General features: G+C 46.2%; 1 protein-coding gene and 1 non-coding gene across 4 annotated transcripts; both read right to left on the bottom strand.

Moving 5' to 3' along the window:
• Positions 1 to 12,084: 12,084 nt before the first annotated feature.
• Positions 12,085 to 53,254, bottom strand: PARP11 (poly(ADP-ribose) polymerase family member 11). 3 transcript variants are annotated; one of them, XM_040439299.1, is made up of 8 exons: positions 53,195 to 53,254; positions 51,797 to 51,860; positions 50,133 to 50,264; positions 27,464 to 27,584; positions 19,482 to 19,557; positions 17,039 to 17,242; positions 16,759 to 16,910; positions 12,085 to 13,515 (listed from the first exon to the last, which is right to left on the bottom strand). In XM_040439299.1, exons 2-8 carry the CDS (start codon positions 51,797 to 51,799, stop codon positions 13,202 to 13,204), a joined length of 1,002 nt encoding a protein of 333 aa, XP_040295233.1. In that variant the 5' UTR covers positions 51,800 to 51,860; positions 53,195 to 53,254; the 3' UTR covers positions 12,085 to 13,201. The 3 variants fall into 3 exon arrangements, with proteins under 3 accessions (XP_040295233.1, XP_040295224.1, XP_040295241.1); XM_040439290.1 differs by lacking the exon at positions 53,195 to 53,254 and adding an exon at positions 53,057 to 53,187; XM_040439307.1 differs by lacking the exons at positions 27,464 to 27,584; positions 51,797 to 51,860; positions 53,195 to 53,254.
• LOC120987545 lies at positions 39,922 to 40,110 on the bottom strand. The gene has a single exon (XR_005776133.1). It is a non-coding gene; the product is annotated as a U2 spliceosomal RNA (small nuclear RNA).
• Positions 53,255 to 72,089: the final 18,835 nt, after the last annotated feature.

Raw genomic sequence — 72,089 nt, 5'->3', positions numbered from 1 at the left:
GGGATAATAGTAGGTGCAGGGAGATCCCTGGGCGCCGCTCTCCATGTCTGTATACTTAGTTTAGATTTTCTATTCTAGTGAAAGGTCCTCTTTAAACATGCTATATGCTTGGCATGCTGAGGTGAAGCACACAGGGGACTTACTGTGACTCTGTTACCCAAGGCCCAAGTATGCTAGAGCCAGCCCTGCCCTATGTTCTATCGTACCATAAATTTTTCTTACAGTCACCTTCGTCATTAACGCCCAAAATAGCCCAGTCCTGAAGTAATTATTCATGTCTATTGAAGCCACCATGTGAATCACATTCTGTTACTTTTATTAATCATATTTGCGTAAATCGCATAAGTATCTCCTGGAAAAGATATGATAAATGCAATTAACCTGTTTTATAAAATGGACACAACTTTGACAAGAGGCTCCACATCAAAGCAAGTGGCCTGACTTGAGTCTGACAGATGAAAGCACTTGAGCTCTTATACACAAATAATGCTGGCTCTGGCATAGAGAGAGACCACCATCTAGTGTTCAACCTGTGTAAGTACAATCTGCCTACTTTTCATATCAATAGATCACTTTATTATATGCCATCAATGCTATATCAAAAGCAACTCGTATTTTAAAAAAAATATTATATAATTTATTTCAGAATTATAGAATTCAAAAAAATTGTGCTGCTTGAATGGCATTTGTCATTTGCCTGCAGGTTTTTCCTGTATCCATGAATATAAAGAAATACTACTAAAAAGGGGTGTCCAGGAAAAAGAGGGTCTTCCTTTTTTTTTTACAGAAAGAACATCACTCTTGTCTATAGATTTTATTTTTGGTACTTTAGCTCACCCTCATTCACTTAACCCCTTAAGGACACAGCCTTTTTACACCTTAGGACCAGGCCATTTTTTGCAAATCTGACCAGAGTCCCTTTAAGTGCTGATAACTTTAAAACGCTTTGACTTATCCAGGCCGTTCTGAGATTGTTTTTTCGTCACATATTGTACTTCATGACACTGGTAAAATGAAGTCAAAAAAATTATTTTTTTTGCACCAAAAAATACATATTTTAACAAAAATTTGGAAAAATTAGCAAATTTCAAAGTTTCAGTTTCTCTACTTCTGTAATACATAGTAATACCCCCAAAAATTGTGATGACTTTACATTCCCCATATGTCTACTTCATGTTTGAATTGTTTTGGGAATGATATTTTATTTTTTGGGGATGTTATAAGGCTTAGAAGTTTAGAAGCAAATCTTGAAATTTTTCAGAAATTTACAAAAACTACATTTTTAGGGACCAGTTCAGGTCTCAAGTCACTTTGCGAGGCTTACATAATAGAAACCACCCAAAAATTACCCCATCTAAGAAACTACACCCCTCAAGGTATTCAAAACTGATTTTGCATACGTTGTTAACCCTTTAGGTGTTGCACAAGAGTTATTGGCAAATGGGGAGGAAATTTGAGAATTTCATTTTTTTGTCTAATTTTTCATTTTAACCCATTTTTTCCACTAACAAATCAAGGGTTAACAGCCAAACAAGACTGTATCTTTATTGCCCTGACTCTGCCGTTTACAGAAACACCCAATATGTGGCCGTAAACTACTGTACGGCCACACAGCGGGGCGTAGAGTGAAAGGTGTGCCGTATGGTTTTTGGAAGGCTGATTTTTATGGACTGGTTTATTTACACCATGTCCCATTTGAAGCCCCCCTGATGCACCCCTAGAGGAGAAACTCCCTAAAAGTGACCCCATCTAAGAAACTACACCCCTCAAGGTATTCAAAACTGATTTTACATACATCGTTAACCCTTTAGGTGTTGCACAGGAGTTATTGGCAAATGGCGATGAAATTTGAGAATTTCATTTTTTTGCCTAATTTTCCATTTTAACCCATTTTTTCTACTAACAAAGCAAGGGTTAACAGCCAAACAAGACTGTATCTTTATTGCCCTGACTCTGCTGTTTACAGAAACACCCCATATGTGGCCGTAAACTACTGTACGGGCACACAGCGGGGCGTAGAGTGAAAGGTGCGCCGTTTGGTTTTTGGAGGGCTGATTTTGCTGGACTGTTTTTTTGGCACCATGTCCCATTTGAAGCCCCCCTGATGCACCCCTAGAGTAGAAACTCCATAAAAGTGACCCCATCTAAGAAACTACACCCCTCAAGGTATTCAAAACTGATTTTACAAACTTTGTTAACCCTTTAGGTGTTGCACAAGATTTAATGGAAAATAGAGATACAATTTCAAAATTTCACTTTTTTGGCCGGCCGGGCGGCAGTGATCGAAACAACACATGACGTACCGGTACGTCATGTGTCCTTAAGTACCAGGACATCATGACGTACCGGTACGTCATGTGTCCTTAAGAGGTTAAAGGTGAGTGAGCTGCAATGACAGACTTAGCCCACTGTGTGGCACTGTTTCAGGCAAATACTGGAAGGCCCATTTACAGAACCCAGTATCAACTGGCTTTCTCTGTTTTTCCTGGAATATATAACACTAAAAAAGTATTCAGATTGTGTATTTTATGACAGTAGAGTGGGTACATTAGGAGAAATGGGGCAAGTCTTAAAATGTATTACAATAGCATTTATGCATTGCACAACTCCTAATGTTCACTCACCATTGCCTTCCTTTGGTTCACCTATAGAATTTCTAAGCACCATGAAAAGAAGCTATAATTTTAGAAGATAAAACCAAATCTCTCAAATTCATACCACCCTTGTGAGTCACATAGTAGTACTGCCACAATAAAATAAACATCAATCTGTGCCCCCACACCTGCAGGCCCATTTACACCCCTTTGAGTCCATATACATGTGCATCTCAATAAATTAGAATATCATGGAAAAGTTAATTCATTTCAGTAATTGAATTAAAAAAGTGAAACTCATATATTCTATAGATTCATTACACACAGGGTGTTTATTTCTTTGAATGATGATTATGGCTTACACCTAATGAAAACCCATAAGTCAGAAAAATTTAAATATTGTGGAAAAAGTTCAATATTGTAGACTCATGGTGTCACAAAGTAATCAGCTATAATCAATACAAAACACCGCCAAAGTTTTCCTAAGCCTTTAAATGGCCCTCAGTCTGGTTCAGTAGCCTAAACAATCATGGGGAAGACTGCTGACTTGACAGTTGTCCAGAAGGCAGTCATTGACACCGTCCACAAGGAGGGTATGCCACATTGCCAAAGAAACTGACTGTACACAGAGTGCTGTATCCAAGAATTTTAATGGAAAGTTGAGTGGAAAGAAAAAGTGTGGTAGAAAAAGGTGCACAAGCAACAGGGATAACCGCAGGCTTGAAAGCATTGTCAAGAAAAAGCCATTCAAGAATCTGGGGGAGACTCACAAGAACTCACAAGAAGTGGACTGCGGCTGGAGTCAGTGCTTCAAGAGCCACCCTACACAGACACATCCAGGACATGGGCTACAACTGTCGCATTCCTTGTGTCAAGCCACTCATGACCCAGAGACAACATTAGAAGGGTCTTACCTGGACTAGGGACAGAAAGTACTGGACTGTTGCTCAGTGGTCCAAAGTCCTGTTTTCAGATGTAAGTACATTTAGCATTTCATTTGGAAATCAAGGTCTTAGTCGGGAGGAAGAGTGGAGAGTCACACAATCCAAATTGCTTGGTGATGGTTTGGGCCATGTCATCTGCTGGTGTTGGTCCACTGTTATATCAAGTCCAAAGTCAGTGCAGCTGTCTAAAAGGAAATTTTAGGGCACTTCAGGCTTCCCTTATAGAGATCCGGATTTCATTTTCCAGCATGACTTGGCACCTGCCCACACTGCCAAAATTCCCCCTATTTATATAATGCTCTCCACCCCATAATATAATGCCCCCCCACAAGAAAAGACCAAACATTATACTCACCTGCAGGCCACAGGTTTCTTCTATCTTCAGGCCGCTGGGCCTTAGTTACCGCTTCCCAGCTCAGACGGTCACGATGATCCTGCGCCGGATCACAGGCAGAGCAATGACATGGTCACGTGCCTGTGTCATCACGCTGTGCGTGAACCGGCAAAGGAGGTCGTAATGATGTCATTGCAACGTTCTACTGCCTCACAGGCTTCAGGCCTAGCGGCCTAAGAGGTCGAATGGCGGGGACGGGAGCCAGAGGCTCCTGTGCCCCGCAGTAAACTGCCACTCCCTCTGCCTCAAGGAAGAAGCGGGCGTGACATCCCAAAAAATACCATAGTAATTAAAAAACTGCGATATTGACATTTTTTATTATTGCGGTATATTGTACACACCAGTAAAACGCCCAACACTAGCATGACACCACCGTAAAACCTCATTCACACGTCAGTGTTTCACGGACATGTGCTGTACATGTTCTCCACGGACAGCACACGTCCCCATTCATTTTAATGTGTATTCAGACATCAGTGTTTTAGCACGGTCTGTGGGTCAGTGTTTTTAGCACGGATGCATGCTCTATTTTTTCCATCACGTCCATTATAGTTTATGGGTCCGTAAAAACCACGGATGCAACACAGGTGCAATCCGTGTTGCATCCATGTTTCACAGATCATTAGAGATGCTTTGAAAATTATTTTTCAGCTGTTCAGTGTCAGTGAAACATGGATGCAACACGGACAGCAAAAAACAGACACGCGGACCCAACACGGACAGCTTCATGGATGCATCACTGACCACCTGGTCCCGGATTTGAGCACGGACACAGATGTGTGAATGAGGCTTAATAAAGATATAGAGATATACCAGGTCCACTACATGTCTTCACCAGTACATGGTTGATCTTCAGTACCTTCATTGAGGAAGATAAATATTCCCAATAGTTCTCAACTTGAAGACTATAACAGACATGTATCTGCGTGTGTATATATATATATATATATATATATATATATATATATATATACACACACACACACACACACATAAGATCCTGTACTTTAGAATGTATTGCGTGTTTGTATGTTCCCACAACTCGGCAATTCAGGGGTTGTAAGTAGGGATAAGCAAATCGACTTGGTTTCAAACATCCGAAGTCGATTCGCATAATACTTTGTTTGAATACTGTACAGAGCGAGCTCCGTACAGTATTCAAACAAAGTATTATGCGAATTGACTTTGGATGTTTCATCCCAAGTCGATTCGCTCATCCCTAGTTGTTAGGGATTAGGAGACCTTTTACTGAATGTTTTTTTTTATTATTTTCTTACATTTTACTATACAGCAGGACAAGTAGATCTACCTAGCTGAGGAGGACCTACCGTCTGAAATGGAGTCCAACTTGTTAGGACACCCACAGGCAGTTTTGCCAGTGGAGAGCAGACCATCCATATTGAATTCAAGGTGGTCACAGGCATTCAGTCATGAGTGTCCCTCTCTCCACTGGCAGCTGAGACTATAGCCAATGTGGCGGGGCCCCAAATGATCAGTGCTCTATGACAAATCCTATTTTCTTGTCATAAAACTCTTTGGAGAAACATCTTGACGATCTGGTGCCATGTCAACATAGTTCCACCACTTCCTATTAAAATATACTAATTTACACTCCATATACAGGACAGCACATTACTATTCCATGTGTTCACTTCTATAGAAATAACGTTATGTAGCTGACTGACATTAGTGATGTGCTAATGTCAGCAGGACATAACAGTATGATTTATAACTCCCTGCCTGCCGCCGTTCTCTTTACCTCCCTGGCGGTCTAATTCGTGTAGTATTTTCATACCCGAAGTGGTACATTCTTCCGGAGCTGCGGGCAAAAGTTTGCACACACTGTGTGCTGTCCACGTCCATTCCTGCCCCGTTCTAATTAACCCATGGTAATCCCGAGTGTGGTTTGGGGTTACCGCTTCTTGCAGTGTAAATTAACCCCGAGCCACACTCGGTATTACCGCTAGAGAGGTTAAAATAAAGACGTTTAAAATATGCTAATGAGCCTCTAGATGCTACTGGGGCGTTGCTTCAGCACCTAGAGGCTCGGTCTGCGCACCCTTAGGCACGCCCAGGTCCCGTTGATTGTCGAGTTCTCCTCATCGTCCCGTAGCACCTAGAGGCTCATTAGCATATTTTAAAAGTCTTCATTTTAAGAGAACGGCGGCAGGCAGGGACTGCTGACATTAGCCCATCGCTCATGTCAGTCAGCTACATAACGTTATTTCTCATGACAGAAACCCTTTAAGCAGTAATTTGCAGCACCACCACAAGGCTACATGGAGAATACACCGTTTTCTTTGAAATTGAAGGACTGTCTGTGCATTGCATGGACACACCAGGTCCTCCAGAGTGACAGTTGCTCTCTGTACCCATTTTTCCCCTTCATTTGCACCTTGCAGAAAGAGAATTGTCAATGTGGAATATATACGAGGGGGTTAATACATACACAAGTTTGAGAAGAATATATTAACTTTTTATTGTTGAATTATCAACAGGCAAAAAACAATAGGACTCAAAGTATTAACAGACAAAAGTACACACATCCGGGAGTACAGCGCCCTCTGCAGTTAAACAAGTCACTCAATTCAAACACCTTCCACCCTGAAGTCTCATAGAGACCAAATAATGGATAACAAAAAGGGTACAGAAAATGCCAATGACGATTTTCACAAGAAAATTATTGAGACATGGCAGCAACAGCATCAGGCCTCATGCACACGACCGCGGTCCGCAAAAAGGGGTTCCGTTGTTCCGTGATCCGTTTTTGTTTCCGTGTGTCTTCCTTTATTTTTGGAGGATCACCAGACATGAAGGAAAGCAAAAAAAAGTCAAAGTCAAGTTTGCCATGCAAATGATAGGAAAAAAACAGACGCGGACGCGGATGACAATCTTGTGTGCCTCCATGTTTTTTCACAGACCCATTGACTTGAATGGGTCCGTGAACCGTTGTCCGTGAAAAAAATAGGACAGGTCATATTTTTTTGACGGACTGGAAACACGGATCACGGACGCGGATGCCAAACGGTGCATTATCAGAGTTTTCAACGGACCCATTGAAAGTCAATGGGTCCGCAGAAAATCACAGAAAACGGAACAACGGACACGGAACACAACAACGGTCGTGTGCATGAGGCCTCATGGAAAGGAAAATAATTTAAATGATCTTTGGGTTCAATTTGAGATGTCAAATTTAAGCCAATATGCCAGGCCTTCCTCATTGAGTGGGGGGGGATGGAGTATATATAGAATATTATCTTATAGGACAGCACCCCTAATGGTTCAAATAGAAGAACTGTGCCGCAGTGGAAATCACCTACATGATCTACACCAACAAAGGAAATGTGGAGTCACAGGTCACTGCTTCGATTTTCGAAGGAGCATCTGCAAAAGGGTGAATTGGATTGGATGCCAACTACTCCACTTTTCCCATATACCACTTTAATACATCTCCCCTATTTAGTTGCCGTCTTCTGTCAATGAAAAAAATGAACCATGGGGCACGTTTATTAAGACCAGCGTTTTACACTGGCGTGAGCAGGGCCAAGTCGCCTCTACACCTGAAATACACCTAATTTAGGCCTCATGCACACAGCCGTTCTGTTTTTTTGCGGTCCGTAAATTGCGGATCCGCAAAACACAAAAGCCGCCCGTGTGGCTTCCGCAATTTGCGGAACGGAACAGACGGCCCATTGTAGAAATGCCTATTCTTGTCCGCAAAACGGACAAGTTATATTTTTTTTGCGGGGTCACGGAACGGAGCAACGGAGTGCTGTCCGCATCATTTGAGGCCCCATTGAAGTGAATGGATCTGCACCCTAGCCGCAAAAACTGCGGCTCGGATGCGGACCACAACGGTCATGTGCATGAGGCCTTAGGCATATTTCAGCTTAGTAAATGAAACCTCTCATCTGTTTTGGGGTAAGTTGGTGGACAACTATGGCTGCTATTGGGTTGTCGCCCAAATTTCACCTAGTCATGAACGACAAATCTGCCTAGTTACGAGGGAGGTAACACTACATAAGGCCTCTTGTAGACGAACGTAAGGACTCCGTGCGGTCCGCAACGCACAGGAACCGACCCTGGGCCAACCGCATGCGGATCGCGACCCTATTCACTTGAATGGGGTCCGCGATCCGTCAATTCCGCAAAAAGATAGAACAAGTTCTATCTTTTTGCGGAACGGAAGCACGGAACAGAACACCAAAGCAGCACTCTGTAGTGCTTCCGTTCCGCACCGCATCTCTGGATTTGCAGAGCCATTGAAGTAAATGGGTCTGCATCCGTAATGCGGATTGCACATGGCCGATGTCCCGTGTATTGTGGACCTGATGTATGCTGGCCGCACTACGGCCACGGGGAACACACGGTCGTGTGCAAGAGGCCTTAGAAGATTTGACATCCAAGATTCTGGAGCAGGCTTTTCAACCGGATTTTTTTTTTCTTTTTTGGACAACCAAAAATCATAGATAACCAACATTTTTAACAGATACTTCAAATCATAAAGAATATAATAACCTATATCTACAGGTCAGATACTACTAATAAACGACCTTCGTAGCATTGACCGAGAGCTGTAAAACGCTAATTTATTTACAAACTATGGGGGGAAAACTCCCATCTTTTTAAGGACTGTCCAGGAATTTCTGGAGGCTTATCGACTGTGGTTTGGTGATAGCAGCCATATTGATTGTCAACCAGTTTAACCATCTGATAGAAGCCACCATGCTGGTGACTTGTGACTCTTAGGGCACACACACAAGCGAGCTCAGTGCGAGAAATTTGCAGCGTGTGGCAGTGAGAGGTCCCATTCTGACAGAATCGCATGGCATTAAAATGATTTATAAGGCTGTCTGACCTTGAGAGGTGTGGAATCGATTGTATAACACTGACAGCATTATGTCAGTGTAAGGGCTCATGCACATGGCCGCAACCATTTTTGCGGTCCGACAAATTGCAGATCTGCAAAACATGGATACCTGCCCTCTGTAGAACGGTCCTATTCTTGTCCATAAAATGGACAAGAATAGGACACGTTTTATTTTTTGCTGGGCTGCGGAACCGACATACAGATGCGGACAGCTCACCGTGTGCTGTCTGCACCATTTGCAACCCTATTGAAGTGAATGAGTCCGAATCCAACCCGCAAAAAAAAAAATATAATAATCCAGTAGATTTCAGGACTCTAAGGGTCACACAGCATTAACACAAATCCGCAGAAAATACGGATGATCTCTGTGTGACATCCGTATTGCATCAGTTATTTTTTTTGCGGATCCATTGTAACAATGCCTATCCTTGTCCGCAAAACGGCCATGTGGACATACAGAAACAGAATGCACATTTCCGTTTTTTTGCGGACCCATTGAAGTGAATGGTTCCACATACGGGCTGCAAAAAAAAAAAAAAAAAGAATGTAACAAACACGGGAAAGAAATACGTTTGAGTGCATAAGCCCTAACTCTTTGCAGTCCTGTCAGAGAAGCAGAGGTCATACCATGCTGCAAGTTCCTTGCCTTGAACTCGCTCATGTCTATCTGGCCTCAGTGGAAATGCTTGTAAGAGCATTTAGTGCACGGATGTTCTGAAACTGCAACTCCCGGAATGTCCCATTCACTTCTATGGGAATTGCGAGAACAACCGAGCATGTTTGCATGCTCAGTTTAACCCAGATGATCCTAATACAGTATCTGAAGCTGGATTTTATTTTTAAACCAGACGAGCCTTTTAACAGTTTCTGTAACATTCTGCACCACACAGCACTTCAAGTTAAACCAGGCCATCGGAGGATGGGGCAATGAAGAAACAAAAACTCTATTAATCAGCCATTACTGGGAATTGAAAGATGCAGGATTATAAAATATTCTGGATTATCTGATGTATAACATGCTGGGCATTTAAAATGTGCACCAGTTAAATGCGGAAAGCATGGTTTCTCTGCAGATTTTCTGCAAGCCCTACGGATTTTCCTCAGCAGAATTGTGTACATGTGGCTATAGCCTTAGAGGTTATCACTCCGCAGTCTTCTGCTTCTGGAATCAAGTCCCAGACTGGAAGAATTTCTTATAAAAGGCCCCATGGCACATGACCGTATCAGTTTCGTGGTCCGCAAAATACGGATACCAGCCATGTGCGATCCTCATTTCCTGCCCTATGTTAAATATGCCTATTCTTGTCCGCAAAATGGACAAGAATAGGACATGTTCTATTTTTTCTGCAGGGCTGTGGTATAGACAGTAAACGGTGTGCCGTCCACATTTTTTGCGACCCATTTGAAATTAATGCGGACCAAAATACAGTCATCTGAATGGGCCCTTTAGATATTGGATTAAAGGGGCTGTAAACTTATAATCATCATAAAACAAAAAAAAAAAAAAAAATTATATATATATATATATATATATATATATATATATATATATATATATTGTTCACCATCGTTCAGTTCACTGACTGCAGACAGCAGTGTAAACAACAGAAGTTTTTTTTGGTTGCCATGGTTACATCCAGAGTGATGTGTATGTCCATAAATACGCAAGCAGTGGTTTTCATCTGGCTGAATAATGGCAGAACCAGGCTGGATTGCATATAGTCAATGGGCTTTGGCTGCCTCTGCCAGAACAACCTTTTAGCACTGAGAAGTGTGAAACTAGCCTTATAAATGTATGTAACTTTAAAGATACCATATTTTTGGACTATAAGAAGCACTTTTCTCCCCCCAAATGCAGAGGGAAAATGTGTGTCTTATGCTGCAAATGCTAATTGCTTCCATTATGATAAGGGAAGCGGTGAATAAAATTCTACGCTGGCTGTACTCATCGCTCTCTGGTATTCTTCCAGTCCCCGCCCTGCGTCCTGATTGCGTACAGAGAGGGGGATGTAGTGCACGTAGGTGCACACTATGATCTGGCATTGTGCAATGTCATGTCACAGTGCAGAGCAGACGGGAAGAAGTCCAGGGAGCGGTAAGTACAGAAGGAGCGCACGATCTGCAGGAGGAGAGGTAATGTCATTTTTATTTTTGTCTGATGGCACTTGGGAGTCTAATCTGGGGTCTGAGGAAGAATGGGGGGTCTGTGGCTCTTTTTTTTTCTTATTTTCCTCCTCTATATCCTAGACGCGTCTTATGGTCTGAAAAAAAACTGCAAACAGACATCCCCGAGAGTAGCCATGACAGCCTTAAAACATCTATTGTATACTCAGCTGGCTTCACTCTAATAATTTTGGAAAAATGAGGCAAACTAAGATTTCAGAATCAATTTGCCCATTATTTTCTTGAATTCATCAAAAGCGACTCTCAAACCTGATGAATCAATTTTCCAACTGATCATAATGCAGGAAATCGCAAACCATTTTGCCAGATGGTGAAACTCTGATGGCAAAAATAAAAGCATCAATCCACAGTGTGCCGCTGCATACCACAAGTGATCCCTATAATGGTATAATAGTCTCATCCTACATACAGTATTTTCAGTGGTGTGAGTAAAGTGCACTACCAGTCTACAAGTAAGTGGCCATTTTGAATTGCACTACCTGTCCCAGCATGACCCTTGCATTTTGGACATGCACAATGTATTACAGGGGTGATACAGATAATTCATAGACAAATAAACAGATGTGTAATACCAAAGAAATAGCAATAGCGGGATATATATAAACAATTCTTAATTATCACATGATTTTTTAAAAATTACGGTACATATTAAAAATAATTCTCAGGTGGTCACAGAGAACATGGGACAAAACGCCCAGGCAGGCAATTAAAGAAATCTATTACTTTCTATAAACAGCATACATATAGGAGCAATACACACAATATTATATAGTAAAGGGCTTATGCAAGTAAACATACACTTTATTAGTATGTCAATCCTAAGTAAATCACAGTATAACAATATCATACCAGCCACGTGTCCAAGCACTTTACTATATAATATTGTGTGTATTGCTCCTATATGTATGCTGTTTATAGAAAGTAATATCATTTCTTTAATTGTCAGCCCACATTGCCTGCCTGGGCATTTTGTCCCATGTTCTCTGTGACTACCTGAGAATTATTTTTAATATGTAATTTCAAAAGAATTATGTTATAATTAAGAATTGTTAATTTATATATCGCCGGCTATTGCTATTTCTTTGGTGTTATATTCTGGGGCGTAAATCGGAGAACTTTTTTTGGCCCTTGAATTTGGTAGGTGTTAATATAAACAGATGTGGCAGAGCTGAACTTGTCATGTGGTATAATTCATGCTGATATAATCTGTGGTTTTATATTGGACTGCATAAAAAAAAAAAAAACACACAGTATTGTAAGATGACCACAGGATGTCAGCAATCAGCTATAGTCAGTAGGGCAATCTAGCAGCAACTGTTCAATTTGCCTGCAGTGCCACCACAGGGGAAATTAGGCATTGCATGCTGATCATTCAAATCAATGGGCTGTTCATGCAAGGAGGTGATGGGCCTTCAGAGTTGAAGCCTTTTCTTTTTTTTTTTACCGTCCGCTCTGGCCAGGGTCCTGAATGGGGGTACTCCCATGTAATAACTCAGAATTTCCTTGTACGGTATTTGAAAATAGGTGTTCTAAGCACCTAAACCCTTAGTCAGCAAAGAAATGCTCTTAAATAACACATTCATCTCTGCTACATCAAAGATGTTACAATACAAATTTAACCCTGCTACATCATCAGCCTTTCCTGTAAGGCCTTATTGTTAACAGGCTTCGCCCTGTGGATTATTTTCTATGACATTGGACACAACACAGAACAGCTCTGCCTGGATAACATACAGTGCTTGCTGTAAAACACATACAAAATAAATCACTGACTTGCACAGCAGTCATCACAATAAACTTCAGTCCTCCAAAGAAATGGGGAACCACAAGGGGTGTGGGCACAAATATGAAATGGTGATAAAATGTTCCTAGAGAATCCCGCGCTACCAGGTTTTCAAGTAGGTGATTTCAGTTCCACAGAAGGCAAGGTTTTGTGCAGTTTGGCATCACACAAAGTCCTGAACTGTCGCTTTAAATGCCTTATGGATAACCACAAATAGGAGCTGCGGGGGTCCTGGAGAAAAAGTCATAGATTTGTATATTGGACACCATATGACACAATCCTGATGGTACAACACTGTCAGACTGGGTGGCGTGCCAGACTACCGAGTGCCGGATCATCAGACTTGCATTGGATACCCATCCACAGTAGATTTAGTCTCAGTCCTCTTGGCTATTATGGTCTAATAATAAACACAAAAAAAAAACCAAAATGTCAATCGAAGTGTATTAGATATTCCGGGTAGATCTGATTGCTGTCAAATATGACGTAAATGAGTGGAGAGAAGGGATTATCCACACAGCTGTCATACAGGTTCGTGAGGCTGCCATCCTTCGATGGCGGTCGGATGTACTTGCTGTCTCCAGTGGCGTGTTCCCCCACCACGACTCGAGCCAAAAACATGGATTTCTTAGAGAAGAACTGAAAGCAGTCCGAGGTGACTCCATGCAGTTTCAGCGTTGGCCCGTGCTTGCCCGTGTTTTTACAGTACTGGCTTGATAAGGATGCGTTCTTTGCGAAATATGTACCTGAAATGTAAAAAAAAAATTAAAAATTCAGAGCTGACCATACAGTGCAATAAGAGGAAAGTAAGGCTGAAACTGGACAGTTTATGGGTTATTGAGCGTTACTGGCAATCAGAAATTCTGGACATTTCCAGATGTTGATCACCAGCTTCTCTTCACACATCCATAGCATTAAAGGAGTTTTCCAACCCCTAAAAATAAAATTCTAATGTATAAAAAACAATTTTTTTTATTTTTTATTATTATACTTTCCTTTAAAGAGCATCTGTCTCTAGTATCAACCTTATTAAAGCAGAGATACTGCCTGGTAGGGATGATTCTGCAGACTTATTATTTTATTTTTATCCAAATGATGGCTTCAGGTCACCAAGGACCCGCCCCCCTCGGGGTGGACCAGTACCGATGACATAGGCACTGTGTATTGGGAGCTGGTCCATCCAAGGGCAGAGTGGGTGACAATCGCTGCACGCATAGTCTGAGACTGAGGTAGCCAGCAGAAGGGTGGCAGGACAGATCATAAGGAGGGCATCAGGTACGTTCAGCCCCTCAAAATAGAAAAACTTACCTGCTCCACGCTGCTTCGGTCCTCCTCGCCGCCTCCATATTCCGGTCCCCGCACTGTTTACATCTGGCAGTGCATGGGCATTGTCACAAGCACCACTCCAACCAATGACTGGCTTTAGCGGTGAAATGGCCACAAGCAGCACATCACTGCTAGAGCCAGTCATTGGCTAGATCGGCGCTTGCGACCATGCCCATGGCCAGCTGGCTGTACAGTGCAGGGACAGTAAGACTGAGGCAGCACAAAGGACCAGAGCGGTGTGTAGCAGGTCAGTATGAATCTTTTATTTCAGGGGAGAGGCTGCGGTCATTTGCTTAAAAATCTATATTACTGGGAAATCTCTTTAATTTTTTTTTATAGATTTTTCCCTTTAAAGAAAATCTATTTAAAGAAGGCCTATAACCTCTCCTGACATGTCTGTTTTAGTAACTACAGGGTGGGCCATTTATATGGATACATCTTAATAAAATGGGAATGGTTGGTGATATACTAAATGTGCCACAAACAGGAAGTTAATATGTGAGGGGGGAAACTTTTCAAGATGGGTGGTGACCATGGCGGCCATTTTGAATCCAACTTTTGTTTTTTTCAATAGGAAGAGGGTCATGTGACACATCACTTATTGGGAATTTCACAAGAAATGGTTTTAACGTAACTTTATTCTTTCATGAGTAATTTACAAGTTTCTGACCACTTATAAAATGTGTTCAATGTGCTGCCCATTGTGTTGGATTATCAATGCAACCCTCTTCTCCCACTCTTCACACACTGATAGCAACACCGCAGGAGAAATGCTAGCACAGGCTTCCAGTATCCGTAGTTTCAGGTGCTGCACATCTCGTATCATCTGAAGGCAATCGTCTATGCTGTGAAGATACAAGATGTGCAGCACCTGAAACTACGGATACTGGAGGCCTGTGCTAGCATTTCTCCTGCGGTGTTGCTATCAGTGTGTGAAGAGTGTGAGAAGAGGGTTGCATTGACAATCCAACACAATGGGCAGCACATTGAACACATTTTATAAGTGGTCAGAAACTTGTAAATAACTCATGAAAGAATAAAGTTACGTTAAAACCAAGCACACCATTGTTTTTCTTGTGAAATTCCCAATAAGTGATGTGTCACATGACACTCTTCCTATTGAAAAATCAAAAGTTGGATTCAAAATGGCCAACTTCAAAATGGCCGCCATGGTCACCACCCATCTTGAAAAGTTTCCCCCCTCACATATACTAATGTGCCACAAACAGGTAGTTAATATCACCAACTATTCCCATTTTATTAAGGTGTATCCATATAAATGGCCCACCCTGTACTTCCATTTAGCAAGTCATAAAAATTGTGGAACCTCTAGTCATATGACTGTGCTGTGCTATTCCTTTATTATTCCTGCTAAAAGTTACAAATGAAAGGGAACCTGTCATATGGAACATGGCGTTTGAGATACAGGCAGTATGCTATAGAGCAGGGGGAGCTGAGCAGATTGATCTATCGTTTTACAGGAAAAGATTCAGTAAAACCTTTTTTTTTTATACATTTAGAAGTCCAGGAGGCGGGCCTATCAGTGATTGACAGCCAACTTTGTATACACAGTCATAGAGGGAAGGCTGTCAATAACTAATAGGGCCGAATGCAGAATGAGCAGGAATTGAAAGAGATCATTTACGATCAGGAGGTAATTTGCGCCGCAATCTGCGACTTTTCCTTGCTCATGCCAGGTTTAAAAATGTGGGTGAGGAAGGGGATGGGCTGGTAGGCCCATTTCATTCATCATTCTCTATGTCTGTTTTAGGCATAGAAAATGGTCTAAATGTAAGCCAGCAAGGAAGCCATCTTACATTTAGACCAGCACTGGATACGCTGAGGTTATGTAGAGACCGGCGCCTCTTCAAAACTTTGGTGGATCCACCGCCAGCACAGGGGCTTAAGACTAACGCCTATCTTAAGAAATGACCCCCTATTGCTGAATATTTTCTATAAAACAGTATATCAATCCGCCCAGTTCCTCCTGCTCCATAACATGCTGCTGTCAGATTACATTACATTTTCAGGTTGACGGGTTCTCTTTAATTTCTAGAAGGTGCAGATGGGTGTTACCAGTTGGGGGGGGGTGTCCTTACACAGTCTGACACTGGCAGCACTAATTGGATAATGTCAGACTGTGCAGGGACACAGCCCCTACAAGTAACACCCATCTGCACCTTCATTGCAAACTGCTAGCAATTCATTGATACTTCTAGCAGGAATAATAAAGGAATGGCACATCATAGATGCTCCAGGATTGTTATTACAAGGGAGATGCAAGTAGTCAATAGTAACACAGACATGTCAGGAAAGGGGAAAGGTTATCTTTAAATGGTAAAATTCTGGCTGCCCACAGCAACTACTAGAGGAAGCTTGCTACAGATGGATTTAAGATTGAACTCTGTGGGAGCTGTACAAATCCACAATCTATGTGCAGTGTGTGAATGCTGCTTTATAAAACCAGACAAGACGACAGGGCTCAATATGGGGAAAAGGGCCTCAAGTAGACAACACAGGGAAAGGGGGGGGAACCACGAGAGAAAACACTATGAATATAGCGAGAAGGATAGCGCAGGGGTGGGACATAAGTGGGTTATATAAGCGGGGGTGTGTCTAAGACAAAAGGAAGAAGTGAAAGGGAGTTATGGGGAGAATCTCACCTTTCCCATACACAGCTCCATGTATCCCATTAATCCTCCAGTCAAAGTTATGGATACAGATGGCATTAACAAACTCATTACTCGTCCCGTGAAACAGCATCTCTTCTGCAATCTGAGACAGACCCTTCTTCTTCTTCAGCTGAGCTTTCTTTCTATAAGGAACATGTAAAAACGTCCACCATTATGACATAGGCAAAAACACACTGGGTTGCATATGTATGAAGGCGGATAGGAGGTTGATACGTATCGGGCAGAAACGGTCAGTGGCGGCAGAGCTTACCTGCAGTAAAACTCCCATAAATCTAGATTTTGTATCCTAAGAATATTTGCAATCCGGTTCTTATCCATGGAGTCTCCAAATAGATTGGCCACTTCATTATACTCATTACAACACTTGATCAATGGAATGAGCTGATAGGGCTCAGAGTTATTCACGTGTTCCCAGTGAGACGGCATAGGAATAGATCCATTGTCACAGATGTAACTAGGACAGAAAGAAATACTCGTGACATAAAATATCGGAGAATCTGCACATACATCTATACCACTGATGTAATATACGTAGGTGGGTGACATAACATGTATTAAACAGGTACATGTTTAACGGCTTGAACGCTACCTCACGGCTGTGACGTAATATTCAAGCCCATGTGTGGCCGCCGTGACCACTTACTGGTCCCACAGGGCCAGAAATGTCTGGGAACGGAGCAGTGGCAGCTGAATCTGCTTTTTTAGGTTCAGGGACACAGATATGGAAGATGGGGATTGTTGGCTCCATGGCCAGACAACCCCGTAAAGGGGTATTGCCATCTCAGAAATAGGATATGCCATCAATGTCAGATAGGACTGGGTACTATAGGTGGGACCTGCACCTCTCTGAAGAATGGGAGCTCCGAAGTGAAGGACCAACAGCTGTGCATGCACAGCTATACTCCATTCAAAACTGTGGGAGTTCCGAAAATAGTTTAGCCCTGGCTTGGCCGTTTCCGGTAGTCCCATAGCGGCGAATGTAGAGGTGGCCGGTGTGCTCTCCATTCACCCATAGCACAGTTTGCTCTCCTTCACTTCAGGGACCCTGTTTTGTAGCTAGGTGCAGGTCCCATCTCTGGGATCCATTCCTATCTGATATTGATGTAATATCCCAGTGTCTGAGACAGGAAGACCCCCTTTAAATTGTGAGTTAGGGATTGGACCACCCCTTTAAGAGAACTGCATAAATAACAATTCTCTCGTATAGTATCACTATTATTCAAGTCAAAGTTATATTCACCTTTGCTATTATTTTATGTTACACCAATGCATCAAAAATAACTCAAAGCAAGTCTACAATAGTCTTGATTAAGAATCTGCTACCGTTTTCTGAATACAGCACCTATGGACGGAATATTTCACTCACATGCGGTGCTGAGGTAGGATTCAACCAACATTATACATAGTCGAGTCACATTGTTATGAGCACCAGTTAATATCCAGATTAACCACCATGTGCAGTATGGACAGCAGCTAGACGGGCTGGGGGGGTGACTCAATAAGGTCCTGGTAGGTTGTCACAGGTATGTGGAGCCATGCTGACTGCAGTGCATCCCACAGCTGCTGGAGGGGGTGTGGGGGAGGATCCATAGAATGAATAAGGTGGTCCCATAAATACTCCATTGGGTTCAAGTCTGGGGAATTAGGGGGCCAGGGAAGTACCTGAAAGTCCTGGTCATGCTCTTCCAACCAATGTTGGACACTTCTAGCCGTGTGGTATGCGGCATAGTCTTTCTGGAAGATCCCATCCTCCCCAGGGAAGACAATCAGCATGGAGATCTGCAAGGATGGATTCATACCCAGATCGGTTGAGAGTGCCTTCCACAGGGATGAGTGTCCCCAGAGGATGTCAGAAATGCCACCACCAGCTTGTGTTTTTCCAGCAAAGGTTGCAGGGTGTTTATTCTCTGATGTTTCTCGCCTGACACCATCTGACGTTCACTCATCTGTTCCATGAAGCAGAAAATGTAACTCATCGTAGAAGGCAACCCTTTGCCAATCAGCAGAGGTCCAAGTCCGATACGGCCATGAAAATGGAAGCCTTTTCTGCAGACGGTGCAGTCCCCATCCATCTGCTTCAGAGCCCCATACGCATTAGGTTCTATTGAACTTTTTTAGACACGTTTGGTAGCACTCTGGTTCCTTTTGGCGGCGAGCTGTTCCACTGTAGTGTGTCAGTCCGACGTTCACCTCTGACAACAGTGCTCCGCAATTTCCAAGTCACTTATTCACAGTGGTGCCATTTGTCCACTCACCCTACACTTTCACCACAGCAGCATGCGGACAGTTCACAAACTGCGCAGTTTCAGAAATAGCTCTACCCTTGACCCGAAAGCCAATATTCATCTCTTTTTACAACTCTGATAAAATCGCCCCTTAGACCCATGACAGCAACGAGGGATATGTGTGCAAACAGCTTATCACACACCTTATATACCCACCAAGCCAACTCACCACACGTGACTTCCTTCATGAGCTACCGATGTCAAAAGTAGGAAGTGGTTATAATAATGTGACTCGGCTGTGTATTACAGGGGTGTTCCAGGCTGACCCCCAATTTCCCTGCCAGTCAGCAGAATGAAGGGCCCAGCTTTGTATAAGCCATCTATGCTATATTGTAAGCTTTCCACCATACATCAGACATTCTTCCATCACCACTGTCAGTATGATTTTTAGAAACTGAACCCAATTACCTGAAAGCAGAAATTGAAAACGGGGCTCGCTTTACTGGCCTTTGTTTTCCGGTGCATAGATTGGTCTGTTTCATGCCTGCACAAGGAGTGAAGAGAAGAAGAATAATGAGCTAACTCTTCTGATCAATGGACGCATCACGAAAAGTAGGAAAAAACAAAGGGGCATATTTGCTGACAGCGGGAGCAACGACTGCGGTATTCAGGTTTTTACACAGGGAGATGTGCTGCCGATAATCAGGCCATCGGCCGACGAACCGACGCTTGCTCATTCATCTGCTAAGCGATTACACGGCCCAATCATCAGGAACGAGCTTGAACGCTCGTTCCAAATAATTGGCCTGAAAATCAAGCAGTCTAATAGGGCCCTGGGTAAGTGGGCATGGCTGCTCAGGAAAGGGGTGTGGTTTACACTGTGAAACGGCACAGGTGGTATAACTTATCCTTCAGCATCAGACAGTGTGATAAACCCCATGCCTTTTTAGACTGCGACAGATTTATGAATACTAAGATTTAGACAAAGTGGAAATTGTGAGCGGGACAACTCTGATTCCCCGATATGGAGGTTTTAGAAGGGGACAAAAATACATAAAATTAAGATTAACTTAATCCGAAATAGATTCTGCTATTGTTTCCTGGACACCATAAACAAGCAGAATAATAAGAACACGGCTTGAGTCATTCACAGGAGGGAGGTAAGGTCAGTTACTGCCAGCTCCGTGGGACGCCACATAGTAGCGTAGGTGCAGACCGACAAACAACTATTATCGACTTATTATTAGATTGTAATATCTGAAAAAAGTCACCTTTTCAACATCTTAATCTGAATTGACATTGCCTATCATAGTTAAAAGTGTGGACATTATCTGCTCAACATCGAATAAAAGGACTACTCGAATATCACCCATAAGCTATAGGATTTGGGACTATACTTCATTCATTCATATAGCGAATTTCATTTTTACCTTTCAATTGCTATTTTATGTATGTACATTATATATATATATATATATATATATATATATATATATATATTATATATATATATATATAGATATAGATATCTTATGCGACTTTTTATAGGTTCTTTATTTATCTTTTTTGCGATTTTTTACAGGTGTTCATATTTGCGATTTTATATACTCGTGATTTTATTCAAGTGATCTCATCTGTGATTTTATACAAATTATATTCATTACCTAAGTGTTCTTATTCGCTATTGTATTATTTTATATCCAATTCTTGCTTCTCCTCTTGACCGGGTGGGTCAATACGTGACTAGAGCACCTATCCATACCTCCAGTCGGGTGAGCCTCTATTCCTTCCTTTTCCTGATTATTGGAACTACCGATATTATCGGCCAATATTCCGGATTTTGTACATTATCGGAATCGGCATCTAACCTTGCAGATATACCAATAACGCGTATAAAGGCTCCATTTACACATCTGCAATTTCGTTCCACATTTTGTGGAACGGAATTGCGGACCCATTCATTTTTATGGATCTGGAAATACGGAACCACACTTCCAGGTCCGCAATTCCGAGGAGCAATTAGAATTGCGGACAAGAATAGGTATTTTCTATTAAGTGCCGGCGATGTGCGGTCCGCAAGATGCGAAACGCACATTGCCGGTGTCAGTGTTTTGCGGGTCCATGGAGCCGCAAAACACACACAGATGTGTGAATGGCCCCTAAAACAAAAGGAGACTTTTGTATTACTTACCAGTAAAGTCTCTTTCTCGCTCTTCCTTGGGGGACACAGGAAACCATGGGTATAGCTCTGCTCCCTAGGAGGCGTGACACTAAGTGAAAGCTGTAAGCCCCTCCTCCATCAGCTATACCCTTCAGCCTGGAGAGAGAGACTACCAGTTGCGTGTCCAAGTAGTGAAAGATAACCACCAACCGGAAAAAAGAACCGACAAGCCCCAACGGGGGCAACCAAGCCGGAACCACAACTGTAAACCCAAATGAAGGGCGGGTGCTGTGTCCCCCAAGGAAGAGCGAGAAAGAGACTTTACTGGTAAGTAATACAAAAGTCTCCTTTTCTCGCCCATATTCCTTGGGGGACACAGGAAACCATGGGACGTTCCAGAGCAGTCCCAGAAGGGAGGGACCAGAACAAACTAGACCAACACCGGAGGCATCAATCAACTGCCACCTGCAACACCAGACGGCCTAAAGCAGCGTCAGCCGACGCATGAGTATGCACCCTGTAGAACTTGGTGAAGGTGTGCAAGGAGGACCAAGTGGCCGCCTTGCAAATCTGCTCCGTAGAAGCCCGATTCCTCTGAGCCCAGGAAGCCCCGACCGCTCTAGTGGAGTGAGCGGTAACACCGAGGGGCGGAACCTTGCCCTTGGCGAGATAAGCCTCAGTAACAGCCATCTTGACAAAACGGGCGATAGCAACTTTGGATGCCGCCATCCCTCTGCGCGACCCCTCCGGAACCACAAAGAGCGAGTCAGTACGCCTGAAAGAGCTGGTTACCTCCAGGTAAACCTTGAGCGCCCTGACAACGTCCAGGCGATGAAGCTCCCTCTCCCGGGGGTGGGAAGGGGAAGGACACAAAGAGGGGAGAACGATGTCCTCGTTCAGATGAAAGGCGGAGACCACCTTAGGAAGGAAGGAAGGGACCGGACGAAGGACCACCTTGTCCTGGTGGAACACTAGGAAAGGTTCCAGACAGGAGAGTGCAGCCAATTCGGACACCCTCCGAAGAGAGGTGACGGCCACAAGGAAAATAACCTTGCAGGACAAAAGTCGCAAGGAAACCGTCCGCAGAGGCTCGAAAGGAGAAGCCTGGAGCGCTGAGAGAACCAGGTTCAGGTCCCAGAGCGGTACCGGAGGGCGGTACGGGGGAACCGCGTGAGCCACGCCCTGAAGGAAGGTCTTGACAGGACCAAGGGGGGCCAGTGGGCGCTGAAACAAAATGGACAGCGCAGACACCTGGCCCTTCAAAGAACTAAGACCCAGACCCTGGGCGAGTCCGCTCTGCAGGAAGGACAAAACAGTGGGGAGAAAAAAGCGGAGCGGAGGAATCCCCAGATCGGCACAGAACCCCAAATAGGTCCTCCAGGTCCTATAATAGATCCTAGAAGAGGACGGCTTGCGGGCACGGATCATGGTGCGGACGACGTCCGCAGAAAAACCCCTACGTGTCAAGACGGTGGTCTCAACAACCACGCCGTCAAACGTAGGGACCTTAAACGCGGGTGGAAGATCGGTCCCTGAGAGAGAAGATCTTCCCTGGCGGGCAGCGGCCAGGGCGCGTCTGCCAGGAGCAGCATGAGGTCGGCATACCAAGACCGGCGGGGCCAGTCCGGAGCGACCAGAATCACCGAGACGCCCTCCGCCGCGATCTTCCGAAGGACCTTGGGCAGGAGTGGGATGGGAGGGAATATGTACGGACGCGCGAAGCCTCGCCAAGGACGAACGAGGGCGTCGGCTCCGCAAGCTCCCGGATCCCTGGCCCTGGACAGATAGGCGGGGACCTTGTGATTGAACTTGGAGGCCATGAGGTCCACGTCCGGCATGCCCCAACGAAGACAAATGGCCTCGAATACCTCCGGGTGAAGAGACCACTCGCCGGGGTCGACAGTGGTGCGACTGAGGAAGTCCGCCGCCCAATTGTCCACCCCTGGAATAAAAATTGCCGATAGAGCCGGGACGTGGGCTTCCGCCCAACGGAGAATGCTGGTGACCTCCCGCATCGCTGCAGCGCTGCGAGTGCCCCCCTGGTGGTTTATGTATGCCACGGCCGTGGCGTTGTCCGATTGCACACGAACTGGATGACCCTTCAGCAGATGAGTCCAGTGTCGCAGAGACAGAAGGGCCGCTCTCAGCTCCAGGACATTGATCGAGAGTTTGGACTCCGATGGAGACCAAATGCCCTGGACGGATCGGGGAGGAAACACGCCTCCCCAGCCCAAGAGACTGGCATCGGTTGTAACCACCAACCAGTTGAGCGGCAGAAAGGACCTGCCCAGAAGAGGGGACTGTAACCACCAGCGGAGAGATGACCGCACCGGAGGCGATAGATGGAAGGGATGATCCAGAGACTGCGGCGATTTGTCCCAGGAGGAGAGGATCGCCCGTTGGAGAGGGCGGGAGTGAAACTGCGCAAATGGGATCGCCTCGAAGCAGGCAACCATCTGCCCCAAGACCCGCATGCAGAAGCGGAAGGACGGTCGACGGTGGAGAAGGAGACCCCGAATCGCCCGGCGGAGGGTCAATCGTTTTTCCGAGGGAAGACGTACCTCCGCCGCTCCCGTGTCTAAAAGCATTCCCAGGAAGACCAGTTGTCTGGAGGGGGGAAGGGAGGACTTGGGGAAGTTGATGACCCAACCGAACCTCGCCAGAGTCTCTAGAGTGAGATCCACGCTGGCAACCGCTTGAGAAAGGGACGGAGCCTTGATGAGGATATCGTCCAAGTACGGTAGCAGAAAAACACCCCTGGAACGGAGTAAGGCCAAAACCGGGGCCAGGACCTTGGTGAACACCCGGGGGGCTGTTGCCAGCCCAAAGGGAAGGGCGACAAATTGGAAGTGGAGGTCCCCCACGGCGAATCGGAGGAAGCGATGGTGACACCGGGCTACCGGAACATGGAGGTAGGCATCCTGTATATCGATGGAAGACATGAAGTCTCCCCGCTCCAGGGAAGCCACCGCGGAACGGAGGGACTCCATCCGAAACCGTCGAAGGAGGAGAAAACGGTTGAGCTTTTTGAGGTCCAAAATGGGCCGCACCGAACCTCCCTTCTTGGGAACTACAAAGAGGTTCGAATAGAACCCTTGGAACCTTTCCTCTAGAGGAACGGGGGTAATCACCCCTCTGTCCAGTAAGGCTTGAACAGCCGCGGAGAACGCAGCCGCGCTTTTCGGGTCCCGCTGCGGGCGGGAGCGAAAGAACCGATCTGGAGGGAAGGACGCGAATTCGATTTTGTATCCGGAGGACACAATTTCGAGAGCCCAGGCGTCGGAGACGTGAGCCATCCAGACGTCCCTGAAAAGGAGGAGCCGGCCCCCCACCCGGGTGGGTGGGGGCGCGCCTTCAGGCAGAGGACTGCTTTGCTGCGGGTGTGCGGGCAGCCTGCGGCCTGCGCCAGGAGGGCTGCGCCCGAAAAAACGGCTTCCTACGCTTATCCTGGGGAGGGGCCGAAGCGGCAGCTGCGGGGGGAGCCCCAGAGTTCCTGCGGGAGGACCGAAAACGAGACGCACCGGGGCGTCCGCGGGGGGCGCCCCTGGCTTGGGGTTGAGGAAGATGGGTGCTTTTACCACCCGTGGCCTCCGAAATAAGCTCGTCTAGGCGGACCCCGAAAAGGCGGGAACCCGCAAACGGTAGCCCCGCCAAGGAACGTTTGGAGGCAGCGTCCGCTTTCCAAACCTTCAGCCAGAGCTCCCTCCTGACGGAAACCGCCAGGGCGGAGGAGCGTGCAATAAGGGCTCCCGCATCAAGGGAGGCCTCACACACAAAATTCCCGCCCCGAATAATAAGCTGGGCCAAGGAACATAGGTCCTGGATGGGGACGTCCGAGTCCAACTCCTGTTCCAGCTGCGCACCCCAAGCAGAGATTGCTTTACCTGCCCAAGCAGAGGCAAAAACCGCTCTGAGGGCAGAACCGGAGGCAGCAAAAATGCCCTTGGAAAGGGTCTCCATGCGACGGTCCTCCGCTGACTGAAGAGAGGACCCGTCGGGAACAGGGATGGCCGTGTTCTTTGACAAACGGGCCACAGGGGGGTCCACCTTGGGTGGGGACGACCAGGTGGCCACGACATCGGCCGGAAAAGGATAGCAAATGTCCAGCTTCTTGGGGTTGACAAAACGGGCGTCCGGGCGAGCCCAAGCCTTAGACACCACGGAGGAGAAATCAGAGTGGATTGGAAAAACTTTTGAGGCCTGCCTGGGTCTGATAAAGGAGACGCTAGCTGCGTCAGAGCTAGGGGGGTCATCTTGCACCTTAAAGGTGTCACGAATATCAGAGATGAGCTGACCCATCGCTGAGGCTAGCTTGGACGGCAGGGCCGAGTCCATTTCCAAATCTGAAACCGCCAATTCACCTTCAGAGAGCGAATCCTTTGGAGAGGAGAGGCTCGTCTGAGTGCGCACGCGTGGCGGGGAGAGGGAGGCATCCGAGGAGGAGGCTCGCTCTACTCTAAAACGCTTCTGAGAGTGCCTAGCTCGGGAAGGGTCACTAAGAGAGGGTGAACCCGCCGCAGCGGCAGAAGCGATGGACCCGGAGGGCGCGACAGTAAGAGTGGCGTCCTGCGGGGTAGGCGGCCTGTCTATTAGGCGGCCCACGACCTGAGTGAGGCTTTCCACGGCCTGGGACAGGGATCTAGCCCAGTCAGGCGGGTCAGAGGAAGCAGGGAGCGACACAGCGGGCGACTGAGGCTGCGGTGGAGCTCGGCATGCAGGACAGTGCGGATCAGACTGCCCCCGGGGAAAGGCTTCCCTACAAGCGGTACAGGCATGGTACCAAGGCTTGGCAGCTGCAGAAGGGTCTGACATGGTGGAAAAAAAAGTTGCACTTAAAGTGGGAGACCCCAGGTGAAAAAAACGGGGATCACACCCAAGTAACAGTACTGGTGGCACGGATGGGGTTAACAGTCCTACCAGACCCAGATGATGCAAGCAGCAGACAGCAAGGGCAGCAGACTGAAGGGAGGCTGTGGAGGAGAGGCGGCAGGCACAGAGGTGAATAGCTTCAGGATCGGACGGCAGAGAGAGAGAGCTCCACGCAGCACCTTGTGGAGCCCGACGAACCAGGAAGTAGCGGAGCGCATGTAGAAAGCTCCGCCCCCCCCTTGCCGCGCTGAAGGAGAAGCAGAGCCGCGCGCGCGGCAAAATGATTTAACCCCCTAGGTAGATGAAGTGCCGGCCATGAAAAGGTGCCGTTCGCGCCAAGTAAGCGGCCCCCGCCTGAATGTGACGACTCCTCATACAGCCGCCCCCCTGACTGCCCTGCCGTTGAAGTGGTAGTCACCCCCCTAAGAACCACCTTGTTCTGGGTCTGCAACACCAGAACGAAGTCCCCCCCAAATGATGGCCGGTAAAGTTGCCGGCCCCGATATGCCCATGGGGGAGGGGGGGGGGGGGGGTTGATGGACACCACGGAGAGATGTAGCAGCGGTGGGAGGGAGGGAAGGGGAGGCTGGAGCAGCCACTCTCACCATACGCTGTCTTCGCCCTCAATCCATCCAGCAGGGTCGCCCCTTCAGCCACTGGCACCGCAGTGGCAGGAAGCCGGGGGAGGGACTTGGCGTGCGGGCGACCCTTGAGCTGGCGGGACGCAGAGGAGCGAGGCTGCCCTGGTCCACCTTGTCTTCTGTGGGGGAGGCGGCAGTGCGGTATTACCGGCACTGGCGCGACTCAACCCCGGGAGAAAACAGAGGGGTCTAGTGCGCCTCTGTTGTCCCTGTAAGTAGAAAAAAACCGAATTAAAAACAACAAATAACGCAAAAATAAAAAATTATAGGAAAACAACCCTGCCTAAGCAGGGAGTGTCTTGCCTCCTTGGACACTAAGCAAAAACTGGTAGTCTCTCTCTCCAGGCTGAAGGGTATAGCTGATGGAGGAGGGGCTTACAGCTTTCACTTAGTGTCACGCCTCCTAGGGAGCAGAGCTATACCCATGGTTTCCTGTGTCCCCCAAGGAATATGGGCGAGAAATACTAGTTAGCTACATATCCTGCACCGGTCACCTGATTTGGATGTAAATCCCCCTTAAATTAAAGCTAACAGTCTGCAGTTAAAGCACATGTTGTTCATTTCATTTCAAATCCATTGTGGTGGTGTATAGAGCCAAAAATGTTAGAATTGTGTCGATGTCCCAATATTTATGGACCTGACTGTAGCTAAAATGGTTCTCAAGATGTTGCAAAATTGCAACTCCCAACTTGCTGAGAGTTGTAGTTTTGCCACAAATTGACATCCCGCCATGAGAACCACTATTAGGGTATAAAGAAGAAAGAAATAAAACTGCTCACCTATAAAATCTAATGTGTAGTTGAACTTCATGGTCCTAAAGTTTACCGAAGCGTGCGGATTTGCTTTGTAGTGTTGTTCAATCTCTTGGCTACTTATGGAGCAATAGGCTGTGGACGTTGTCTACAAAACACAAAGATAAGAGAACCATCTCGGGTGAGTACGTGCGTGGACCTACAAATAGCATTATTTTGCTTTATTACTGGTGTATACTCTATTTGTAATATCCATATATCCTGAGTCCTGAAAAGAGCAGCTCCCACTCTGGACCTCTGTTGACCCATTCATGTGACTGGGTGTGATATTACACAAAAATTTCAAGGATATAGTTAACCACCTCCGGACCGCTGTACGCACAGACGCGTCCTGGAGGTGGTTGATTCATTCCTCCTGGACGCGCCGGCGCGTCCTCTCGCGAGACGCGAGATTTCCTGTGAACGCGCGCACACAGGCGCGCGCGCTCACAGGAACGGAAGGTAAGAGAGTTGATCTCCAGCCTGCCAGCGGCGATCGTTCGCTGGCAGGCTGGAGATGTGTTTTTTTTAACCCCTAACAGGTATATTAGACGCTGTTTTGATAACAGCGTCTAATATACCTGCTACCTGGTCCTCTGGTGGTCCCATTTGTTTGGATCGACCACCAGAGGACACAGGTAGCTCAGTAAAGTCCCACCAAGCACCACTACACTACACTACACCCCCCCCCCCGTCACTTATTAACCCCTTATTAGCCCCTGATCACCCCTAATCACCCCTGATCACCCCATATAGACTCCCTGATCACCCCCCTGTCATTGATTACCCCCCTGTCATTGATCAACCCCCTGTAAAGCTCCATTCAGATGTCCGCATGATTTTTACGGATCCACTGATAGATGGATCGGATCCGCAAAACGCATCCGGACGTCTGAATGAAGCCTTACAGGGGCGTGATCAATGACTGTGGTGATCACCCCATATAGACTCCCTGATCACCCCCCTGTCATTGATCACCCCCCTGTCATTGATTACCCCCCTGTAAAGCTCCATTCAGACGTCCGCATGATTTTTACGGATCCACTGATAGATGGATCGGATCCGCAAAACGCATCCGGACGTCTGAATGAAGCCTTACAGGGGCATGATCAATGACTGTGGTGATCACCCCATATAGACTCCCTGATCACCCCCCTGTAAAGCTCCATTCAGATGTCCGCATGATTTTTACGGATCCACTGATAGATGGATCGGATCCGCAAAACGCATCCGGACGTCTGAATGAAGCCTTACAGGGGCATGATCAATGACTGTGGTTATCACCCCATATAGACTCCCTGATCACCCCCCTGTCATTGATCACCCCCCTGTCATTGATTACCCCCCTGTAAAGCTCCATTCAGACGTCCGCATGATTTTTACGGATCCACTGATAGATGGATCGGATCCGCAAAACGCATCCGGACGTCTGAATGAAGCCTTACAGGGGCATGATCAATGACTGTGGTGATCACCCCATATAGACTCCCTGATCACCCCCCTGTCATTGATCACCCCCCTGTAAAGCTCCATTCAGACGTCCGCATGATTTTTACGGATCCACTGATAGATGGATCGGATCCGCAAAACGCATCCGGACGTCTGAATGAAGCCTTACAGGGGCATGATCAATGACTGTGGTTATCACCCCATATAGACTCCCTGATCACCCCCCTGTCATTGATCACCCCCCTGTCATTGATTACCCCCCTGTAAAGCTCCATTCAGACGTCCGCATGATTTTTACGGATCCACTGATAGATGGATCGGATCCGCAAAACGCATCCGGACGTCTGAATGAAGCCTTACAGGGGCATGATCAATGACTGTGGTGATCACCCCATATAGACTCCCTGATCACCCCCCTGTAAAGCTCCATTCAGATGTCCGCATGATTTTTACGGATCCACTGATAGATGGATCGGATCCGCAAAACGCATCCGGACGTCTGAATGAAGCCTTACAGGGGCATGATCAATGACTGTGGTTATCACCCCATATAGACTCCCTGATCACCCCCCTGTCATTGATTACCCCCCTGTCATTGATCACCCCCCTGTAAAGCTCCATTCAGACGTCCGCATGATTTTTACGGATCCACTGATAGATGGATCGGATCCGCAAAACGCATCCGGACGTCTGAATGAAGCCTTACAGGGGCATGATCAATGACTGTGGTTATCACCCCATATAGACTCCCTGATCACCCCCCTGTCATTGATTACCCCCCTGTAAAGCTCCATTCAGACGTCCGCATGATTTTTACGGATCCACTGATAGATGGATCGGATCCGCAAAACGCATCCGGACGTCTGAATGAAGCCTTACAGGGGCATGATCAATGACTGTGGTGATCACCCCATATAGACTCCCTGATCACCCCCCTGTCATTGATTACCCCCCTGTCATTGATCACCCCCCTGTAAAGCTCCATTCAGACGTCCGCATGATTTTTACGGATCCACTGATAGATGGATCGGATCCGCAAAACGCATCCGGACGTCTGAATGAAGCCTTACAGGGGCATGATCAATGACTGTGGTGATCACCCCATATAGACTCCCTGATCACCCCCCTGTCATTGATTACCCCCCTGTCATTGATCACCCCCCTGTAAAGCTCCATTCAGACGTCCGCATGATTTTTACGGATCCACTGATGGATGGATCGGATCCGCAAAACGCATCCGGACGTCTGAATGAAGCCTTACACGGGCGTGATAAATGACTGTGGTTATCACCCCATATAGACTCCCTGATCACCCCCCTGTCATTGATCACCACCCCTGTCATTGATCACCCCCCCTGTCATTGATCACCCCCCCTGTCATTGATCACCCCCCCTGTCATTGATCACCCCCCCTGTCATTGATCACCCCCCTGTTATTGATCAACCCCCTGTCATTGATCAACCCCCCTGTCATTGATCACCCCCCTGTCATTGATCACCCCCCTGTAAGGCTCCATTCAGACATTTTTTTGGCCCAAGTTAGCGGAATTATTATTTTTTTTTCTTACAAAGTCTCATATTCCACTAACTTGTGACAAAAAATAAAATCTCACATGAACTCACCATACCCCTCACGGAATCCAAATGCGTAAAAATTTTTAGACATTTATATTCCAGACTTCTTCTCACGCTTTAGGGCCCCTAGAATGCCAGGGCAGTATAAATACCCCACATGTGACCCCATTTCGGAAAGAAGACACCCCCAGGTATTCCGTGAGGGGCATATTGAGTCCATGAAAGATTGAAATTTTTGTCCCAAGTTAGCGGAACGGGAGACTTTGTGAGAAAAAAATAAAAAATATCAATTTCCGCTAACTTGTGCCAAAAAAAAAAAATTTCTATGAACTCGCCATGCCCCTCATTGAATACCTTGGGGTGTCTTCTTTCCAAAATGGGGTCACATGTGGGGTATTTATACTGCCCTGGCATTCTAGGGGCCCCAAAGCGTGAGAAGAAGTCTGGTATCCAAATGTCTAAAAATGCCCTCCTAAAAGGAATTTGGGCCCCTTTGCGCATCTAGGCTGCAAAAAAGTGTCACACATCTGGTATCGCCGTACTCAGGAGAAGTTGGGGAATGTGTTTTGGGGTGTCTTTTTACATATACCCATGCTGGGTGAGATAAATATCTTGGTCAAATGCCAACTTTGTATAAAAAAATGGGAAAAGTTGTCTTTTGCCAAGATATTTCTCTCACCCAGCATGGGTATATGTAAAATGACACCCCAAAACACATTCCCCAACTTCTCCCGAGTACGGAGATACCAGATGTGTGACACTTTTTTGCAGCCTAGGTGGGCAAAGGGGCCCATATTCCAAAGAGCACCTTTCGGATTTCACTGGTCATTTACCTACTTACCACACATTAGGGCCCCTGGAAAATGCCAGGGCAGTATAACTACCCCACAAGTGACCCCATTTTGGAAAGAAGACACCCCAAGGTATTCCGTGAGGGGCATGGCGAGTTCCTAGAATTTTTTATTTTTTGTCACAAGTTAGTGGAAAATGATGATTTTTTTTTTTTTTTTTTTTTTCATACAAAGTCTCATATTCCACTAACTTGTGACAAAAAATAAAAACTTCCATGAACTCACTATGCCCATCAGCGAATACCTTGGGGTCTCTTCTTTCCAAAATGGGGTCACTTGTGGGGTAGTTATACTGCCCTGGCATTCTAGGGGCCCAAATGTGTGGTAAGGAGTTTGAAATCAAATTCTGTAAAAAATGACGAGTGAAATCCGAAAGGTGCTCTTTGGAATATGGGCCCCTTTGCCCACCTAGGCTGCAAAAAAGTGTCACACATCTGGTATCTCCGTATTCAGGAGAAGTTGGGGAATGTGTTTTGGGGTGTCTTTTTACATATACCCATGCTGGGTGAGAGAAATATCTTGGCAAAAGACAACTTTTCCCATTTTTTTATACAAAGTTGGCATTTGACCAAGATATTTATCTCACCCAGCATGGGTATATGTAAAATGACACCCCAAAACACATTCCCCAACTTCTACTGAATACGGAGATACCAGATGTGTGACACTTTTTTGCAGCCTAGGTGGGCAAAGGGGCCCACATTCCAAAGAGCACCTTTCGGATTTCACTGGTCAGTTTTTACAGAATTTGATTTCAAACTCCTTACCACACATTTGGGCCCCTAGAATGCCAGGGCAGTATAACTACCCCACAAGTGACCCCATTTTGGAAAGAAGAGACCCCAAGGTATTTCGTGATGGGCATAGTGAGTTCATGGAAGTTTTTATTTTTTGTCACAAGTTAGTGGAATATGAGACTTTGTAAGAAAAAAAAAAAAAAAAAAAAAAAAAATCATCATTTTCCGCTAACTTGTGACAAAAAATAAAAAGTTCTATGAACTCACTATGCCCATCAGCGAATACCTTAGGGTGTGTACTTTCCGAAATGGGGTCATTTGTGGGGTGTTTGTACTGTCTGGGCATTGTAGAACCTCAGGAAACATGACAGGTGCTCAGAAAGTCAGAGCTGCTTCAAAAAGCGGAAATTCACATTTTTGTACCATAGTTTGTAAACGCTATAACTTTTACCCAAACCATTTTTTTTTTACCCAAACATTTTTTTTTTATCAAAGACATGTAGAACAATAAATTTAGAGCAAAATTTATATATGGATGTCATTTTTTTTGCAAAATTTTACAACTGAAAGTGAAAAATGTCATTTTTTTGCAAAAAAAATCGTTAAATTTCGATTAATAACAAAAAAAGTAAAAATGTCAGCAGCAATGAAATACCACCAAATGAAAGCTCTATTAGTGAGAAGAAAAGGAGGTAAAATTCATTTGGGTGGTAAGTTGCATGACCGAGCAATAAATGGTGAAAGTAGTGTAGGTCAGAAGTGTAAAAAGTGGCCTGGTCTTTCAGGGTGTTTAAGCACTGGGGGCTGAGGTGGTTAAAGGGGTGGTCTCATGAGAAATGTAGATCTTGTAGTATCACATGGGCCGTCAATGTATTACAAGGTGGCTCCAGTCCATAGGAATGGTAGTTGCTCATACAGTGCTCACTCTCCGTTCACACTTCTAGACGGAGCTTGGAGCAGAGAATTCCCCCTTTAAGGTGTTCCTGTGCCCTAACGAGGTAAATGGACAGGGTTGTCTTCAGGACACAACCCCTTTAAGCAGCACCAGTGAGCTCTCCTGACACATGTTTTAGTAAATGCTTTAATTCCCCATTAAATACTGTAGGTACGGCACATCTTTCCTTAGAATTATGCATGCCATTCCTCTGTTATCTCTCCTGGAAATATATGAATAAATTGAACATTGGATGTTACCATTTCCCTTGTCAGTGGGGCGTGCCCCTAGAAAGTAGCACTGCCCTTTCCACAGTCTTAAAATGTCTTCACTGATTGGACAGTGTCAGAGTGTCTAGAGACACATCCATTAAACAAGGCAAATGGTAACACCCATTTATTTGCATATTGTCAGGAGGAATAACAGAGGAAAAACACAGGAAAAGGCGCTTCAGCATTAAAATCTTGTGCAATTATGTACTTACCTTAGAGGGGTATTCACATATGGACATTAAGGGAATATCCACAGGATAAGCAAGGCAGTCAACTCTCCATTCACAGCAGTGCAAGACAGGGGGCCCTGTTCAACATAGGAGCAGATTCCAGAGGTGGGACCCACACCCATATCAGGGATTCATGGCATATCCTGTGGGTATTGCACAGTAATACCTGTAACGACTGAGTCTTTTTGTTTCCTTCATAACTTATTTATTGTTCTGCTGACATAGCTTCATGTGGGCTTGTTTTGGTAGGACGGGTGATATTTTTCATTGGTACCGCTGATTAACTTTTATTTAGTTTTTTTTTTTTAGGGGGAAGGAGAAAAAACTGAAACCTCCTCGATGACACCTTAAAGGGGTTGGCCACCATAAGTATAAAAAACAATAAAGTGCCCCAGACAATAACTAAAGCCAAGAGGAATTTGTATCATGATAGATATGCTGTGTATATATCATTTTTCTATTGCATTCGGCATAGCATGCTCCCATTAATGAGAGGCTGTGTGGGCGGAGCAGCGTCTCCAGGGGAGCAGTCACATGACATCTCTGGCTACTTGTGATGCCATAGTGACAACAGCACATTAGGTGTCATTTCATCAGTGCTTTAGCATACCTCCCAACTTTAGAATAGAAGGAAGAGGGACACTACGTGCCCAAGGATACTTTCACACTTGTGTTTTTTGCGGATCCGTCATGGATCTGCAAAAACGGTTCTGCTACCATAATATAACCGCATGCATCCGTCATAAACGGATCCATTTGTATTAGGTCTTCTATAACCATAACGGATCCATCTTGAACACCATTGAAAGTGAATGGGGGACGGATCCGTTTTCTATTGTGCCAGAGAAAACGGATCCGTCCCCATTGACTTACATTGTGTGCCAGGACGGATCCGTTTGGCTCAGTTTCATTAGGCGGACAGCGTTTTGGTGTCCGCCTCCAAAGCGGAATGGTGACTGATTGGAGGCAAACTGATGCATTCTGAGTGGATCCTTTTCCATTCAGAATGCATTAGGGCAAAACTGATCCATTTTCGACATACCTCCCTCGTACCAGGACCGCCACTGAAATCCGTGACTGTCCTGCCGGATACTGGAAGGAGGTATGGCTTTAGGCCTCATGCACATGACCATAGCCTGCCTGTGTCTGTATTGTGGCCAGCGAACAGGGGGTCTGCAATATACAGGCACCAGCCGTGTGTGCGCACCGTATCAAGTGATGGGTCTGAAATCCGAAAGATACGGTGTGGTCTGGAATGGAAGCACAGATCAGAAACCTATGGAGTGCATCCATGGGTTTTCTGTCCATGCCTCCGCACTGCGAAAAAGTACTGTCGGATGCAGATTGCAGACCCCATTTAAATGAATGGGTTCATGTCTGCAGACAGTGGACACACTGTCAGCGCCCATGGATTGCAATGTATATATACACACACACACACACACACACACACACACGTGTGTAAATATATGTATATATACACAGTACAGACCAAAAGTTTGGACACACCTCATTCAAAGAGTTTTCTTTATTTTCATGACTATGAAGGCATCAAAACTATGAATTAACACATGTGGAATTATATACATAACAAACAAGTGTGAAACAACTGAAAATATGTCATATTCTAGGTTCTTCAAAGTAGCCACCTTTTGCTTGGATTACTGCTTTGCACACTCTTGGCATTCTCTTGATGAGCTTCAAGAGGTAGTCCCCTGAAATGGTTTTCACTTCACAAGTGTGCCCTGTCAGGTTTAATAAGTGGGATTTCTTGCCTTATAAATGGGGTTGGGACCATCAGTTGCGTTGAGGAGAAGTCAGGTGGATACACAGCTGATAGTCCTACTGAATAGACTGTTAGAATTTGTATTATGGCAAGAAAAAAGCAGCTAAGTAAAGAAAAACGAGTGGCCATCATTACTTTAAGAAATGAAGGTCAGTCAGTCAGCCGAAAAATTGGGAAAACTTTGAAAGTAAGGGCTATTTGACCATGAAGGAGAGTGATGGGGTGCTGCGCCAGATGACCTGGCCTCCACAGTCACCGGACCTGAACCCAAATCGAGATGGTTTGGGGTGAGCTGGACCGCAGAGTGAAGGCAAAAGGGCCAACAAGTGCTAAGCATATCTGGGAACTCCTTCAAGACTGTTGGAAGACCATTTCAGGGGACTACCTCTTGAAGCTCATCAAGAGAATGCCAAGAGTGTGCAAAGCAGTAATCAAAGCAAAAGGTGGCTACTTTGAAGAACCTAGAATATGACATATTTTCAGTTGTTTCACACTTGTTTGTTATGTATATAATTCCACATGTGTTAATTCATAGTTTTGATGCCTTCAGTGTGAATCTACAATTTTCATAGTCATGAAAATAAAGAAAACTCTTTGAATGAGAAGGTGTGTCCAAACTTTTGGTCTGTACTGTACATATGTGTTTATATATATATATTTTTATTTTATTTATTTATTTATTTATATGTACACATACTTAGGCTCCATTCACACATCCGCAATTCCATTCCGCATTTTGCGGAACGGAATTGCGGACCCATACATTTCTATGGGGCCGCATGACGTGCAGCCCGGATCCGGAATTGCGGAACGCACATTGCCGCTGTCCGTGTTTTGCGGATCCGTAAAAAACACACACGGATGTGTGAATGGACCCTTAGACATAAATACATACACACACACACACACAAAACCTGGCTAGATGTCCTGCTTTCCCTGTTGGTTGCAGGGGGTGTGGCCTAACGGAACCGGTGGGCGTGGCTTAGCGGGTCGGCTGTGTGGTGATAGTGCAGGGGGGGATGGGGATTGACTAAGTAGCTTCTGCAGTAGGGACTCTGCAGGTTTTTCTCACAGCCAGCTTCTGACAGGAATCAGCTGTTTGTAGAGAGGGAACAAGCAGCTGATTCCTGTCACAGTTGGAGCGGGCAGCAGGGAGCCGACCACTGACAGGAGCAGACTGCACATGCGCATGGACGAGCTTCCTCTCAAGCTCCGCCATGTCGCATGCAGCCATGGACGAACTCAGCTGCAAGGTAGAGCAGGACTAAGGGGCAGTGGCTTATAACTGAAAGAGAAGCAGGCAGATGTGTTTAATGAAGTATATTAGGGACTTCATTTTTTCCCTGCCTGCCACACTGTAGTGGAGAGTATTTAAAAAGAGTGGCCAACCCCTTTAACCATGAGAAGCTCCTCCTCCCACCAGGCAGGGACAGGAAGCTTAAAAAGGGCCCACCTCGACTTCCGGTTCCGATGCTGCCATTTGAGGACGCAGCGAAAAGAGCTCCTCTGCTACACTGACTCCAAGAGCGCCATTTCAGAGAGTCTGCACAGCATTCCCTCTTAAGAAACCTGGGAACGGCACCTGGAGGTTCCATCCTCGCTATATGGACCGGTACTTATTGAGAAGCGGACACAAATCCACTGGATCCCAGCACTCCGGTTCATCCTGCCCCCCTTCCCGGTCTACCAAAATGGCGGCGGCCTCACCATTGATGCTCCAGGAGGACAGCTCCCAGGAACTTCTGCCCTCAGATAGGGGTTCGGATCCACTGCACTACAAGCGTCTAGCTATAAAAGTGGCGCTGCGCATTACCCCAGACATCCAGAGGACTCTGGAGACCACCATACAGTCTTCCCTGACCGCGCTACAGGAGGAGAATGCCCATCCAAGAGGAACTGACTTCATATGGCGCTTTCCTTCCTTCCTGGCCAAAGATGACAACTTCAAGAAAATTTTGCAAGGTTGGTGGATGGAGTTCCAGAGTGATAATCCCCCCATGCATCAGATGTCTCGACCCATTGGGAAGCAGCGAAAGCAGTATTGAGAGGGAAGATTATAGGATATATTAGTAACCTGTGTAAAACCGTTTCCCAACAGTACTTGACAGTTAGCACAGCATTAAGGGAAGCTTTTACCAAATTTTTACAGATAGCCTCCACTAGTGATAAGGACCAGGGCCGGCGCTTCCATAGAGGCAAGGGGGGGCAATAGCCCCCAGGCCCCCGACTCCTTAGGGGCCCCCGGCGCCGGCCCGCAACTACTATTCTATAATTATTTTTTGTGTGGGACCGGGGCGGACAGGACAGTGTGGCGGCACAGCGGCGCTGAGTAATGTAATTAAACTGTCTGGACTGGAGGGGCATGCTCTTTAAGAGATTCGAGATGACTGGAGCGGCATGCACGGCACAGGCAGGCACGTCTCGCGTCTGGCTGACGTTGCCACAGGCTCCGTTACCCAGAGCAGAGAACTTGAAGGAGTAAGCGCCATTGGCAGCCAGCCACAGCCCACAGTCTGACTCTGCCAGCGCCAGGGAAGGCCCGCGGCCCTTTGCCCACAGGAGACAGGCAGCCAGCCAATTTCCACTTCCGACTAAGTACAGTCTACAGAGAGAACAGACCAGTTACTGTCTGGTAGGTTGGTTGGTTAAACTTATTGTTAATTAAACTGGATCGGATCCATCCATTCCCAGTTTCCCAAATCCCACTCACTTAGTCCATCAGTGTACTAGCCCGCCCTGCGGCCCTGGTTCTGTTTGGAGTCAGTAGTTGGACTGGAGAAATGTGCATTAGGGGGGGGGGGGGGGCAGTTACTGGTACTACCAGTAACTGGCCCCCTCCTCTCCCCCCCCAAATGCACATTTTCTCCAGTCCAACTGAACCAGGGCGGGCTAGTAGTACACTGGCACTGGGACGGGTGAGATGGTGCCTGGGATGGATCCCAATCCAGTTTAATCAACCAACCTACCAGTCTGGTATGTTGGTTGATTAAACTGGACCGGATCCATCCCAGGCACCATCTCACCCGTGCCAGTGTACTAGACCGCCCTGCCGCCCTGGTTCTGTTTGGAGTCAGTTGGACAGGAGAAATGTGCATGTGAAGGGGGGGGGGGGCCTTATGGTTTTTATCGCCCCAGGGCCCCATTTCACCTCGAACCGGCCCTGATAAGGACAACTGGCTCAAGGCTAGAAGCGATTACGAATGGTGGGTAGGTAGGTAGAAGAGAAGCAATGTACAGCTCTGCATTTCAAACTGATCTCTTTCGCTATGGTAATAAGTCAGGGCGCATGCTAGCTGTTGTGCCTTTTCATAGGTAAATACGTTCATATCCAATTAATTCTAGTCAAGATGGATGTTCATTACCTTTAAGAGCCATGCTCGACTATAGTTGCAATTTTGTATGTCTTGAGTAGGCCAAATTAAGGTCACACAAAAGGTTTATACTCTTCAGTGTTATTCTTCTAATGAATGTACCAGTCTGAGAAGAGGCCTCCTTGTCTACTTTTAAATTTATGACGGGAGATAAAGATGAGCTCTATGCAGCTGGTGATAATTACCTATACAATTAGGCATTTATTAATGAAGCAAAATATATAATATGTATGTATGTATTCATTTAATGAGCCTTAGTTAGTCCTTAGCATAAGACAATCAGTAGGATATTATATATATTATATATATATATATATACACATACATACACACACACACACACTTGTTTATATTATATTGTTATATGTTACGAAGACAACATGTATCCAGTATATTGTATATATTTCTCATTAGAAGAGTGTCTGTAAAGATGTGTGTTTTGTAACAATGAATCACATCTTTGGTATGACAGAGGAGGTACTGATATCTCTGAGAAAACAAGGCCATTTACGATCCATAAATTAAGTGTGAGAAACGTTCAGAGAGACGCCTAGAGGTCTGTCTCTAATTGCTACAAGTGTCAGAATTAATCCCTATGGCTTTGAATTAAAGCTTCTAAGGTCAAAATGTATATTCAGACTTACATAAGTTAACCCTTTATACTATGATGCAGATAGCTTATACAGCAGTGCCACATATGTATCAGTAGGTGACATTACAACAGTAGCAAAAGTGCATTCTGGGTAGGGTTATGATGTCACAATTTTTATCAATGGTCACGCCCATCCGACAATGATTGGAAAGTTCCAAACTAGGAAGGCGTGTCTAACTGATAAGTTTGGGATCATAAGCCATACACAGGAAGGAAGGAGAGGAGAGAAAGAGGAGAGAGGAGAAGAGAAGTGGAGATCTCTAGAGGGGTCTATCAGATGAAAGCCATAATGAGATGCGCTATGATGGACCACCCAGCTTTCCTAGGAGCAGAAGTGAGATTCCTACTAGGACTTGGTAAGAGATACAGAAAATGATATTTCATTTTATTAAGACTAATTTGATGGTGTGGGTGAAATTATACCATCTAGATTGGCGAATTAATAAATAATTAAATTAATTGATCATCTCTATATCGAGATGTAATCTTAGGATATTGTGAGGCTTCATTCTACCTGCAGAAGAATCTAGACTCATAATCTAGCAAAGCATTAAATGATATATATATATATATATATAAAAAATATTTTTTTTGGTGCACCGGTCCTGGAGGTACTGCAATACCATCAATGCGTGGAGTGGACAGAGCAAGCTCTTTTTCCATCTCCCTGTTCGAAAAATCCATTTAATATATGGTCCCCAGATAGGGGACGTATCAGACATTAAACTGATAAGAACAGATACTACACTTGATCTTAGCCAAAAGGCCGAGAAGCGATTATATATATTATATACATATACACACACACACACACACACATATACATACATACATACACTGCTCAAAAAAATAAAGGGAACACTTAAACAACACAATGTAACTCCAAGTCAATCACACTTCTGTGAAATCAAACTGTCCACTTAGGAAGCAACACTGAGTGACAATCAATTTCACATGCTGTTGTGAAAATGGGATAGACAACAGGTGGAAATTATAGGCAATTTGCAAGACACCCCCAATAAAGAAGTGGTTCTGCAGGTGGTGATCACAGACCACTTCTCAGTTCCTATGCTTCCTGGCTGATGTTTTGGTCACTTTTGAATGCTGGCGGTGCTTTCACTCTAGTGGTAGCACGAGACGGAGTCTACAACCCACACAAGTGGCTCAGGTAGTGCAGCTTATCCAGGATGGCACATCAATGCGAGCTGTGGCAAGAAGGTTTGCTGTGTCTGTCAGCGTAGTGTCCAGAGCATGGAGGCGCTACCAGGAGACAGGCCAGTACATCAGGAGACGTGGAGGAGGCCGTAGGAGGACAACAACCCAGCAGCAGGACCGCTACCTCCGCCTTTGTGCAAGGAGGAACAGGAGGAGCACTGCCAGAGCCCTGCAAAATTACCTCCAGCAGGCCACAAATGTGCATTTGTCTGCTCAAACGGTCAGAAACAGACTCCATGAGGGCGATATGAGGGCCCGACGTCCACAGGTGGGGGTTGTGCTTACAGCCCAACACCGTGCAGGACGTTTGGCATTTGCCAGAGAACACCAAGATTGGCAAATTCGTCACTGTCACCCTGTGCTCTTCACAGATGAAAGCAGGTTCACACTGAGCACATGTGACAGACGTGACAGAGTCTGGAGACGCCGTGGAGAACGTTCTGCTGCCTGCAACATCCTCCAGCATGACCGGTTTGGCATTGGGTCAGTAATGGTGTGGGGTGGCATTTCTTTGGAGGGCCGCACAGCCCTCCATGTGCTCGCCAGAGGTAGCCTGACTGCCATTAGGTACCGAGATGAGATCCTCAGACCCCTTGTGAGACCATATGCTGGTGCGGTTGGCCCTGGGTTCCTCCTAATGCAAGACAATGGTAGACCTCATGTGGCTGAAGTGTGTCAGCAGTTCCTGCAAGACGAAGGCATTGATGCTATGGACTGCCCCGCCTGTTCCCCAGACCTGAATCCAATTGAGCACATCTGGGACATCATGTCTCGCTCCATCCACCAACGTCACATTGCACCACAGACTGTCCAGGAGTTGGCAGATGCTTTAGTCCAGGTCTGGGAGGAAATCCCTCAGGAGACCGTCCGCCACCTCATCAGGAACATGCACAGGCGTTGTAGGGAGGTCATACAGGCAAGTGGAGGCGACACACACTACTGAGCCTCATTTTGACTTGTTTTAAGGACATTACATCAAAGTTGGATCAGCCTGTAATTTTGAGTGTGACTCCAAATCCAGACCTCCGTGTTTTGAAAAATTCGTGTGATTTTGTTGTCAGCACATTCAACTATGTAAAGAACAAAGTATTTCAGAAGAATATTTAATTAACTCAGAGCTATTATGTGTTATTTTTGTGTTCCCTTTATTTTTTTGAGCAGTGTATATATTTTGATAGAACATTCTTCGCCAAGCTAAGTGATGGATTCCCACAGGAAAGATTTGTTTCAAATCCTTTCCATTTAAGATCCTAGATCCCTGTTATTTGTCTTAATAGTCTTACCAAAGTTATATATGTGAAAATAGCCCAGGATGGGGCGGAAGTATACAGTTATCTCTTCTAAGTTATATCCTTGAATGGATTTGCCCATCTTGAAGTCATGTGATGTGTAGTTGGTTAGGGGGGGGCAGAATGTATTTAGCATTCTATATTGATGTCTGGGATTAGACATGCCCACCCTGATATCATAAGGTTTTCTTTGAACAGAAGTAATGTATATAACTTATGTTCATATTTTGATATCCTAACCTAATAATAGCTTGGTTATAATGTGACAAGTTATTTCCACTCACATGTATTGTTAAGCTTGTAATGCTTTATATTAACGCTATATATATTCATTTGCATGTATCATTGTGTTTATTTACTTATGTTTATAACCTTGTAACCAATAAATCTGCATATTTTTATAATACCTGTGTATTATTGTATAATGCAGACCTACATTTTATCATTAACATCATCTCACGTCAAAAAGAACTCAAATTTATCTGAGGAAATAGTCGGACTCAGATGTGAATTGTATCAATTAGGTTGTCTACAATTCACCAGGTCATGATTTTAAGAATTTATGACAAATTTTATAAATTTAATTTTGTTATGGTTAATTATTTTTATGACCATAATTAATAATTCTTAATTAAATCATTACCCACCGACATAGCTAACCTGGCCAGAGGCAGATTCACCCCATGATTATCTCATCCTTAAAAGATGGTCACGGAGCTTCTCAAATAAACCCCAGGGTCATAAATAGAATTCTGGGGGAATACTATGCTAATCTGTACAAAGATACACCAGGAGATGCAATGGCAGGCACTGGGTTCCTGTCGTCCATCACTATGCCATCGTTGACCAAAGATCAACAAGAAAGCCTGAGCTCAAAGATCACGGAGCGGGACATTTTGAATACAGTAAAGTCACTGCACAATGGCAAGGCCCCAGGCGGGTATACTGGGGAGTTCTCCCCCACCCTGGTTACCTCCTCTTACAATCGGGATGTTTCCCTAGCCACACAAATGTAGCCTACATAAAGCTTATACTGAACCCACACAAGGATCCACAAGAGCCTAGCTCCTATTGCTCTATATCATTGATTAATCAGGACCTGAAGATTCTAACAAAGATATTAGCAGATAGTTTGGGGGTTTTAATGTCTTCGTTGGTGGGGCCCTCTCAGGTGGGGTTCATTAAAGGCAGGTAGGCATTAGCCAACATTAGAAAGGTGCTGGCTACCCTGGACACTTCCGCACCTTCCTAAACTGACTTTATACAAACCCGATGGCGAGAGCACACTCAGGGGGATTTCTATCTCCCACCTTTTTCCTCCAAAAAGGCACATGGCAGGGGTGTCCCTGATCCCCGCTGTTGTTCGACTTGGCCTTAGAGCCTCTGGCTCGACTCTTGGAAGGCTCGGATCTGTACTCAGGCATCAAAATAAGGAGGAGGTCAAATTGGCCTTATACGCTGATGACCTGCTGATGTTCATGTCCAATCCTAAACAACACATGCGCCCCCTGATAGACTTGCTCCATCGCTTTGGCTCCCTCTTGGTTTATAACATCAACTCTGCCAAAAGTGAAGTCTTTGAATTGCAAACCAAAAATCCCCCTCAACTGTGGCAGACTAATGGGTTTGCCCCTACTTCGATCAAACATATAACATATCTGGGACTGAAGATGGGCAAACTTCCTAGCTCCCTATACAATTTGAACTACCTGCCACTCATAGGGAAAATAGTGGCAGATCTAAAAAGATGACACACACTTCCCCTGTCATTTATGCGAAGATGCCATCTGATTAAAATGATGAGTTTTTCTAAATTGGTATATCCTCTCCAAACCCTCCCAGTCCTACTAAAACATGCAGATGTAAACACAGGGATACAATATTACTTGCCTCAAGAGACACATCATGGACTGGCTACATGAGACAGACCACTTCTCCAACAAAGATCTGGAGCAAAATTTTGTGGCTCCTTGGGGCCTGGTGTCTTGCCTTCACTCCAATTTGGCTGCTCTCCCCTCAGAAGTTAAGAACTCAATGTTAGTGAGAGACACAGTGGTTGCATGGAAAGCGATCAGGAAGGCCTTTGGGCTCCCCTACTTAATATCAAAAAAGATGCCGCTATGGGATCATCCAGAATTTCCCCAAGGAAGGCATGTCATGTTTTCCGAAAACTGTAAATCAAGAGGGATAATTAGGGTGGAGCATCTGATACATGGGGAGGAGAAGCAATGGTTGTCTCTCAGCAAGCTGAAGGAAAGATACCAATTACCACTCACTTTCTTCACATCATGCAAGTGCTAGGATTCTGTAGGCAAAGAGTTTGTGACCTATCCAAAGAAGCACCCACGAACACCTTTGATGACATAGTAGGAACCACTCCGCAAATGGTATCACTCTTGGGACTTTACAGAGCCATGTCTGGTAATTTCACAAAAGTCTTACCATCCAAGCTCTTTTACAAATGGGAAATATTAACTATGGACGCTGAAATTAGAGAGAAGATTCTAGAGGGATGGGCAAAGGTCCGCTCCTGTGTCAATGAGGGATGGCGGGAATCCTACTTCAAGATGATGCATAATGCCATTTATGGTTTCAATTTCCCAGCTTCTCCCGGGTTCTCAGAACGTATTACCCATTGCCCCAAATGCAAAGAACCGGCGATTTCTGGCATGGCATATGGTCATGTCTTCTGGTGTTCAAGTTCTGGAAAGACTTGACAGCATATGTTCAAACGCACTGGTCTGTCAACCTCCCCCTAGAACCTCAGACATTGCGGTTTCATTACATTTGCCTACCAGCATCCCAATCCACTCGCTCCCAAGGTGCCCCTCTCTTCCTCCACTCAATACTTCTGGTTGCCAAGAGGGTTTTATTACAACACTGGTTGTCTAACTCCATGCCCGATGTATCAGCAGTGATTTCTCAACTGAAGTTGTTATTGAGGTATGATCGAGTTGAGGCAGAGAGTCACAAAGAGGGCTCAGCTATTAAATCCTTCCGAAAATGGAAGACCTTCCTCATTACTCATTTTAGCCTTAGTATACCTCCTGGTACCTCATTTCTTCTCTAAAAGGCACTTTGGGCACTCTCCATGTGTAATTCTCCCATCCCTTTACCCCCCCCCCCCTTTTTTTTATGTATATATCTATAAATGTTGATTACTAGACCTGCTGTTATTTGCAATACGATACAGATGGGTTCTCAGAAAATAAGCATATTTCAGGATGTATTGCTTGTTCCCCTTCCCTTTTTGTTCCATAAAATATTTGAAAATGTTGCAATAAAAGAATTTAACCTCCATGTTCTCTTCAGTGTCTTCCACATCATGCACATGTCCATTCTCTCTCTCTAGGAGCTTGCACTTTTCATTACATATGTAAAAATGGTATATCCATATACTTACTTATGAACAGAGTAGACAGCAGCACTTGTCACAACAGGAGAAATGGGTGCAAACCCTCTGGAATCCAAAAACCAGGATCCACTAGATATACTGCTCTAGTTGAATGAGCTTTTAGTCCCTCTGGTAGTTCTTTTCCCATTGTTTTAAAGGATTCAAAAAATGGCTGACTTTAACAACCTATAACAAATAGAAGATTTCAAAGTCTTCATCCCCTGAAATTGGATGAAAAGACCATTAGACTAGGTATTGAAGCATACATCTCCTAGCGTCCAATTTGTCAAAAACTTTCTCTGCCTCTGTTTTTGGGTTTTCACAGAAAGAAGGAAAAACAACCTCTGACAATAGTCGAGAAAGGCTCTTCAACTGAAAGGCCTGGATTTCATTTACCCTTCTAGCCGAGGTGACAGCAACAAGAAAAAAAACATTTTCCTAATGGTTCAAATGGTGGAAGAGTCAAGACAAGGTGAGCTACACAGTATGTTCTAATCCTGGGTCTGAGTCTATTTGTTCCTTTCAAAAATCGAATTATCCATGGATATTACATAGGAACATAGTTTATAAGGCTGAAAAAAAGACATCTGTCCATCCAGTTCAGCCTGTTGATCAGAGGAAGGTAAAAAAATAAAAATAAAACTGAGGTAGAAGCCAAAATTCAGGCAATCAGAATAAATCCCTGGATCAACGACCCATCTCTAGTAGCTATAGCCTGTAATATTATTACCCTCGAGAAATACATCCAGGCCCCTCTTGAACTTTCAGTGAATTCACCATCACCACCGCCTCATATTCCGCTAGTTTTTCTTCAAGGAAACATTTAGAACCGATACCTGAACTCTCAATGTAAACCCTTGCTGCAGAAAATCCAAAAATAGAGGGGATGTCACCAATATTACCCATAAAGTTAGAAACCCTACACCAGGAAATACATTTCTTCCAAATGTTAGGATCTATTTTACATGTTACCACCTTACAACTAGCTATCATGGTGTCGATTAGTTTTTCCAATACTTAAGAATCATCCTTTCAGGATCCATGCTGCCAGACGTAAGCTTTCCACCTCAGGATGAAAGCTTGGACCCAGGAACAACAAATCCTGACTCCAAGGAAGAGTCCAGGGCTCCTCCAGTGCCATAGCTGATGCCTTTGTACTTTCTGCCATTTTCAGATAAATCGCAGACGGCGACATTAGGTTCTGTTCTGCACAATATGTAGTCAGTCTGAGACTGGAGTATTTTATCTTTTTGTTCCTGCCTGACGATTTATGTAGGAAACCACAGCTCTGTTGTCGGACTGGATATGAACATTCTGATTTCCAAAGCAAAACATCTCAGGGCCTCCCAGACTGCTCTTAATTCTCTTCCAACTCTGTATCTGGCTCCAAGCACCTTAGGAGGACAGATACGCACCCCATCCCCAGAGACTGGCATTGTGGTAATAATTTAAGGGGCCTTCTCCTCCCAAGGTACTCCTGACTCTATTTATTTTTAATTCCTAACAGCTTAACGATGTTCATACCTGACCCGGAATCACAATTACCTTCTCTGGTGAATCTGATCTCCTGTTCCACTGTTGGAAAAGATCTCTGAAGTCAACGAGAATGGAAGTGTGCCAATATAGGGTCCCTTCACACATCCGTGTGCGTTTTGCGGATCCACAAAAACACGGACACCGGCGATGTGTGTTCCGGCACTTAATAGAAAATGCCTAATCTTGTCCACAATTGCGGACAAGAATAGGACATGTTCTATTTATTTTATTTTTTTCGGGAACGGAATTGCGGACCCGGAAGTGCGGGTCCACATTTCCGGATCCGGGCAGCACATCGTGCGGCCCCATAGAAATGAATGGGTCCGCAATTCTGTTCCGCAAAATGCGGAACAGAATTGCGGACGTGTGAATGGAGCCTTACTGCTGGAATGCAGGCTGTAAAGGACCACATGAGAGCCATTGCTTGCCCAACTGTGAAAGATTTCTTTTTCCTGAAATCCTTGACCTGTCTCTGTATCTTTGCACCTTCTTTGCTAGAAGAAAACATTTCAAGCAATATTTTTGTGAATAATCTGGGAGCCGTCATGATCCCAAAGGGATGAGCCTGAACTTGAAAAGGTCTTATTTTTCTCCTTATGGACACGGCTATTCTCTAATACTTCTGAAGAGAATAATGGATAAGGATATGGAAGCATGTGTCCTTTAGATCCAAGGAGATCATAAAAACTATTTCTTGTAAAATATTTACTGTGTATTTTATGGACTTATTTAGTTATTCATTTCTTTATTAAAAGAAATTTCCAATTTGGCTTTGGAACAAAGAAAATTGTGAAATAGTAACCCATGTCCACTTGTGGTACCTGAACCAATACCTACCTCTATGTCTAATAAAACTCCTGTCTAATTTTAGAGTTTTCTGCAATTCTCCTGAGCTTTGAATTGGGGTAGCCACAAAATTATTTGTGGGAGAGGGTGTCAGGAACAGAATCATCTAACCCTGAGATTTGTGGGAGGGGTTGTCAGGAACAGAATCATCTAACCCTGAGATTTGTGGGAGGGGTTGTCAGGAACAGAATCATCTAACCCTGAGATTTGTGGGAGGGGTTGTCAGGAACAGAATCATCTAACCCTGAGATTTGTGGGAGGGGTTGTCAGGAACAGAATCATCTAACCCTGAGATTTGTGGGAGGGGTTGTCAGGAACAGAATCATCTAAGGCCTCTTTCACATGACCGTATGGCTTTTTCAGTGTTTTGCGGTCCGTTTTAAACGGATCCATTGTTCCGTTTTTTGTTTCCGTTGTGTTTCCGTTTCGTTTTTCCGTATGGCATATACAGTATACAGTAATTTCATAGAAAAAAATTGGGCTGGGCATAGCATTTTCAATAGATGGTTCCGCAAAGAACGGATACGGAAGACATGTTCTATCTTTCAACGGAACGGAAAAACGTTAATACGGAAACGGAATGCGTACGGAGTACATTCCGTTTTTTTTGCGGAACCATTGAAATGAATGGTTCCGTATACGGCCAGCAAAATGGGAAAAAAAACCGGTCGTGTGAAAGAGGCCTAACCCTGAGATAAGATGTTCATTAACCAAGGACTTGAGGACATTTCTCCCCAGGTTTCCACAACCTCCTCTCTAATATCATCTGTACACTTTTCTTAGAGGATTTTTCAGGTAATTTTACAGAACAAATCCCACATCTAATACAGCGCGATTTCTGCATACTTTTAAGTTTTGGTCTCACTCTATTCACACCAGGAATACACAAATAGTCACAATACTCCCATCTCAGGCACAGACGCTGCAATACTGCCAGGATCCACACACTCTCCAGTTACCGATATAGAAGCAACAGGAAGGCTGGAGGACGCCAAAATACCTGTTTCCTGGGTCAGAGGGCAACTTTCACCTTAACCCATGAGCCTGAATTCCAGCCAATCAGCACAACGAGCACCGCCAATGGGCTACTCCTCACCAACAGCAGGCACTCCTAGAGGCAGTCTCACAAGGCCTCCTTGGTGACGTCACCCGCAACCGGTTACAACTGGGAGTCTGAGTGTCCAGTTGCCGCAGCTGCTCCCCCTCCAGTGGCGCATAGAGGCACGGGAATCGGAGTATCCGGCAGGCTTTATGAACAACAGACCCACCTGCCCAAGGTAGGTCTGACTAGCCAGCACTGCAGTCATACTGCTCCTCTACCCACCTGGAAGGGACAGGAAGACACTGAAGAGAAGATGGAGGTGGGCCCTTTCTAAGCTTCCTGTCCCTGCCTGGTGGGAGACGAATCATCTCATGGTTAAGATGCCATTGTGGTGGGTGAAGGGTTTACCATGTGGTATAAAAATATTTTTCATTGTATTAAACGCATTGGTATGAGTGTGTTGATACCAAATATGTATATCTGCTTATTTTGCAATATATATGATTTTTTTTAATGGGGAAATGGATTTAGTGCATCAGTGAAGGTCCAACCACAGCACCAGAAAGTATACAGAGAGGAGGCAGAAGGCTGTGTAGTTTCCAGTGCAACTCCCATTTACTTGAATAGTAGCTGAGCTGCAGTACCTGACACAGCCACCACACAGTGTATGGAGCTGTGCTTCGTACACAGCATAGTTTCCAGTGCTGTGGCTGCCCGAATAGCTGATTGTGACAGTGCTGGCTGTCAGACCCCCACTGATTTGATACTGAAGACCTTCCTGAGAATAGGTAATCAATATTTGTAGGTTAGACAATCCCTTTAAAATCTTCTTTTTTTTTTCTCCACTATGGAACTTTCAGTTTCATGATATGAGGACCTATCTTCAGGATAGGTCATCAATTTCAGATTGGTTGAGGTCCGACATTTGGCACCCCCGTTGGTCAGCTGTTTGAAGGGGCTGGTGCCAAAGCTGTATTCTCCTCCTTACCTGCACGCCGTCTACACTGTAGCTGCGGTGCAGTGTAATTAGAACTGTTCCTTCCATTCAAGTGAACGGGAGAGTAAGCTGTAATTACACTGCACCGCTGCTACAATGTAGACGGCATGGAGGAGAACACAGCTCTCGCACCAGCACCGCAGCCCCTTCAAACAGCTGACCAGCAGGGGTGCCAAGAATCGGACCTCCACCAATCTGAAATTGATGACAGGTCATCAATATCATGAGACCGAAATGCCCCTTTAAACCATGCAACCCTTTAGCAATACTCCTGTATTGCAGTTTATTTTTGCCTGTCAGTGATTTTCTGACCAGCAGCCTATTAGGTCCTGCTTTGGGCATGGCCTAATAGGCAAATACACATGGCATATACAGGGGGCCGTTCACTGCAGAGTCTACTGAAAACAGCACAGTAGCAGTCCCCTATCTCAGGCTACAGTATTGATCAGACACTTTGGTGGAATTCCCTATAAAGGTTTACCTCAAACATATGCCATTTACCGCATTCAGCCAGGTAGAACCAACCCCACTGCGTTTCAGAAACGTCCATGTCCTCCGTTACATCGATGTCAATGGTTGCCCCCATCTTATGTGTTGGTCGACAACATTCAACCTGAAACATAAATCGTCATTAGTCACAGTGCATCATCGGGTTTGTTTTTAACGGCAGCCATATTGGTCGGCATTCAACTTTTTTAGAAACAAAAGAAACTGCCGAGTACAATTTTTAAGGGTGAGACAAAAGAGAAGAAATCAAAGAGTTGTGTTTGAAGGGAATGTGTCATCGGAGAATGACTTATTGTTTACATCACATATTCTTAAAGATTTTTTGGTGGTGACTTAATTTTTCATGCTAAAGGGAACCTGTCATCAACTTCATGCTAACCTCACTGAGGGCAGCATAAAATAGTGACAGAAATGCTGATGTCAGCGGTGTGTCACTCATGAGATAACAGTAAGTGGTTGCTGAGAACCAGCATCATAATCATTACAGCCCAGGCCTGGAAAAGAGTCAAATCTACCTGAAAAGAGTCCTGGTTATTATAATCTCCTGCTCTCCCCGTCCATCTGCTGATGATTGGCAGTTCTCTCCTAGAGAGAAAGAGAGAGAACTAGGTAGAAGACTGTCAGTCATCAGCAGGTGGGCAGGGGAGCAGGACTTCATGTATAACCATGACTCTTCTCAGGTGGCCGTGACTCTTTTCCAGACCTAGTCTGCAATGATTGTGATGTTGGTTCTCAGCAACCACTTACTTTTAACTTTTAAATGACAGAGCGCTGAAATCAACTCCCCTGTCTCTACTTTATTCTGCCGTTAGTATGGGCAGCATAACGTTAATGACAGGTTCTCTTTAATATCTATAATTAAAGGGAACCTGTCACCTGGATTTTGGGTATAGAGCTGAGGACATGGGCTGCTAGATGGCAGCTAGTACATCCGCAATACCCAGTCCCCATAGCTCTCTGTGCTTTTATTATGTATAAAAACAGACTTGATACATATGCAAATTAACTTGAGATGAGTCAGAGCTTGAAAATATGACTCTTCTCTGGTCACACAAGTAAGATATGACTCTATTATGTTAATTTGCATATGTATCAAATCGGGTTTTTTACACAATAAAAGCCCACAGAGCTATTGGGACTGGATATTGCGGATGTGCTAACGGCCATCTAGCATCCCATGTCCTCAGCTCTATACACAAAATCCTGGTGACAGGTTCCCTTGAAGGGTACTTTCACACTTGCGTTGTTTGATTCCGGCAGGCAGTTCCGTTGCCTGAACTGCCTGCCTGATCAGGCAAACTGTATGCAAACGCGTGTCATTTTTTCTGACTGATCAGGCATTTTTCAGACTGATCAGGAAAAAATGCATTGCAATACCGGATCCGTTTTTTCCGGTGTCACTAGGCAAAATGGATCCGGTATTTATTTATTTTCTAATTTTTAAAGGTCTGCGCATGCGCAGACCGGAAGGACAGATCTGGCATTCCGGTATTTTGAATCGGTCACGGAAAATGCCTATAAGCAAGGACTGCGGGTTCCGGTAGTCCGAAACTGCTTCGTTATAGAGGTTTCCTCGTGATTTAACCCTTTAATGGCCCAGGGGGGGTTAGACAGATCTATGCCTGCTGCGATAATTACCATCTCTTGTCTTAGTAACCCGCTCTGCTTCCTTACACCACAGCCATGAAGGTAGAATGGTAGCCTGGGAAGAGAAAGGAAGATCGCACACCATTATCTCCTCATCCAGTCCCGGTGCCCGTCCCATGCTACAGTGCCTGCAATCAGAGGGGGTTGTGTGAGAATGTAATACTCATGACCTATCCCCTAGAATAGGTCGGCGATATCAGATGGCACCCCCGCCAGTCAGCACGGCTCAGTAAAATGAGTAATGGCCTTGAATGGTACTGCTCATACATTTCTAGGAGGATTAATAGAGAAACAGCAAACCGTAGAGTTCTAAGAAAAGAAGTGTGATTTCATGGGGAAGACAGGTCAGGAGAGGGGACGAGCTGTAATACCAGGGACAGACCATGGACAAGGGGGGGCACTGTTTCTGGAAGAAAGCTTTTAGGAGGATATTACGCTTCGGCCATAGTTGCGTTGGCAATCTGAGGATCGGGCTACCAGATACCCCAGTGACTTTTTTAATGGGATCTGGACCGTTTCCGGCAGTATTTTGTCCGTCCGTCAGCTGGGATTTATGGCGAATTAGCCTGCCGGATTATCAAGGCAACTGTGAATGAGGCCTAACAGCTCTCCTCACATGTTTCTTTCTCCTAGTAAATACTTGCACAGCATTCCCTCTCTTATTCCTCTTGGAAATGTTGACCTAAAATATACCACACAAAGTGTTACCATTCCCTTTCTCAGCGGGACGTGTCCCTGCTAAACACTCAGCACTGACAATGGGAAATGGTAGCACCCGGCTGTGAATTAAGTCATGCATTTCCAGGAGGAATAACAGAGGCACAACACAGCACTGGGTCTTCGATTAGTAGGCGGCCGGATGGTGATGTCACAGTGTATAGACACTGCTGTATGTGAGCAGGTCCATGGCTTGTAGATGCAATACCAGACACAGCCATGGATACGAGTGGCGCTAATACACAATGGGCCATATCTGCCATTCAGGAGCCTGGAAAAGCTGCCCCGCTCCTTGTCACCCAGCTTTCCCAGAACCTGCTTTCCAGGTATAAGCCTCAGAGAGCGGCTGGTGACCCCACTACACCCCCCCAGCCGTTCCAGCTGGCGAGCTGGCAGGTGAGTCTCCACTGCACATACACTGCAGCCGGCTTACAACCTCCCTGGAAGCCGGGCAGGTACAGGAGCCTTGTCACCCGGCTTCCAGCACAGGACAACCCCAAGGACTTCCCAGTTCTGTGTGACCCCAGCCCTTACCTCCAGAGGCGCACAATGGCCGCCCGGCAGCCTCCTCACAGCCAGCCTCAGCCTCTAGACAGGTCTGGGCAGGAGCTCGATAGGGTTCCTAGGCTCCTTGCGTCACCATGACAGCGCAGCGCCGCCCCGTGCACTTACCTGCTCCCTGCATTCACTTCCTGGGCTTCAGCTGCTGCCAGGAAAACGAAACGCCAGAGGTGGGCGGGGCCTGGTACTGTGACGCGAGCTGGGCGGAGCTATTGGATTAAAGAGGTCGCTGCCTTTTTACTGCAACCCTGCAGATGTGCCATCATTGTATGTACTGGCAGAACATCGGTAGTCTATGAAAGGTGGAATTATTGTCTGTGTAGATAGAAAGATAGATATAGACAGATATAGATAGATAGATAGATAGATAGATAGATAGATAGATAGATAGATACAGTCAGGTCCATAAATATTGGGACATCTACACAATTCTAACGTTTTTGGCTCTATACACCACCACAATGGATTTGAAATGAAACAAACAAAATGTGCTATAAAGAGGACCTTTCACTAGTTTAAAAACTAAAAACGAACTATATCAGTGGGCAGAGCGGCGCCCACGGGTCCCCCTGCACTTACTAGTATGTCTGGGCGCCGCTCCGTTCGCCCGGTATAGGCTCCGGTGTCTGCAGCTCCCTCTGTTGTACGGGGCGGAGTTTTTGTATTAGGGTTGTCACTTACTGCAGCGCTGGCCAATCGTAGCGCACAGCTCATAGCCTGGGAGTCCCAGCTGCCAGCGCTGCAGCAAGGGACAACCCTAATACAAAAACTCTGCCCAGTACAACAGAGGGAGCTGCAGACACCGGAGCCTATACCGGGCGAACGGAGCGGCGCCCAGACATACTAGTAAGTGCAGGGGGACCCCTGGGCGCCGCTCTGCCCACTGATATAGTTCGTTTTTAGTTTTTAAACTAGTGAAAGGTCCTCTTTAACTGCAGACTGTCAGCTTTAATTTGAGGGTATTTACATCCAAATCAGGTGAACGGTGTAGGAATTACAACAGTTTGCATATGTGCCTCCCACTTGTTAAGGGACCAAAAGTAATGGGACAATTGGCTTCTCAGCTGTTCGATGGGCAGGTGTGTGTTATTCCCTCATTATCCCAATTACAATGAGCAGATAAAAGGTCCAGAGTTCATTTCAAGTGTGCTATTTGCATTTGGAATATGTTGCTGTCAACTCTCAAGATGAGATCCAAAGAGCTGTCACTATCAGTGAAGCAAGCCATCATTAGGCTGAAAAAACTAAACAAACCCATCAGAGAGATAGCAAAAACATTAGGCGTGGCCAAAACTACTGTTTGGAACATTCTTAAAAAGAAGGAATGCATCGGTGAGCTCAGCAACACCAAAAGACCCGGAAGACCACGGAAAACAACTGTGGTGGATGACCGAAGAATTCTTTCCCTGGTGAAGAAAACACCCTTCACAACAATTGGCCAGATCAAGAACACTCTCCAGGAGGAAGGTGTATGTGTGTCAAAGTCAACAATCAAGAGAAGACTTCACCAGAGTGAATACAGAGGGTTCACCACAAGATGTAAACCATTGGTGAGCCTCAAAAACAGGAAGGCCAGATTAGAGTTTGCCAAACGACATCTAAAAAAGCCTTCACAGTTCTGGAACAACATCCTATGGACAGATGAGACCAAGATCAACTTGTACCAGAGTGATGGGAAGCGAAGAGTATGGAGAAGGAAAGGAACTGCTCATGGTCCTAATCATACCACCTCATCAGTGAAGCATGGTGGTGGTGGTGTCATGGCGTGGGCATGTATGGCTGCCAATGGAACTGGTTCTCTTGTATTTATTGATGATGTGACTGCTGACAAAAGCAGCAGGATGAATTCTGAAGTGTTTCGGGCAATATTATCTGCTCATATTCAGCCAAATGCTTCAGAACTCATTGGACGGCGCGGGAAAGAAGTGGAATGTTATGCAATGGCCAAGTCAATCACCTGACCTGAATCCGATTGAGCATGCATTTCACTTGCTGAAGACAAAACTGAAGGGAAAATGCCCCAAGAACAAGCAGGAACTGAAGACAGTTGCAGTAGAGGCCTGGCAGAGCATCACCAGGGATGAAACCCAGTGTCTGGTGATGTCTATGCGTTCCAGACTTCAGGCTGTAATTGACTGCAAAGGATTTGCAACCAAGTATTAAAAAGTGAAAGTTTGATTTATGATTATTAATCTGTCCCATTACTTTTGGCTCCTTAACAAGTGGGAGGCACATATGCAAACTGTTGTAATTCCTACACCGTTCACCTGATTTGGATGTAATTACCCTCAAATTAAAGCTGACCGTCTGCAGTTAAAGCACATCTTGTTCGTTTCAATTCAAATCCATTGTGGTGGTGTATAGAGCCAAAAATGTTAGAATTGTGTCGATGTCCCAATATTTATGGACCTGACTGTATATAGGAGATAGATAGATTGATTGATAGATAGATAGATAGATAGATAGATAGGAGAAAACACAGAGCTGAGAAGAGAGATAGCAAAGCTGAAAACCCAGACTTATCCCCTAATAAAGGAGAGGAACCCAGGGAAAGAAGGGTGTGAGAACCAAATGAAAGCCAGCAGCCATGACACCAATATATCAACGAACTGCCAAATGGAAATAACAGAAAATGAGAGCAAAGCAAAGAACAGCAGAGTAATAAAAGGGGGGCCAGAGCTGACAACCCCAAATACACAACCACAACAGACCTGACCAATACCAGAACCCCAACACACCAGCTTCCTACAAGAAGCCAGAGCAGCAGGCAGGACACGAACAGGAGCAGTAAGTCACTGTGTCCTGATACTGTTCTGATTATAGCCTTCCCCCCCCCCCCCCCCCCCCCCATGGTAAATACTTGAACACAAAACGACTTTTCCCAGGAAAAAGAGTCGGTAAAATCCGCTGCTCTACTATCGAACAAGCAGCAGCCATCATCAATAATCCATATTTCACCAAACCCAACCACATTATCATACATACAGGCACCAATAACCTCCAGGACCAGCACCAGCAGATAGCAGGACAACTGAGCCAGCTAGCAAAGACCGCACAGCAGAAGTTCCCCAGCTGTAATATCATCCTGTCATCTCTGCTCCCAAGAAAGGACATCCCTGAACACATCACCCAGAGCATCAACACAGAGCTGTAAGCTAAAATCAGCGCCATGCCAAACATCACCCTGGCACAACACCCCTCCATAAACCATCATCACCTATATGACAATAAACACCTCAATAACCAAGGAGTTAGCCTTCTAGCCACAGAATTCAGACAGAGTGCTCAACAGAGACCCCCGGCCCAGACCCCACACAAGACAAAAACCTATGGAAAAGTCAACAACAACAAATAGACCTGAAAAAACCTCATACCCTCCTCAACAAAGTCGAAATGGTGACCTTTACCCAAAATATGGCCATCAGAGGCACAAAACATGGATGAATCCACCTCACACAGAGTAATGCAGAGCAGAGACATTGAAGAGATAAAGACCCTGCTCAGCACTCTGTGCAGAACACTGACAGGACCAAACTGCTACTACATGGCCACTAGTCAAGAATCCAGCTTGTCCTACGCAGGGCAGCTCATTACAAGGTATACAGACAAACAATGACATCTCTTATTGTCAGCAGCTGGAACATTCAGGGCCTGAACGCTTCAGCCTTCGGATTTAAGACGCACGATCCAGACTTTACCCAAAGACTAAAAAACATTGACATACAGATCCTCCTACAAACATGGACTAAGACAGAGAATAAATCCCTGGTGCCCACTGGATACAGGGAGATCTCTGTCCCTGCTCTGAAAAACAAAAGCGTCAAGCTGGGCCGGAGCTCAGGAGGAATATTAGTCTGGTATAAAGAGGAGCTCCATGAGCAGATCAGACCAGTAAAGAGAGGAGACAGCCACATCTGGGTAAGAATAGGCCGCTCCATCCTCACCTCTCGGGCTGACATCAACCTCCGTGCAGCATACATAGCTCCAGCAGAGTCTCTATACTTCAATCCCGACAGCTTTGAGATCCTACAGAGGGAAGCCACCCATTTCCAGGCCCTGGGCAATGTTCTCATCTTTGGAGACCTCAATGCAAGAACAGGGAGGGAGAGAGACTACCTGACAACTGATGGAATATATATTCGGAGCAGACACTGACTGTGACAGCTCAGTGCACACCGAGAGGAACAGCTATGAAAGCACAGTAAATAAAAGTGGCAGAAAATTGCTGAACTTATGTTGAAGCCTCGGACTTCATATTCTCAATGGCCGACCAAGGGAGACTCTCTTGGTAGACATACCCTAAACTCACATGTAGGCAAAAATGTGGTAGACTATACCATCACTGATATGGACCCCAAAAATGTTGGGGGCTTCATAGTCACCCCACAGACACACCTGTCAGACCATAAACAACTGCTCCTATACGTTAAATCCACAAGTAAACCACCGGCACAAATATCACAGCAGATCGGCCTCTTTAGCCTACCTCCATCTTTTAAATGGTCCAAGATATCAGCCCCAAAGTATATGGAGACCATAAACAGCGCAGAGATCCAGGAGATGCTCCATAACTTCCATAGTACAGTGTATGAGCTGAACCTAGAAGGAGTAAATCTCACGGTAAGGGACTTTAATAATATACTTTACACCAGAAGCGGGTGCTATCATTCAGAGCCCATCTGCATAGCATCAGTCCCAGCTCCTACCATCACAAAGCCTTGCTACACCAAGAAGCCCCAGAAAAACTAAGCACCCTGTAAGTCACCCAAACCCAGCCTGCCCAAGCCACCAAACAATACAGTCTGGCAAAGGGGGAAATCCAGAGGACAATACACAAGGGCAAAGAGGAGTACATCAGTGTCTGGAGGAACGACATACGACCATCACAGAAGCTGACAGTATATCAGAGACTGCAGAGGGAGTACAAACTTGCCCCATATCTGGAGAAACTCCCCAATCGAAGAGACTGATAGATCCTGAGCCGCTACAGACTGAGCGCCCACAGCCTGCTCATTGGATCCGGGCGTCACCGACAGAGGTACAAGTCCAGGGAGAGCAGACTATGCCAGCAGTGCGACCAGGAGGCCGTGGAGGATGAGGCTTATTTCCTGCTGCGGTATCTCAAATACTCAGCAGTGAGGGATTCTCACTTTAGGAGACTGTCTGATCTCTGCCCAGACATCACCTCCATGGAGAAGGAAGAGAGACTCTCCATACTGCTGGGGGAAGAGGAGAACACAGCGGCCATAGCAGCACAATATATTACTGCCTGCCATAGACTCAGAGGAGCCTGATATACCATGGACACCCCACCCTGGATGTGTCCCCATCCCCCAAACTTACCCTATACCCCCACCCTGGACTTGTCCCCATTCCCCAACCCTACCCAATTATTTCCCATTTGCTTTGGCAATGCTAAAATGTTTTTAGTCCTGCCAATAAAGCTTATTTGATTTGATATGAGATAGATAGATAGATAGATAGATAGATATGATACCCAATGAAGCAGTGTTGCATTGGGTTATTGCCAGCACCTTTCATACAGACAGATTATGGGGAATGAGCATTTACACAAGTACTCTTTCCCCATATTCTGACAGATTGGTCTGTGTAAGAGGATTTACAGGTATACTGGTAGATAGGCAGATTACTGGGAATAAACCTTCCTGTGAATACTCGTTCGCGACATTCTGCCTGTGTAAATGTGCCACCCACCAATCACCAGATGAACGAGTCAAATGCTTGTTCATTGAGTGATCCTATCATTCGTGCAGGCACATCAATCATCATTCCTGGGCAGCAGATCGTGCAGTTTATACAGTGATCTGCTGCCCAGAAACTATATAATATAATACTCTTTATTTATATAGCGCCACCATATTCTGTAGCGCTTTACATCACAATGTAACTGGCTACTATACAACTGAAACACTAGGATACTAGTAGTCCAGCCATGTCTGTACTGAAAGGTGTGGTGTAGGCCCAGTTTAGGTCTGAAGAGGGGGCGAGGGGGATTACTGGGTAGGAGTCAGTTTAGGAAGCATGATAAGCCTGCCTGAAAAGATGTGGTTTTAAGGCACGTTTGAAGGTAGGGAAGGTGGGAATTGACCTGATAACCCAGGGCAGAGCATTCCAGAGATCAGGTGCAGCTCAAGAAAAGTTTTGAAGACGGGAGTGAGAGGTACGAAGTTTGAACTGTATTCTGTGGTGGATGGGCAACCAGTGAAGTGACTGGCACAGACTAGTAGCATCAGTGTAGCGAGTAGATAGATGAGCCTGGCTGCTGCATTTAGGACAGACTGAAGGGAGGAGAGTTTAGTGAGAGGGAGACCAATTAGTAATGAATTACAGTAGTCAAGACAAGAATGAATAAAGACAACAAGTTTTGGCCATTGCCACCGTGAGAAAAGGGCGGATTCTGGAGATGTTCTTGAGGTGTAGACAACAAGAGCATGCAAGTGATAATTGGATATGGGGAACAAAGGAAAGATCCGAGTGAAACATGACCCCAAGACAGCGGGTGTGCTGCACAGGAGTTATGATAGTACTGCAGACAGAAATTGTAATATCAAGTTTAGGTGGGTTAGTAGATGGGGTAAATACAAGAAGTTCCATTTTTAAAAGATTCAGTTTTATATACAGAGAGGAAATGATGTTAGAGACAGCTGCCAGACAATCACTGGTGTTTTGGATGTCCGATGGGGGCTGTGTAGAGAGAGGAGAGTAGAGGACCTAGGACTCAACCCTGAGGAACCCCAACATCAAGAGAAAGAGTAGAAGAAGTAAAGCGAATGATACACTAAAGGAGCGGCCAGAGAGATAGGAAGAGAACCAGGAGAGAACAGTGTCCTAAAGGCCAATTAAGTGGAGCATAGTGAGGAGGAGTTTTTAGTCTAGCCCAAGGGTCAGGAACCTTCGGCACTCCAGCTGTGGTGAAACTACAACTCCCAGCATGCACACTTGATTGACTGTTCTCAGAACTACCATAGAAATGAATGGAGCATGCTGGATGTTGTATTTTCACAACAGCTGGAGTGCCGAAGGTTGCTGACTCCTGGTCTAGCGTATCAAATGCTGCAGAGAGATCCAAAAAAAATCAGTAGAGAATAGTCACCATTCCTTTTTGCTGTCAGGAGATCATTAGACACTTTAGAACGGCCAGTTTCTGTAGAGTGGAGAGGGCGAATGGCAGATTGTAAGGGGCCAAGAAGAGAGTTTTCAGATAGATAACTTATTAAGTGAGAATAGACGAGACATACCAGGAGTATAGAGATGAAGGGGAGGTTAGAAACAGGATGGTAGTTACAGTAGGTGAACCCGATTTTGTGTCAATCTCGCTCTCTTTCTCGGCGAGATTGAGCACCTACGAGCCCCATCGCGGGAGCCAGCGCCGAGCTGGCTTGCCGCGATGGAGACAGAGCCGTCATAGAAGCGACGGGAGATCCGACTTGGATTCCCGCCAATTCTACACGTGTGCGGCGTTTGTTATGAATCCTGAGGGGGAAGTCCCCGCCGGATTTTAAATAAAAATCCGGCCTGGGTCCCCCCCTCAGGAGCATACCGGGCCCTTAGGTCTGTTATGGGTTGTAAGGAGAGACCCCCCTACGCCGAAAAAAACGGCGTAGGGGGTCCCCCTACAATCCATACCAGACCCGTATCCCGCTACCCGGCCAGCCAGGAAGGGAGTGGGGACGAGCGAGCGCCCCCCCCCCCTCCTGAGCCGTACCAGGCTGCATGCCCTCAACATGGGGGGGTTGGGTGCTCTGGGGCAGGGGGCGCACTGCGGCCCCCCCACCTCAGAGCACCCTGTCCCCATGTTGATGAGGACAGGGCCCCTTCCCGACAACCCTGGCCGTTGGTTGTCGGGGTATGCGGGCGGGAGGCTTATCGGAATCTGGGAGCCCCCTTTAATAAGGGGGCCCCCAGATACCGGCCCCCCACCCTAAGTGAATGAGTATGGGGTACATCGTACCCCTACCCATTCACCTGCAAGAAAAGTGGTAAAAACACAAATAAACCACACAGTGTATTAAAATATTTTATTTTTCTGCTCCGGAGGCCGCCCCCTGTCTTCTTTATTAGCTCTTTTACCAGGGGGGGGCTCTTCTTCTTCCGCTATCCCGACGGGTCTTCTCCGCTATCCGGGGGGTCTTCTCAACTCTCCGGGGTTCTCCTTCTGTCTTCTCCGCTATCCGGGGGGTCTTCTCAACTCTCCGGGGTTCTCCTTCTGTCTTCTCCGCTATCCGGGGGGGTCTTCTCAACTCTCCGGGGTTCTCCTTCTGTCTTCTCCTTCTGTCTTGTTGACTCGGCGCACCCCGGTTCTTCGTCTCGCGAGACTCGGCGCACCCCGGTTCTTCGTCTCGCGAGACGAAGAACCGGGGTGCGCCGAGTCAACAAGACAGAAGGAGAAGACAGAAGGAGAACCCCGGAGAGTTGAGAAGACCCCCCCGGATAGCGGAGAAGACAGAAGGAGAACCCCGGAGAGTTGAGAAGACCCCCCGGATAGCGGAGAAGACCCGTCGGGATAGCGGAAGAAGAAGAGCCCCCCCTGGTAAAAGAGCTAATTGTCATGGTCTTACCTGCTTGCTGCTCTCCTTCGTTTGACATGTGCTGGCGGCCATCTTGGGTCCTGGGTTTCTTGTAGCCTTCCATCCTGCGGCTCCTCCTTCCCCTGGGAGGAGCTGGATGCCTAGCTCATATATATAGGAGGTCTGTGGCTTCAGTTCCTTGCTTGGTCCTCTTGTGTTCACATGCTTCTAAGACTGCTGCTGCTTCTGGTTCCTGATCCTGGCTTCGTCTGACTACCCTGCTGGTTCCTGATCCTGGCTTCGTCTGACTACCCTGCTGGTTCCTGATCCTGGCTTCGTCTGACTACCCTGCTGGTTCCTGATCCTGGCTTCGTCTGACTACCCTTCTGGTTCCTGACCTCTGGCTTCGCAAAGACTCTGCTCGGTTTCACCATCCGTTTGGACTTTTGCTTTACAGCTTTATTTTCAATAAAGCCTTCTTATTTTCATTTATCTCTTGTTGTACGTCTGGTTCATGGTTCCGTGACATTAGGACCAAGCCATGAATTCTGACGGTACAGGGCCATCCTCGCTACCCACGCTGGTTGCCAGACTTGATCAGCAGGATCACCTGTTGGGTCGGTTCGCTGTGGCGTTGCAAACCCTGCTTGAACGCACGGCTCATTTCGCTCCCGTTGCCGATGGGTCGGTTGTCGCTCCTGGGCTCGCTCCTACTGCCGCTCCGGTTGTTGCGCCAGAGTCTACCCCGACACCTGTTGTTGCGCCTGCGGTGTTTCGGGGTATGACCGGTTCTGCCCCTCTTCCACAGCGCTTTGGGGGAGAGCCAACTCAGTGCCGAGGTTTCCTTAACCAGGTGGGCATTTATTTCGAGTTGCTGCCACATGCCTTTCCTACTGAGAGATCAAAGGTGGGCTTCTTGATCTCGCTGCTCTCGGACAAGGCCTTGGCCTGGGCCAGCCCTTTATGGGAGAACAACAATCCGGTGGTTGCCGAGTTTTCCGGTTTTGTTGCTTCTCTTCGGAAGGTATTCGATGTGCCGGCTCGTGCTGCCTCTGCTGCGAAGCTCCTTATGTCCATCAGACAGGGTTCACGATCCGTAGCTGAATACGCCATTGAGTTTCGTACCCTGGCAGCAGAGGTGGGCTGGAATAATGAGGCTCTGGTCGCTGCTTTCTCTCATGGTGTCTCGGATGCCTTGAAGGATGAGGTTGCAGCTAAGGACCTACCAGTTGAGCTCGAGTCTCTTATTTCTTTCCTGATTTTGATTGACACCAGACTCAGGGAGAGACCTTCCTTTAAGGAGAACCTGCGGAGGTCTTCTAACAGATTGGTGCCTACGTTTGCTGTCCCACCCGTGCCTCCCTCTCCTCCCACGCCTCCTGGGGATGACTTGTCTGGGGGTGAACCCATGCAGCTGGGGTTTGCTCGCCTGTCCGAGGGGGAGAGGGCACTCCGGAGACGCGAGGGCCGATGCATGTACTGTGGTCTCGGTGGGCATTTTCGGTTGGCATGTCCGAACCGTCCGGGAAACGCTCGTACCCTGAGATCCTGTCGGGGGCAGATCTTGGGTGGAGTCTCCTCGTCCCCGGTTTCCTGTGTTGACAAACCACTGATCACTGTTTTCCTCTCCTGGGTCGGGGGCTCGGTGACGACCCAGGCGTTGGTGGACTCTGGTGCTGGTGGTTTGTTCATTGATAGTGTGTTCGCTGCCGCCAATTCCATTCCTCTGCAGGCTCGAGGTTCCCCACTGGCTCTTGAGGCGATAGACGGCAGACCCCTTCTGCCGCCACACGTGACTCATGAGACCCTTCCAGTGGGGATAGCCATTGGTGCCGTTCACAGAGAGTCGGTCTGCCTCCAGGTTATTTCGTCTCCACACTACTCGGTGGTCTTGGGGTACCCCTGGCTCCAGAAGCATAATCCGACTTTCGATTGGAGATCGGTCGAGATCCTCTCGTGGTCACCGCAGTGTGGGGCTAGTTGCATCCATGGGTCTGTCAAGTTGCTGTGTACTTCCTCGGACTCTCTGTTGCCTCCTGAATACGAGGAATACCGGGATGTATTCGATAAGGTGCGCGCGGTTGCCCTACCTCCGCACCGCCCATACGATTGTGCCATAGAGTTACAATCTGGTGCCGTTCCTCCTCGTGGCAAAGTCTATCCACTGTCGGTAGCGGAGAATGAGGCCATGGAGGAGTACGTGAGGGAGGCGCTTTCACGCGGACACATTCGCAAATCTTCGTCCCCGGCAGGGGCTGGATGTTTCTTTGTGAGTTGAGGCCTTGCATCGATTACAGGGGTCTCAATCGCATCACGATCAAGAACGCTTACCCGATACCCTTGATTTCCGAGCTGTTCGATCGCCTTAAAGGGGCCACGGTCTTTACCAAACTCGACCTGAGGGCGGCATATAACCTGGTAAGGATCAAGGCGGGCGATGAGTGGAAGACCGCGTTTAACACCAGGACCGGTCATTACGAATCCTTGGTTATGCCCTTTGGGTTGTGCAATGCGCCCGCAGTCTTTCAGGAATTCATCAACGATGTTTTCCGTGACCTGTTGCAGCAGTGTGTGGTAGTCTATTTGGATGACATCTTGGTATATTCTGAATCCATGGAGGCCCACATTCTGGATGTCAGACGAGTGTTGCAACGGTTACGAGAGAACAAGCTGTTCGGTAAGCTTGAGAAATGCGAATTTCACCGATCCCAGGTAACCTTCTTAGGTTACATCATTTCCGCTGAGGGGTTCTCCATGGATCCTGAGAAGGTTTCGGCTGTCTTACAGTGGCCCCAGCCCAGTGGTCTTCGTTCCCTGCAGCGCTTTTTGGGCTTCGCCAATTATTATCGGAAGTTCATCAGGGACTTTTCCATGCTGGCCAAGCCTCTCACGGATCTGACCAGGAAGGGCAGTAATTCCCAGGTCTGGCCGCTCGAGGCCATCCGAGCTTTTGAGGCCCTAAAGTCCGCCTTTGTGTCGGCTCCGATTCTGTCGCATCCCAACCCTGGGTTGCCCTTTGTCCTCGAGGTGGACGCGTCTGAGACGGGAGTAGGCGCCCTTCTGTCTCAGCGTAGAACACCAGAGGGTCCTCTGCTTCCTTGTGGGTTTTACTCCCGGAAACTGTCTTCCGCGGAGTGCAACTATCAGATTGGTGACAGGGAGTTATTGGCCATCGTGCAGGCCCTTAAAGAATGGAGGCACTTGCTCGAGGGTTCGGTGGTTCCGGTTCTCATCCTGACGGACCACAAGAATCTGACCTACCTTTCTGAGGCCAAGAGATTGACACCACGTCAGGCCAGATGGGCTCTGTTCTTGTCACGTTTTAATTACGTGGTCTCCTACCTACCCGGTTCCAAGAACATCAGGGCGGATGCCTTATCACGGCAGTACTCCGAGCTGTCCAGGGAGGAGTCGATTCCGACTTCGGTCATACCTCCGAATCATATCCTGGCCGCCATTCGCACCAGCCTGACCTCTCCCCTGGGTGAGCAGATTTTGGCGGCTCAATCTGGTGCTCCCTCTGGGAGACCCAACGGCAGATGTTTTGTGCCTGAGGAGTTGCGCACTCGGTTGTTGCGAACCTACCATAACTCCAAGACCGCGGGGCATCCTGGAAAGAATCAGCTGTCCTGGGCTGTTTCACGTCTGTTCTGGTGGCCTTCCCTACGTTCCGACATCGCCGCATATGTAGCGGCATGCTCCGTTTGTGCCCAGAGTAAGTCCCCTCGGCACCTTCCGTTGGGCCTTCTGCAACCCATAGCCACCGGGGAGCGCCCATGGTCACACCTGGGGATGGATTTCATTGTGGACCTCCCTGCATCCCGAGGCCATACGGTCATTCTCATGATTGTGGATCGGTTTTCCAAAATGTGCCACTGTGTTCCTCTCAAGAAGTTACCCTCTGCACAAGAGTTGGCCACGATTTTTGCCAGGGAGGTCTTCCGGTTGCACGGTTTGCCTAAGGAGATTGTGTCGGATCGGGGGAGTCAGTTTGTGTCCAGGTTCTGGCGCGCCTTTTGCTCCCAGTTGGGGATTCATCTCTCCTTCTCCTCGGCCTACCACCCTCAGTCCAATGGGGCCGCAGAACGATCCAATCAGGCCTTGGAGCAATTCCTTCGTTGCTATGTCTCCGATCACCAAGACAATTGGGTTGACCTCCTGCCTTGGGCTGAGTTTGCCAGGAACACGGCGGTGAACTCTTCCTCTGGGACGTCTCCCTTCATGGCCAATTATGGGTTCCAACCTGCCGTGTTACCGGAGGTATTCTCTCCCCAGGATATTCCGGCTGTGGAGGATCACCTTTCCGTCCTACGTGCTTCTTGGGTACAGATCCAGAAGTCCCTTAAAGGTCTCTGCGCAGCGCCAGAGATTCCAGGCTGATCGCAGACGAGCGCCTGCTCCTTCCTACCAGGTCGGAGACCGTGTATGGTTGTCCACCCGCAACCTCAACCTTCGAGTGCCCACTCCCAAGCTGGCGCCTCGCTTTGTTGGTCCCTTCCGAGTGCTTCGCAGGGTAAACCCGGTAGCCTATGCCCTTGCGCTTCCTCCTGGCATGCGGATCTCCAACGTGTTTCATGTCTCCCTGTTGAAGCCACTGGTGTGTAATCGTTTCACTTCCTCGGTTCCTCGGCCTCGTCCGGTCCAAGTGGGCAATCGTGAGGAATATGAGGTGAGCAATATCCTGGACTCACGCCTGGTCCGCGGTCGGTTGCAGTTTTTGGTCCATTGGCGTGGTTATGGTCCAGAGGAGCGTTCCTGGGTTCCCTCCGCAGATGTCCATGCTCCTGCCTTGCTCCGAGCCTTCCACGCACGCTTCCCTCAGAAACCGTTTTGTGCTCCGCGGAGGAGGGGCCCTTGAGGGGGAGGTACTGTCATGGTCTTACCTGCTTGCTGCTCTCCTTCGTTTGACATGTGCTGGCGGCCATCTTGGGTCCTGGGTTTCTTGTAGCCTTCCATCCTGCGGCTCCTCCTTCCCCTGGGAGGAGCTGGATGCCTAGCTCATATATATAGGAGGTCTGTGGCTTCAGTTCCTTGCTTGGTCCTCTTGTGTTCACATGCTTCTAAGACTGCTGCTGCTTCTGGTTCCTGATCCTGGCTTCGTCTGACTACCCTGCTGGTTCCTGATCCTGGCTTCGTCTGACTACCCTGCTGGTTCCTGATCCTGGCTTCGTCTGACTACCCTGCTGGTTCCTGATCCTGGCTTCGTCTGACTACCCTTCTGGTTCCTGACCTCTGGCTTCGCAAAGACTCTGCTCGGTTTCACCATCCGTTTGGACTTTTGCTTTACAGCTTTATTTTCAATAAAGCCTTCTTATTTTCATTTATCTCTTGTTGTACGTCTGGTTCATGGTTCCGTGACACTAATAAAGAAGACAGGGGGCGGCCTCCGGAGCAGAAAATAAAATATTTTAATACACTGTGTGGTTTATTTGTGTTTTTACCACTTTTCTTGCAGGTGAATGGGTAGGGGTACGATGTACCCCATACTCATTCACTTAGGGTGGGGGGCCGGTATCTGGGGGCCCCCTTATTAAAGGGGGCTCCCAGATTCCGATAAGCCTCCCGCCCGCATACCCCGACAACCAACGGCCAGGGTTGTCGGGAAGGGGCCCTGTCCTCATCAACATGGGGACAGGGTGCTCTGAGGTGGGGGGGCCGCAGTGCGCCCCCTGCCCCAGAGCACCCAACCCCCCCATGTTGAGGGCATGCAGCCTGGTACGGCTCAGGGGGGGGGGGGCGCTCGCTCGTCCCCACTCCCTTCCTGGCTGGCCGGGTAGCGTGCTTTGGATACGGGTCTGGTATGGATTGTAGGGGGACCCCCTACGCCGTTTTTTTCGGCGTAGGGGGGGCTCTCCTTACAACCCATAACAGACCTAAGGGCCCGGTATGCTCCTGAGGGGGGGACCCAGGCCGGATTTTTATTTAAAATCCGGCGGGGACTTCCCCCTCAGGATTCATAACAAACGCCGCACACGTGTAGAATTGGCGGGAATCCAAGTCGGATCTCCCGTCGCTTCTATGACGCGCTTGCTGGGATGTGCTGTCACTATTCCAGTGAGTGCGAGATCTCGGCACCATGTTGCCGAGTATCAGCGCGACGCTGTCGTGCTAAAAGCACAATCTCACAAACACCTACTGTAACAGCACAGGTCAGGTCAAATGATGGTCTTTTTAGTAGTGGGATTTTAACAGAATGTTTAAAAGAGGACGGAAAGATACCAGAAGAGAGACAGAGGTTAAATATTGTAGTAATGACAGCCGGAGAGAAGGACAGGAGGAGGGGTAAGGATCAGTGTTGCAGGTTGTGGGTCAAGAAGAACAGAGAAGTCTGGAGACTTCTTCATCTGTTATAGGGACAAAAGAGGAGAGAAAGCATGTGAAAGTGTGGGAAGGAGGTTTGAAATTGGTTGGGAAATGGGAGATTATTTCCTGCTGGAGGTTACCAATCCTGTCTCTGAAGTAAGTGGCCATGTCATCAGTGTAGAGGTCAGTGACAGGTTCTTGAACTTTAGGGCTTAGAAGGGAATGAAAAGTTTCATAGAGTCCTTTTGGGTTATTTAAGAGTGAGGAGACGAGAGGTGAAGTACTTCTGTTTGGCAAAGTTGAGGGCTGAAATGTATGTTTTAAGCATAAATTTATAATGGCGGAAGTCTGCTGATATTCAAGATTTTCTACATAAGGGTTCTGCACATCTGGAGCACCTCTGGAGAAAACGTGTTTTAGGTGTGTGCCAGGGTTGACGTGTTCCGTGTTGGGAGGGTTGGATTGATATTGGAGCAGCTTCATCCAGGGTGGTTTTGAGGGTATGGTTGTAATGATTGACAGCCTGGTCTGGACAGGAGAGGGAAGAGATTGGAGTTAGAGCTAACTGTAGGGTGTGTGTAGCATTGTGATAAGAAAGTGGGAAGAATGAGTTAATAAAGTTTGAGACTGAGCAGTGATCGAAGAAGACTAGACCAAATGTATTGCTCTCTTCATGCGTGTCAGTGGAAGTAATTTGTGATACGCCGAGAGAGGAGATTATAGAAAGAAAGTGAGCGGCTGATGGGGAGATAGGATCATCAATGGGTATATTAAAATCACCCATAATAAGAGTTGGTGATTCAGAAGATAGGAAGTGAGGAAGCCAGGCAGCAAACTGCTCCAGGAATTGGACAGGGGAGCCTGGGGGGGATAGACAACAGCAACTCGCAGGGGGAATGGACGGAAGAGTCTGATGGTATGGAGCTCAAAAAAGGAGAATGTGACAGAGGGCACAGGGGGAATGACCTGAAACGTGCACTGTGGAGAAAGTAGTATGCCTACTCCTCCACCATGCCTGTCATCAGATCTGGGGGTATGGGAGAAGTGAAGTCCACCATAGGATAAGGAGGCAGGGGAAGCAGTGTCAGAATGTTGAAGCCAGGTTTCTGTAAGGGCCAGCTAGTTCAGAGATTGCGTGAGGAAGAAGTTGTTGATTGTGGGGAGTTTGTTACAAACAGACCGCGCGTTCCAGAGCACACAGTTAAAAGAGACTAGAGAAGATGATCAGGGAATATTAATAAGATTTTTAGGGTTTCAATGTGGCACGTGAGAAGATTAAATTAGTGATAGATTAGTGTATAGCATCTCCATCTCCTGCCCTGTCTAACTGCCATGATGATTAACTGCCAGGTGCTTAGGCAATATGGCGCTTTGTCAAAGATTGTGCTTTTGGCTCGTGCATGAGCCCTGCAAGAAACAATGATTTTGTATGGGGATTAGCGATGGCAATAGTGATCCCTCGTCCTCATACTGTGGAGTTGATCACTGCATGTAAATATGGCGCTCTCCTTCACGAACGACAAAGTTTTTTTCACTGATACCTTTCTAAGAAACGGACGTTAAAAGGTTTCTGTCATGAGAAAAATCGTTATGTAGCTGACTGACATTAACGATGTGCTAATGTCAGCAGTACATAACAGTATGATTTATAACTCCCTGCCTGCCGCCGTTCCCTCAAAATAAAGACTTTTATAATATGCTAATGAGCCTCTAGGTGCTAGTGGGGCGTTGCTGCTGCGCCTGTGCCGAATACTAAACGGGACTGTGCATTGTAAAGGGGATTAGACCCCCAAAAGTTGAAGTCCCAAAGTGGGACAAAAAATTAAGTGAAAAAAAAAGTTTAAAAAATAAAGTTTTCCCCTCAAAAAATTAAAAGTTTCAAGTAAAAAGAAAAAAAACAAAAACTTAATTTCCCCCAAATAAAGTAAAAAATAAAAAAGTTGACATATTATGTATCGCCGCATGCGTATCGACCGGCTCTATAAACATATCACATGACCTAACCCCTCAGATGAACACTTTACATCACAAAAAGTACAACAGTAAGCGATCAAAAAGGCGTATGCCCACCAAAATAGTACCAATCTAACCGTCACCTCATCCCGCAAAAAATTAGCTCCTACCTAAAACAATCGCCCAAAAAATAAAAATAAATATGAATATGGATACACAAAAACATAATTTTTTCTGTTTTAAAAAAGCTGTTATTGTGTAAAAATAATAAAAGTATACATATTAAGTATCGCCACGTCCGTAATAACCTGCTCTATAAAAATATTACGTGACCTAACCCCTCAGGTGAACACCGTAAAAAAAAAAAAAAAAAACGGTGTAAAAAAAAAGCCATTTTTTGTCACCTTACATCACAAAAAGTGTAATAGCAAGCGATCAAAAAGTCATACCCACCCCAAAATAGTGCCAATCAAACAGTCATCTCATCCCGCAAAAATCTTACCCTACCCAAGATAATCGCCCAAAAGCTGAAAAAACTATGGCTCTCAGACTATGGAAACACTAAAACATGATTTTTTTTGTTTCAAAAATGAAATCATTGTGTAAAACTTACATAAATAAAAAAAATAGTATACATATTAGATATCGCCGCGTCCGTGACAACCTGCTCTATAAAAATACCACATGATCTAATCTGTCAGATGAATGTTGCAAAAATAAGGTGCCAAAACAGCTATTTCTTGTTACCTTGCCTCACAAAAAGTGTAATATAGAGCAACCAAAAATCATATGTACCCTAAACTAGTACCAACAAAACTGCCACCCTATCCCGTAGTTTCTAAAATGGGGCCACTTTTTTTGAGTTTCTACTCCAGGGGTGCATCAGGGAGGCTTCAAATGGGACATGGTATCAAAAAAACATTCCAGCAAAATCTGCCTTCCAAAAACCGTATGGCATTCCTTCTGCGCCCTGCCTTGTGCCCGTACAGAAGTTTACGACCACATATGGGGTGTTTCTGTAAACTACAGAATCAGGACCATAAATATTGAGTTTGGTTTGGCTGTTAACCCTTGCTTTGTAACTGGGAAAAAAAATATTAAAATGGAAAATCTGGCAAAAAAGTGACATTTTGAAATTGGATCTCTATTTTCCGTTAATGCTTGTGGAACACCTAAAGGGTTAACAAAGTTTGTAAAATCAGTTTTGAATACCTTGAGGGGTGTAGTTTCTAGAATGGGGCCATTTTTGGGTGGTTTCTATTATGTAAGCCTCACAAAGTGACTTCAGACCTGAACTGGTCCTTAAAAAGTGGGTTTTTGAAAATTTCTGAAAAATTTCAAGATTTCTTCTAAACTTCTAAGCCTTGTAACATCCCCAAAAAATTTAATATTATTCCCAAAATGATCCAAACATGAAGTAGACATATGGGGAATGTAAAGTAATAACTATTTTTTGAGGTATTACTATGTATTATAGAAGTAGAGAAATTGAAACTTAAAAATGTGAAAATTTTAAGATTTTTGGTAAATGCGGTATTTTTTAACCACCTCAGCTCCCCTAGCTTAAACACCCTTAATGACCAGGCCACTTTTTACACTTCTGCACTACACTACTTTCACCGTTTATTGCTCGGTCATGCAACTTACCACCCAAATGAATTTTGCCTCCTTTTCTTCTCACTAATAGAGCTTTCATTTGGTGGTATTTCATTGCTGCTGACATTTTTACTTTTTTTGTTATTAATCGAAATTTAACGAAATTTTTGCAAAAAAATGTCATTTTTCACTTTCAGTTGTAAATTTTTTTTAAAAAAACGACATCCATATATAAATTTTTCTCTAAATTTATTGTTCTACATGTCTTTGATAAAAAAAAAATGTTTGGGTAAACAATAAAAAGGCATGGGTAAAAGTTATAGCGTTTACAAACTATGGTACAAAAATGTGAATTTCTGCTTTTTGAAGCAGCTCTGACTTTGGCCTCCTGCACACGACAGTATTTTTTAACATCCCGCAAAACGTGGTTCCGTTGTACCGTGATCCGTGCCCGTTTTTTCTTCTGTGGGTCTTTCATGATTTTTGGAGGATCCACGGACATGAAAAATGAAAAAAAAATCAAAGTCAAGTTTGCCATTGAAATGATAGGAAAAAACGGACACGGATCACGGACGCGGATGACAATCTTGTGTGCATCCGTGATTTTTCACGGACCCATTGACTTG

Source organism: Bufo bufo, chromosome 1 (assembly GCF_905171765.1).
Source record: "Bufo bufo chromosome 1, aBufBuf1.1, whole genome shotgun sequence".
Classification (NCBI taxonomy): domain Eukaryota; kingdom Metazoa; phylum Chordata; class Amphibia; order Anura; family Bufonidae; genus Bufo; species Bufo bufo.
This window is presented reverse-complemented; position numbering and strand designations above follow the sequence as displayed.

Bases quoted from the DNA above. Each gene is read 5' to 3' on its own strand.
- PARP11 (XM_040439299.1), bottom strand. The intron at 16,911-17,038 runs GTAAGCTCTGCC...TGTTCCTTATAG, and splicing joins TTATGGGAGTTTTACTGCAG to AAAGAAAGCTCAGCTGAAGA. The intron at 13,516-16,758 runs GTGAGATTCTCC...TTTACATTTCAG, and splicing joins TGGAGCTGTGTATGGGAAAG to GTACATATTTCGCAAAGAAC.